Genomic DNA, 72,089 nt, shown 5'->3' on the forward strand with positions numbered 1-72,089 from the left:
TTTTTGTTTGTTTATTTAATAATTGATTAATTAATATAATTATTTCATCCTAATATTATTAACCACTGCACAGTTATTAATTAATTGATTGATTGATTGATTGATTACTTAATTCCTTCATTCATTATATTACAGTCAGCTCTCCACATTTGTGGGTTTAATGTTCATATATTTGATTATTTGTGTAAAAGGAAATTATTTTTAGCGCTTTGCAAAGTTGATCAATTTAGCATAAATGCATTTTATATATATATATATATATATATATATATATATATATATATATATATATATATATATATATATATATATATTCTATTTATCATTTACTACCATAAATATATACACAAATTTATTAGAAGAACTACGGACTACACAGTGTGTTTGGGGAGGTCATGCACTCGTCTTTAAACTGTAGTAAAATATCGACTGTAATCATGAGTCCAAAGGGTAATGCTTCTAGTGCTTCTGAAAGAGTTCCCAAGAGACAAAAGAAAGTGAAGATATTACAAGAAAAGCTCAAATTATTTAGATATGCTTGGTACAGCAAAGTCAGTACCGAGGGCTGCAGTTGCTCGCCATTACACCATCTGTTGTAGTACAGTGTATTATTTCACTTTGTTTTTGTGTTAAATATGTGGCCTAGAGTTATTCACAATTTTTCCACAATCGAATTCAGTCCTGCACCTCTAACCCCTATCAATGTGGAGGGCCGACTGTACTATCATTAGAGGTGGTGGAAGTCCTTACTCAAATAAAATTTGTGAAATTTGTAAAATTTCACAAAATCGAACCATGTCTGTGCTTCACACTTCACCCAAGAAACAAAGAAAAAGCTAACTGATGGCAGCTACATCTCTACTCTCTCTAGTCTTAGCTAGCATGGTAACAACTTGGACGATTACAAGTGAACTGAATGCAGAAAGCTACAGCAGCTACTGCCTTTGACAAATGGAAATGTCTGTCTGCTGATTGACCTAAAGCTAATGCGTGTGTATACACTTAAAACTAAAGATACTTCAATGGTTCTTTATACCACCATTAGTCCTACAAAGAACTTTCTTCTTGTCAGGAACCATTTTTCATTGTATAGGGTTTTTGATTTTGGTTGTATGGTTCTTTTGAGTTTAAAGAAGTTATGTTTCATTATAGGTTCTTCAGAGCAGTGTATTGGTTCTTCAAGGTATCATCCTTTAACAGGTTAGAATGAACCTTATAAAGTTTTTTTGTGGGAGAGGAAAAGGTTCTGCTGGCATCACTCTAAACCTCTAAAAACTTAGGGTTTTATTTTAGAGAACTTACTGTATGATAACATGGTTCCTTGTGGCATTGCTGTGAAGAACCATTTCTGTGTTTTTTAAAGTACCAGTAAATACATGGTTCTCTGGAGAACTTGAGAGTAAAAGGTCCTTTGAGGCAACTTAAAAAGGTTCTCCTATGGCATCAGGCCAAAAAATTCTTTCTGGTTTTAATCGGAACCTTTATTTTTAAGAGTGTGTGTGTGTGTGTGTGTGTGTGTGTGTGTGTGTGTGTGTGTGTGTGTGTGTGTGTGTGTGTGTGTGTCATTTAAAAGCAGGAAGTGCTGCTGTGTGTAACTGTTCATACTGTGAGCAGCCATTTTGTTTTGACCTCACTTGGGGTTGAGGAGACCTTTCTGAGTCCCCAAGTAGGAATTCTGAGTCAAGGGGGTGTTTTCTTTCTTTCTTTTAGTCAAATGCAGCATCATAGCTAGCTGTCACAATACAAACTGCTGTGAGAGAAAGAAAATAATTATCAAATTATTGATGTACAAAACTTTTTTATCTTCTCTTTATGAGTAGATTTTTAAAATCTTTTGCACAGTAATGACTAAAAGCCAAAAGTATAAGAAAAGTGAAGTACACAGACATCTGAGACTGAAACTAGACTGATGTTAGCAAACACTAGATCTGTTGCATGTGTGTAATTTCCACTTCCTGTTTTTTTGTTGTTTGTTGAATGTTCCTGTGTAAATGTTGAAATTCCCACTTACGCTTCCGCTCTCTACCACAATATCAACAGTTATGCAGAACTGTAACCTTATAACTTTATATACTATTTAGTTCATTTTATTTTCTGTGTTTGTTTGTTTGTTTTGATTCAATTTCTATTCGTATCTGTCTTTAGAACTCATAACTCATTGTAAATGAGCGTTCAGATGATCACAGATTTCAAAAGTTTTCAATTAAATAAATAAAAACAGCGAAATAAGAGTGTAAGAGCTAATATTTGGTTATTAAAAGCATTTTTTATTATTTTTTGGCCTAATTATTTATCTATTTTTTAAATCAACTAATAATATAATATTTTCCACAAATCGAATAGGTTCTAATGGATAAAATTGAGAAATTGAGATTTATTTTATTTCATGCACAAACTTCCTGTTTTACTTTTGCATGAATGTCACATTAAAAAAAAGAAAAACAAATTCCAGTTTAATGAGTAACAATGTAAGAATTTAGCATTTTAAAGTCATAATTACATTGTTACATAAACAATCGCAGTATATATATATATATATATATATATATATATATATATATATATATATGTGTGTGTGTGTGTGTGTGTGTGTATGATTGTAAAATTAGTTGTGTTTAATGTGTTTAAAGTGAAAGTGTGTGTGTGTGTGTGTGTGTGCGTCTTTTCATCTCTCATTTCCCTGTTTCTACGGGATCTCATTAATATGCAAATCAGGTGACGTCTAAGGTGAAAGGCCACGCCCCCGCATGCCTCCCTTTTGAGGACTGGTTGCCTGGCAACAGCCTTATAGAGAGTGAGAGAGTGGGCGGAGTTTAGCTCAGTAACTCAGTAACTCTTGGCAGCTGCGAGTTGTGTTGTTCACTCGGAGTTTGTGAATTCGTGTGTGTTGTGTGGATAACAGAGAGCTGTTCATCAGAAGAAGGAGCGAAAGGAGATTTTTTTTGTTGTTGTACGGAATAAACCTCACCTGTTGGGACCGGGACTGGTTGTGTGTGTATGTATATGTATAAAGTGTATAGAGTAAAGTGTTTGTGTGCGCGTGCGCGCCTGAATGGCCCTGGAGTGTGAGGAGTGGACACACACCGGCCATGTGGATGCAGTGACACACACGGTAAGAAACTCCAGTGCTACATTTTATTACGCTGATTAATGATTAATTATTCATTATTTACTGATTAATTTTTTAATGGTTATTTCCCCACGTTTCTTGTTTCACGTTGCTTCACCTCTAGTCTAATCTCTTATCTGATTACTTATCCCTCTATTGTAAATCTATCTAGAGATTAGCAATATGACCAAAATACATCATATCACGATATTCTGGTGATTTTTTTTTAACGTTTTTGTGATACACGATATCTAGCACGATATCTTTTTAAAAATGAACCTGCTTTTATTTGTGTGTGAAAAACTATTTAGCTCAACATTTTAATATCTTTAACACCAGCTGCTTCAAGTCCGTGGGTATACGCGTCTTTGCGGTTTCTCCGTCACATGATTATAACAAACTTGGTTTTTTTCCCTTCTAATTAATATCAAGAAGGAGAATAATTGGCTGCTGAGGGAACGAGTGTTTATAGCTGCTATAATGTAAGTGAGAAGTGGAACTAACTTGCTTCCTTAACTATGAATGGGTAAAAAGTATGTCATTCTTTTAATAAATAAGAAATTAGAATTATTAAGCTGCTGTAATAGAGGAATAAAACAGTTGGGGATGTGCTGTTAGAGGAAATAATCAATGTTGGGGAGTTATAACAGTTACTCTTTCATCACACAAGCTTAGTGCAATACGAGTCTGTTCCTGTCCTGATTGTAAAACAAAATGTGATTGGTTGGAGCGAGAACGTACTACGATTGGTCAGTGCAATGTGACTGCTATCTGATTGGCTTGAGTAGATGGTGGGCGGAGTCCAACTATTTGTGGATTTGTGTGCACTCTTGATGCTAGAAATTTTTAAAAATCCACAAGCACGCGTGAAGCAATGCACAAACACGTGCAGCAATGTACAAACGCGCAGGACGCCATCCATAAACAAATGCAAGACAGAGTTGTTTGTGACAAACATTTGTTTAAAAAAAATATAATTTTATTTGCAAGTCTCATTTGATTTATTCGTTTTTTTTTTTTTTTTGTGAAACTACTAACATATATTTGTGGATCTCATTCAATACATTTGTGAATTTATTTAATTTTTGTAAATCTCAACATTTATTTGTGGATTGTAATCTATTTATTTGGAATTATGAAACCATTCTAACCCCAGACACCACCCTGTCACTCAGTACTTTAGTGTGGCACATACATACACACATGCGTGTGCACACGTACACAATGAGTGTTTATAACTTCTTATTCTGTCGCTCTCTCGCACTCTGTCTGTGTCTGTCTCTGTGTGTGTCTCTTTCGCTCTCTGTGCCTCTCTTTTTCTCTCTTCATAATAAGATTAGTGTGAGGAATTAGGGACAGCTCATTTATAGACTTGACTCTGGTTTATTAATGCACACACACACAATGCAGTGATTGAAAAACCACCAGGAGTTCCCTTTTCAAACAGGTACAACGTTTATGTGAAACCAGAGTCACCTTTCTGATGGTTTTCTCTCTCTCTCTGTGTATATGTATGTGTGTTTGACAGAAAGAAGAAATGAAGTACACTAAACACTCACAAACACACTTGTTTTAAAGTCTGGAAGCTGTGGCTCTCATCTCTCCTTCAGTACGATGGTGTTTATTAGGTCACAGCCACTCGTGTGTTCTGTGTAACATGACCTCAGAGCTCTTTATCTGTCCACTCAGCATCTAAAAGATTGAGAGCATCCAGAATCGTCTCTATCCATCTGTCCTTTGTTTTCTCTCTATCTGTCTTTCTCTCTGTGTGGTGCTCTTTCTCTGTCTCACTGCTTATTTAGGCATGACAGACAGATGAAATGATGCAGGCAAGTCAATCTGGATGAGTGCACAGGCACTACTTAAGATCGTGTGTGAGACCACAGAAATGTTTGACAAACCCAAATGTTCTCACACAGAAACAGTGGGATTAAGAATGAGCTATTAAAGGAACAGAGAAATACTGCAGGAGGGTGAGCTCAGAAATACGCTGTGTGTGTGTGTGTGTGTGTGTGTGTGTGTGTGTGTGTGAGAGAGAGAGAGCGCGCAAGAGCATGCACAACTGAGGGGCAGGTGATAGAACAAATGCTCACACACACACCAGATACTTGTTTGTCCACTTCGGTTTCGGCTTACGCCGACCCACTTCTATGTGTGGAAAGAAACATAATCTGTCCACATCAAAATGTGTGCAAGTTATCAACTTCGAGTTTCTGTACATCTCTGAGCCTTGTGATTTATAATTTATAATGTTATAATTTGTGCCACTAGATGATAAATCACAAAGCACCTCATTTATCTCTATTGTAGTAAAGTTGTGTATAAATGTTTACACTGAACTAAACCTTCGCCTAATTTACAAAGGTTTTGCCGATTTTCTTTGTACTAAGCGCATTCATGGTGCGGTTACATTTTGTGACGTCCACAAAACAATCAGAAGCTAAAAAAAAGCATTTAAATGGTGAAAGAGTGCCTCCTACGTGCATCGTGCGCTAAATCTTCCATTAATGCAGCTCAGCAATTGCAGCGCATCGACTTCCATAGACACACACTATTGCCGGCTCCTTTCATAGAGTGCCATTACTTTTGGCTTCACTGGGACTGATTATACTGAGGCCACACTTCCTTCACTGGTATTGATTATACTGAGGCCACACCTCATTCACTGCAGCTCAGAGGCTACATCTCCTTCACTGGGACTGATCTTACTGAGGCAACAGCTTGTGAGAGTAACATAATGTTTTTAATTGGTCATCATAATCTGAACAGTGTTTTACTTTATTAACTGTGTTAATTATTTCCTCTTTTATTTTAAAACTCAGCTGCGTTAGAAACCCATCCAGGGTTGAGCTAATTAACGCGATTGATGTAGCTTAGCTAGCTAATGTTAGCTAACGTTAGTCACAGAACACTGACAAGGAATCTAAATGGACAAAGACAAAAATTCTGACTTTTCTCACTCCCTGTCTGTCCTGAACCCTGCCTCCTGTACACCAGAAGGTGAAGATACAGAGACTGACTCGGCCAGTGAAAGTTACAGTGGAAGGTACAGTCACCCTCCCCGGACTAGCTCAGTCATTACCACATGTTGATAGCGAAGTGCGGCTAATTGAGTCTCCTGTGTCCTGGCTCCTCTGCACCAAGAGACAGTTTAAATCAGTATGGCTACAGGAGTGAAGCGGAAAATGCACTGAACCCTGAACAGACAGGGAAGAGAGAAGGCAGTGTGATAGAGCAGCCCTGAGAGAACACTGAAGCACACATGAAGTAAGAACTGTGCAATGTGATGTATGGGTTTTGTTGTTTTTTTGTTTTTTTTCTTTCAGCATTTGACATGTAAGCTCCTAAATAGTTTGGGTTTAGGAACCAGTGGGTCTTTAAGAAAGTGTACCTGTAACTACACTATAATCGGCTGTTACCTGCTCCCTCTACACACCACGAATACAAGTGCAGCTTTGTGCTTCATGTTATTAGAACCAGGATCAGGTGTGTGTGTGTGTGTGTTTGCTGAGGTTGCTGTAGCACTGTGCACCATGGTACTGTGAAATGACTCACTGCTTCCGGTACATCACCTCAGTGTGTGTGTGTTTGTGTATAAGAGTGTGAAAGAGTCTCTTTAGTGCTGTGCAGTGAATCATATTCCATATTACATTCTGAATCATGTGTTGGGAAAGACGCAACAGAAGGAAATGGGATGGCGAAACTAGGATGAGCTAACGTACATCTATAGACCATCCTTCATGTTTGGTGCAGAGGATTGTGGCATTTCCTGCATTGAGAAAGAAATGCACACACCGGCTACACTGGCTCTGAACTGGAACACAGGGGAAGTTAGTGTTTGGCTTTAAATCTGCTGGAATATTAAAGTGGTTCTTCAACAGGGTTCTAATAAACCAAAGAGGGGCGAGAAATGTGAATCAGGAAGAGTGTGTGATCAGACCGCTTCTGTTCTTCTGGTGTTTAAAGAGACAGAGTGGGCGAGTAAGGGAATACTTTCTCACCACTCACTCACATATATAATTTCTTATCACACATGCATTTTCAAAATTCAGTGCTGTGTTTCATGAAGAGAGGAAGGAAGAGACAGATGAAGGGAGAGATTGACACAAGTGGAGAGAGACAGGGAGGAAGACTGAAGGAGAGAGATGAAAAGAGAGACACAAATGGAGACGTACATGGGTTTAGAGAGAGAGAGAGAGAGAGACAAGCAGGTAGACCAAAAGAGGCAGATGGGTAAAAACCAAGAGAGACAGATGGTGGGAGAGAAACAGGCAGAAAGACTGAAGGAGAGAGATGAAAAGAGAGACACAAATGGAGATGTACACGGGTTTAAAGAGAGATTGAGAGAGGGACGGACAGACAGACAGACAAGCAGGTAAACCAAAAGAGACAGACGGGTAAAGACAGCAGAGAGACAGATAAAAAAAGAGAGACATGGGCAGATAGACAGACTGAGTGAGACTCATCTCATCAGAAAAAAAGAATTGCGTAAGTGTTGAAGTATGTGGGATTAGCATGAGTAAACACCAGCAGCCATGTTTTTCACATCTAACTCCTAAAGGTGTTTGGTCTCCGTGGAGTGGTTTCGGTTACAATGCCACACCCACAGCTGACACCATCTGATGACACCGTCTAGATGCTCACCTTGGTGTGGAGGAGGAGGAACTTTTGTCTAATCATTTTTACTGCCATACCAGGTCAATACATTTATCATCGGTTTATCTCACCTTCTCGAATTTTAGTTCCGTCTTTTATTTGTAATTCTCCATAACCTTCAGGAAGGGAGACTGACCTGATGAGCTCCTTCAGGTGATGGGACAGTTAAGAGGAGCTTTCCTTTTAAAAGTGAAGACCGTTTCTGAGGAGCTTCCTTCAGGAAGGGAGACGGGGTTTGAGGAGCTTCCTTCAGGAAGGGAGACGGGGTTTGAGGAGCTTCCTTCAGGAAGGGAGACGGGGTTTGAGGAGCTTCCTTCAGGAAGGGAGACGGGGTTTGAGGAGCTTCCTTCAGGAAGGGAGACGGGGTTTGAGGAGCTTCCTTCAGGAAGGGAGACGGGGTTTGAGGAGCTTCCTTCAGGAAGGGAGACGGGGTTTGAGGAGCTTCCTTCAGGAAGGGAGACGGGGTTTGAGGAGCTTCCTTCAGGAAGGGAGACGGGGTTTGAGGAGCTTCCTTCAGGAAGGGAGACGGGGTTTGAGGAGCTTCCTTCAGGAAGGGAGACGGGGTTTGAGGAGCTTCCTTCAGGAAGGGAGACGGGGTTTGAGGAGCTTCCTTCAGGAAGGGAGACGGGGTTTGAGGAGCTTCCTTCAGGAAGGGAGACGGGGTTTGAGGAGCTTCCTTCAGGAAGGGAGACGGGGTTTGAGGAGCTTCCTTCAGGAAGGGAGACGGGGTTTGAGGAGCTCCTCGTTCAATATGGGAATTTCAAAATGATCCAGTTTCAGGCAGAGGGACAATTTTGAGGAGCTACTTCTCCAGGGGTGAGACAGTTTTTAGAAGTTTCTCCTTAATGAAGAGGGAGCCATTTTTCAGGAGCGGCTTCTTTGAAAGGAGGGACCGTTTTGAGGAGCTGCTTCTTCCGGTTTTGAGAAGCTTCTCGTTTTGTAGGGAATAACGTTTTGAGAAGCTTCTGCAGATGCATTTTTTTAAGGAGCTGCTTGTTCAGGGAGGGAGACCATTTTGAGGAGCTTCTCTTTTATATGAAGGGAGACTGTTTGGAGGAGCATCTTCAGTAACGTAGATGGTTTCGAGAAGCTCCTCATTCGAGAAGAGTTTTGAAATGACACTTTTGAGTTGGTTTTGTGGTGAAAGTGTTTTTCTGAGTCTCCTTGAAAAAGGAAAGTTTTGAGGAGCTTCTCCAGGTGCTGAGACAGTTTTGAAGAGCTTCTCCTCTTTTTTTTTTTTTAAGAAACGCAAAAAAATTTCTGGGGAAAGAAGACAACTTAGAAACTGGAAGAGAGACCGTTCTGAGGTTCTCCTTATTAAGAATAGAACACAGTTTTTAAAAGTTCCTGTTCACAGCGTGTTCTTTTCATACCCTGTACAGACTGTATGTACACAGTGTATTTCTTTTCACCTGACCTTGACTTAGTCGACAGCTGAGCGCCAGTCTTAAAATGTCTAAACATTCCGAAATCAAACTGTGAGAAAAAGGCTTTCAAATGTTCAGAATTAATCTCACTGCACATCTAAAATAAGACCTGGTCCACACAGAGCCCAACGAATTTAGGCTGCTGATTTAGTTCACAGTTGAAACTTTTTATATCTGCCCTCCATGTGTTTCAGACATTCACATTGTAACAGAATTACAGGGTTGCCTTCTCCGAGAATCCAATGAAACACCACCAAGAAACATTCATAAGCAGAAATTTTCCTCAAAACTGATGGTTACAACATAATCTAGGCAGTCATTATGCTGATCTCCTCACGAGATGGAGTTTTTCAAATTATTGTACAGGAAAATTTTACTTATCAGTTTTCGTTTTAATAGGAACATGATTTGTCCTGGGTTTGTTTCAGGAGCTCTAGAGTGTCGTGGGAGATTTTCCTCTTTGTCAGATCAAGTCTGTGCATGACCTCTGCGTCATAAACTCTGCGCTTGTTTTCAACCTGTTGCAGGCGTCACCTTGTTATATCAGAGTGTTTGGATATACCAGTCCATGTGAGCTTGTGCAAAACCCAGAACGGGTGTGTACGAGGGCAGGTGCTCAGGCTTCTCTTAATTCTCCTCGCACGTGTTTAAATGCACCTCACCTCAAACAACGCTGAGATTTTCTTACCTACGAGATCGAGTTATTGTCACGTTAGCACTGATCAGACGGGCTCTGATATAAAACGTGAGTGTGTGAACAGCATGGTAAGCCTAAATACTGTCCGATATGTTGCTGGTGCTGTTTCTCCTTTGATGTTGTAGTTCCTTTTCCTCCTGTGATGGGTTTTTTTTTTTTTTGTTTGTTTGTTTGTTTGTTTGTTTGTTTGTTTTGAGCTTTGTTTTCTGACTAGCATACGTTTTAAAACGAAGTAAAAAGTTGCTTACTGAGTGAGCAGAATAAGCATATTAATCGGACAGATTGTTGTAAAAATGCATAATTCCTTAAAAAACAAACTGTGTGTATATATATAATGTATATAAAATATTTATTTGTTTGTAATATAACGTGTATGTTTATCCATTTAAATGTTTTCCAAGTAATCATTTTAGTTACATTTTTTACTAGTTTTAAGGTTCTGAAAAATTCATTCTATAAGGTTTCACCTATAATCAGTGATCCAAGTAAAAAGCTTAGAAAAAGAAAATAATTATATTTCATAATAATTAGACTTATTTAAGGGGTCTTCGTATATTCGTAAAACGATTGTAAAATAATACTATTTCTGGTTAAATAGTTTAATACCAGTAGGGATGTCATGATACCAAAAATCTAGTAGTTAGTACCAATACCACCAAAAGTACATGATACTCGATACCAAAGTTGATACCATGGTGTGGTTATAAAAAAAATAAATAAATAAACAATTTTTAAAATAAAATAAACTCTTGGACATCCTCCTCTGGCTAATACTGGCAAAAAGAGAGAGAGCGAGAGAGGGATATTTTAGTTATCGAACACTGTCTGACAATGACTAATAAAACCGTGCTAAGTGTTAATAACAAGTGCTAAGGTGCACACGGTGCAAATTCCAGGTGTTTCCTCGCTTTCTTTGAAATGAACGATGGCAACCGATGCTACCTTTTTTCTCTGAACGGAGCTAAAATTGTCGCCATCTGGGGCGGAGCTAAAATTGTCGCCATCTTCTGTAGTTTTTCCCGTGTGCTTGTAGGCGTTCTTCTTCCTCATCACCACTTTTGGACCGACTAAAACACTTGTGCGTATTTGCCGCCCCCTTTATTTCCGGAAGAATTGCTTCCTCGGTACCTAAGCTACTGCTGAAAAACGAGTACCGTCACATTTTAAGAATGTTGATACAGACTTACTGACTTGGTACAGAAGTATCGGTTGTTGTGACATCCCTAAATACAAGTAGGGCTGCAACAACTTATCGATAATAATCAATAATTAAAATAATCAACAACGCGTTTCATTAGGGAAAGTTGGGTCTGTGACATCACTGATGGGGTTATCCACAGTGACGTCACTTCACAATGGTGAAACACATTTCTATGAATAAAACACATGTGGAAAACAGCGGCGGTTACAGAGTGAGTTGCTGCGGGAAAAGTGCATGATCCAGGTCGTCCAAAACATGAGTGTTTTATGAAGCGCTTCAAACAAACTGGTAAGTGTATTAAAGTGGCTTGTCGTGTCAGATGCTGTGACCGATGCGTGTGGTGTTTAATGTCTTCCAGATATGTTTTGTTCAGCACAGAAATTACATTTTTACCTTTATATCCTTATCTGTAAATGTAAGAAATTCACTGTTACTGCAGAACATTTAACCTCTTACCAGTTGATGCTTAGTTTGTGCTTTTTTAATATAGTGATTTAACTTCTGCTTGAAAGCTTGAGGATAATCATTTGTCTGGTTTTATTGTTTTCAAAATATAAAGTTAATATTTAAAAAAAAAAAAAAAATCCACAATGTATAGCATATCCTAAATAGATGTTTAATACCTTTTTCATAGCCTTCAATTTGCACAAAGGTTGAAGGACAACATCAGACAGTTTGTGAAATAACGTTTTGTTTTTTTTTCGAGGGGAAAAAAATACAGAAAATAAAAATTGGCCTTTTAATCCCAACTTATCGATTAATCAAAGAAATAATCGACAGATTAGTTGATTATCAAAAGAATAGTTAGTTGCAGCCCTAAATACAAGCGTATTTAATTTGTTATAGCTTCTCTTCTGTGACCTGTTCACTATATGATGATGATTATCATGACATGGTGCCTGCTAATATTTATCTAAAGGCTTTACAGCACCTTGCTATGGAGTTCTGGATTGTGATTGGTCAGAAGGTGTAGATTAATTCTCTATAACAGCAGCTCTGACTGTAGCGCAGGTTCATATTAATGCACTCGTTTTAATCGAATTCGTTATGGTTTCTGTAGTAACGGCTTGTTCACGGGGACTCTTACAGCGGACGCTTGACTGATCGTAAACATTAAAAAAAAATCGTAAAGGAGAAATGTTTAACATTTTATGGAAGGAGTCTCCAGTGTCAGCGCTTTGTGACCGTCAGAAGTAAAGCTGTAACTTCCAAGTTTTCTGACATCTTTTGTTTGGGAACAGTTTGATTTGTACATTTATCACCTACTGAGTCATGAGCGATTCCTCGTATGTTATTTGACCCTTTTTGTTCTGCTGGTCACATGACTTTCCGCTTAAAGGACCATAAAACTGACCACATGAAAATCATTTAAACTATAGCGCCAGGAGTAAAGATTAGTAAAGATTTTAGATTCTTGATGTTCGGGCTGGATGATATATAAATATAATATCAATATCGTGGTAAATCATCTCACGATACACTTTTCGGAGACATCGGTATGTTTTTTAGATTTGTAATAATTGCAAATTAAATGGTACCGACTGGATGCCATTGATTTTATTTTTAAACTTTGTCTTTGTAGGTGTTAAAGTATTGTCAAACTCCAGTTTAATGTTTTTTTTTTTGCAGACAGTAATTATATATCATGATGTGTGTCATGTATGGTGATACGTATCATGCGTATCATTTGTCATATCGCCCAGCCCTAGTTGTGTACTATATTATGTTTATGGTCTACATCAAGCTGCTATTTTTGGTCCACACTAAATTTCTTCATTTATTAGAAGATTTTTATTGGAAGAATGTGATTTTTCTTTTGTTGTAGACGATGTAAACATTTCCGGACATGCGATCTCGCTAACACTTTAATTGTTTATAATGTTAGTATAATGCTTGAATATTTCTATGACTTATGCCTCCGGTGTTATTTTAGCCTTTTTGTGAAGCAGACACGCACGTCTTCCTGTCACATTCCCAGTCGTCATCACTGACCCAGTCGTTGTGTTTCTACAAAAGAGTTTGATTTCCGTCGGCTTTTATCCTTGCATCCTTCTATTATGGCAACAAAGGGTGTCTGAAATTCTTGTGTATTATAGGACTTTGGATTATAGGTGCAGGGCAGAGTTCAGGCCTCAGGTGGGACGAACACTGAGAACAAGTTCAATGCAGGTGCATAAATAAATACACATCTGGAATAATAACTGACAACAATTTATTTAATGGACAAAACTACTCAAATACTGAATATTGTGTAGTTATAAATATACTCATTCATTTAATTTAATTATTATTTAAAGCTGAAATATTATTCCACTCCTTGACATGTCTATTCTGTAATATCCAATCACGTGTGTGTGTGTGCGCGCGCGCCACTAGTGCTTTGTATTAAATATAACTGCTTGTCCTCTGTCTCTTTCTAATCACTCAACCTTCATTTGCTTGAAACTGAGTGAGAAGTCAGATACCCCCCCCCCCCCCCCCCCCCCAACACACACACACATACACACACACACACACACACACACACAGCAGTGTCATTGGGTGAGCAATATTTCTTGTTATTTCTGTTACTTGTAGAACTGGTTTGCCAAACCACACACATTAGATCCTGTGTGGAAACACACACACACAAGATGGGAGGTTTCACAATGATGTATTGTGATACTGTAAAGCCATTACACTGTTACGTTTGATGTTAGCAAAGAAATATAGCAAATGACTTTTTTTTTTTTTTTTTTTTCCCCCTGTTTTTTTCTTCCTGGTTTTTAAGGTCCCGCTGTTTCCCCATTCCCTATGTCCCCATTTTATTGATGCCTATGTCCATGTGTGGCTCCTTTTGCTCATGCTCTAGTTTCTTAATTGTACCGTCCCTACTGTTCTTTGGTCCCTATGTCCCTGGGTCACTGGTTCCTGTATCTTCTATGTTGTCCAATCCTTAGGTCCCCTATGTTGCCTGGCTTCTAGGTTCTTATGTTTGTGTTCTCATTTTGCACCCAGATCCATGTTGCCTAGTCTCCATATTGTTCAGTCCCTAGGTCCTCCTTACCCGCTCTATATGTCACCAGATTGCCGGTTTCTGTATTTCCTGGTTGCTGTAGGTCTGCTTGTTGCCCAGTCCTTTTTATTTTCCTGGTCCCTAGGTCGTTATGTGGACCCATCACTGTTTCCTGATCCCGAGGTCATTAGGTATTTATGTTGCTTGGTCTCTAAATGCCTACATTGCTATATGTCCTGATGCTACCTGGTCTCTTTAGTTCTTAGTCCCTGTGCTGATGTGGGTGAGCATGTTGCTCAAGGTTCCTAGGATGGGGCCAAAGTAGCGCATGAACACTTGATTTAATGTGTTCCATTATTGTGTATATTCACCAGTCAAAATATTATGTTCTCTTTCTATCAGTTATTAGAGCATCTGTAACAGGAGGTGAACAAATGCAGAATGTCAACTAATTTGCGTGGTCCTCACATATGTCTATCGCTCTCTGTAGCTCAGGGAGGCCATGTCTGTGCAGGAGCTGTACGAGGATGAAGAAGCTCGGGAGTCGGACCGAGACAGCGCCATCGAGAGCGCTGCGGGATCTGAGCTCTCAGATGGAGGAAGAGGAGGAGACAAAGAGGAAGGACTCTTACCTGGGCAAAAGTTAGTCCTCATGAGTATCAACAAAAGCACACACCTGCACATGCTGACAATGCACACAATGCATTTCATTCCAGACTAATGTTGGTAACTATAAATGTCCGTTTGTTTTTTACTGGAGGTGTGCCATTCCTGCAGTTACTGGAAGGTTATTAGTTGTTGGCATGTACAGTGATTAGATAGGGATATAATAAGCTAAGATTGTGGGGAAACTCAATGTTGCAGGAGTGGAGAGCTGAGCCTGAACCCGTCTGTGACCTCTGACCTTTCGACACGCTCACTAAACGAGGAGCAGTTTGAGGATTATGGAGAGGGAGATGAGGTCGACTACAGTCCTATCAGCCCCGAGGATGAGTCCCACACTAATGGGTTCTCCGACCTCGGGTCTTCCGTACCTTCCAGGTGTGTGTGTGTGTGTGTGTGTGTGTGTGCGCACGCATGTGAATAAGTGAGTAAATAAAGTGAATCATGTGATTCACAGCTGACGTCACAGCAATAGTAGATGTTGAAATGGTTTCCTGTAGCTGCAGATCTGCACCCGATGCTGACTCAATGTTCTCTCACGCACACACACACACACACTTTTTTTTTTTTTTTTTTTTTTGTCGTCATTGAAGCTACAGAAGTAATTGTAGAAGTAAGCTGACTTCCTCCCTGAGTCCACGCACTCCACGTTCACATCAGCACGAATGAAATCTAAATCCCTCGGTTTAGGTGTGCTACTGATTTAGGGATGATAGAAAGAATAAAGTTTTTTCCATTATTTATTTTGTTTTTTTATTTTTTACTATTATCATTATTGTTATTGTTTTATTAATTTTTGTGCAATTTTCAAAATGTATTTAAACACACCCTCAGAAGTGCAACAATTTAAAGTGTTAGGAAGCTAAATGGATTGTGAAATGATAAGAGTGATGAGGAAAAGCAAATAATGAAAGAAGGAAGGAAGAAAAGAAAATTAGAGAGAAGAAGGAAATGAAAGAATGATAGACAGAAAGCAATAACAAGGAGAAGGAAATGACTAAGAGAAAGAAAGAAAAGCTAAATAAAGAAAATGAGGGTAAGAAAAAGAGTGAGAAAAGAAATAAATCTCTCTCTCTCTCTCTCTCTCTCTCTCTCTCTCTCTCTCTCTCTCTCTCTCTCTCTCTCTCTCTCTCTCTCTCTCTCTCTCTCTCTCTCTCTCTCTCTCTCTCTCTCTCTCTCTCTCTCTCTCTCTCTCTCTCTCTGCAGTGCAACTCACACACCACAGAAGGTGAGACAGGTGAACGGTGATCATGAAGTGTTTTGCTCAAGCTGCTGCAGAAAAGTCGCTCAGCTCAACGAACTCGAAAACCGGCTCAAGAACTTCAAAGCAAACAGGTAACGCGCGCACACACACACACACACACACTGCATAATTTTTGTAAGTACCTGCTACATGTTTCTGCTGAATTGAGGAGAATGTTACTACTACACTTTGTATACTGAACGTACAGACTTGTGTGCAAAAGTTTTCACCCCCAAATTATTTTTCATCTATTGTCTATTTAATTAGGTCATGTAAATAATCATATCTAGTCATCATAATCATTGTTATGAAATAACAGGTGTGAAAAAAAGGGTGGGCCTTTTTTATTTTGGGAAAAACTGTAAAAAGCACACGCCTGCAGTAAAGCAAGTGAGAGTTTGTGGAAATTAATCCATAATTATGACAATTTTCACATCATGTTAAGAGAGTGCTCATGAAAAATGTTAATGGAGAGTTTTGTTCAGCTAAAAGTGGATGAGTTACTTTGTGAATTATTCGGATAAATAGCATAATTGTGTTTGTGTGTGAGCGAGAGATTGATGGTTTTCTTTTTTTTTTATTCAGCCCAAACAGGAAAATTTCCAGTACAGCATTTGGCAGGTGAGTCTGTGTGTGTGTTTGTGTGTGTGTGTAGCTTGGCCAGTGGTTAATCATTAAACACTCTGTCCTTCACACTCAAAGGAGAGCTGTGTGTGTTCTATTAACAGCAGGGTGTGTGTCATACGCATAGTGTGTGTGTGTGTGTGTAGTATGTACAGTATATGAATGTGTTCATTATGCACAATATGTAAAATGCACCGTGTGTTGGCTTGGCCAGTGGTAGATCATTAAACTAACACACACTGTCCTTCACACTCCATTAAAGGAGAGCTGTGTATGTTGTATTAACAGTATATTGTGTGTGTGGAATACACAATTTGTGTGTTTGTATGTATGTATAGGTGTGTGTTGTGCACAGTATGTAAAATGCATTTTGTGTGTGTGCACAGCTTGTTCAGTGGTTAATCATTAAACACACACGTGCGCGCACACAGTCCTTCACACGCTATTGATGGAAAACTGTGTGTTCAGAGTCTTCTTGTATGAAGGTGCACACACACACAATTAAGGCATGTTTATTGAGCTTAATTTCAAACACACACCGGACAAAAAAACACATTTCACAATGACCGTTTAAATGTGCACGTGTCATTTCAGCAGTTTTTAGCCGAGATAATTCTGAGGTGTGTTTCTGTAACACATTCTGCCGCTACCATCATGAGTTACATCATCAGTAAAGATTAGTGATCCTGTTCCAGAAGCAGACATGCAAGCCCAAACCATGACACGACTTCCACCATGCTTCACAGATGAGCTTGTATGTTTTGGATCATGAGCAGATCCTTTCTTTCTCCACACTTTGGCCTTTCCATCACTTTGGTAGAGGTTCATCTTGGTTCCAGAACTTTTGTGGATCATCTCTGTATTTCTTTGTGAATTCCAATCTGGCTTTCTGATTATTACTGCTGATGAGTGGTGTGCATCTTGTGCTATGGCCTCTATATTTCTGCTCTTGACGTCGTCTTCCAAATGTGGATTGTGATCCCTTCACCCCTGCCCTGTGGAGATTGTTGATGTCACTGACTGTTGTTTTGGGGTTTTCTTCACAGCTCTCACAATGTTTATCTAATCAGCTGCTGTTATTTTCCTTGGCTGACCCAGCCGGTGTGTGTTGCTCAGTACACCAGTGGTTTATTTCTTTTCAGGACATTATACATTGTTGTATTGGCTATGCACAATGTTTGTGTGATGCCTCTGATCGATTTTCCCACTTTTCTCAGCTTCAAAATGTCTTTAAACTGAGATAATAGTGAGAAGTGGTTGTGTACAGTACAGCTCATTTTTGTGTTTCTCACCATTTAAATTGGTTAATTGTTGTTGCTGTAGCAACAGTGATGGTGTTTCCAGAATTTGAACTGTTAGAAAGGTGTGTTTGTGCCCATGGTTGCATCCTGCTGCTTGTGTGTGACTGTAGTGGGAGGCATTTGTGCAAGTGGGACAGGGGAACTCTCTCTGTGTGTGTGTGTCTGTATTGGGGTGTGATGTAGATGCGCTAGAGTCCGGCTCAAGCTTTGCTGCAGTGTGCATCTCCTCTCTCTCTCTCTCTCTCTCTCTCTCTCTCTCTCTCTCTCTCTCTCTCTCTCTCTCTCTCTCTCTCTCTCTCTCTCTCTCTCTCTCTCTCTCTCTCTCTCTGTGTGTGTGTGTGCCTCTATTGCAGTAGAGGTGAGTGTATTCTCACTGCGCTTTGTGTGTGTGTCTGTGCGCACACAGGCAGCTGCTCCACCACAGTAATCTCAGCAGTAGGAACGGCAGCACAGAGGACCTGTTCAGAGACGGCAGCATTGATTATTGTGACACTGACTTCGCTGACAAGGTAACGCACGCACAGTTCTCCAGATGATGCAATAAGACCTCATCTCAAAACACCACATTGCTGTATATTTAAAAAAAAAAAAAAAATGGTTCAGCACATAACTGCAAGTGTGTGTGTGTGTGTGTGTGTGTGTGTGTGTGTGTTCTGTGCAGGTGAATCAGTTGGAGAAGAAGCTGTGTGAGCTGGAGAATGAGTGTCTGATGAACGGCGATGTGAAATCCAAACTCAAACAGGAGAACACGCACCTAGTGCACAGGTAAACACACACAGCTTCCTTTACAGTTGGATTCCATCAGATTCCTATAGGTTTCCTTTAGGGATTTCCTGGTTACACTTGAATACCACCAGAACCTAATAGGTCCTTCAATCATAGGTAGATGGTTGTCATCAGAATAACATTACACCACATTCCATTAAACTCCCACTACAGACCATTAGAAACTCATTAAAATCCATATTAAAACTTGCCTACTTCCGGCTAGGTGTAATCGTGTGTGTGTGTGTGTGTGTGTGTGTGTAGGGTACATGAGCTGGAGGAACAGCTGAAGGAACAGGAGGCGCAAGCCGAGCACATCATGGATGATGAGCTGCGGAGACACCGAGAAGCCTTCAACAAACTGGAGCGAGATAAGAACACACAGATCGAGATACTCAATAATCGGTATGCACACACAGACAATCGAGTTACTTCCATTTAACTCCTCTTGAATATCATGTTTAAAGGGGCGGTATGTTATGTTTAAAACTGTTCATATACCTGTATTAATCATGTAATTACAAATGTATCTTACAAAACAAACATTCACAATATTACCACACAAAATAAAAAACTTTTCTTTTTTTTTTTTATTTCTGGCTTGACCCTCAACTAAAGCAGAGCTGGCCATTTTCAAACATAACATGAAATATATATATATATATATATATATATATATATATATATATATATATATATATATATATATATATAAAATAAAAAAATTCCCTTAATGTCAAATAATTCTTTTTTCATGTTATCTGTAAGGTGCCCTGTCTTGACAGCAGTGACTCATTTACGCATGTTGTCGATTTTTCCCTTTTTGAAATAGGAAGTTTGAATGTGTTGTTGAACCAGGCAGTAGAATTTGAGATATGCCACACCCCCAATTAAATATGCTGGCTAAATATGAACAGTGAAGTCACATGACCACCAACTCTCACAAACTTTGCCCTCTTCCACATGAATATCCTCCACCCATTTTATTTCTCAGTTGGAAAAGGGAACAGTCTGAAACCACAAACACAGGCAAACCACACAGCTAACAAGCTGCTGTTGTATGGCAAGACACACTCCTGGGGTTGTGGCATAAACATTTTAGAGAGCATTTAATTTGACAAATGCAAGACTGGAAAAGGATAACTCATCAAAAACTTTCAGTACATTTCCCAGGAGTGACAAACTAGATAATAGTTTATCTTTAAGCTAGAATATCTTTAAAATAATTTATTGCTATTTTTTATATCGTATTATATTGGTGTCCATAGCAGTAAGGAGCGGGGACAAAAAGCTCTAAAACACTGATTTTTGATTTCAGGGGTGCGTTAAAAGACCAGACGTGTAGGTTAAACAGAGAGGGTGGGGTATGGTTAAGCTTGTTACTTTTTATTGTAATTCACATCACCGGCAGTAGAGGGCACTAAATGTTGCACACTGCCACTTTAATGTGAGAGACATTCATACTGGACAGGTTACACTTTACATTTAAGCCCAGTTCTTTATGAAATCATGTGTGTTGTTTTTAACTCTGTGTTGTATTGGTGTCAGGATGCAGCAGTTGGAGGTGGAGAACATGGAGATGCTGGTCAGCGTGAGCAGGCTGAAAACACAGACGGAGAAGCTTGACGAGGTGTGTGTTCGCGTGTATGGGTGTGTGTGCGTGTGTTTGTATGAATACTTTAAGTGTGGGTGTGTCGTCATGTTAACAAGAAGATTCGGTGTGAACCGCTCTTGAAGTTTCTCACAATGCTGTGACACAGTGTCAATGTTTCTCAGTATGATATATGAGACTTGGTTACTAAAATAATTTTAGCATGATTTTAGCCATACAGGGATTTGTTTGTTTGTTTTGGGTTTGTTTTAACATTAATGTACCAACTTATTTGAGGTATCTGTTCTGCATGGTTCGGTCTCTTTCCACTCTCACTGGGTTTTTACACTGCCTGTATAAAAGACTTGAGACAAAAAGACTTTGCTAGGTATAGCAAATTGATTATAGTCTATGGCCAAGTTTCACTGTTGCCTAGCGACAATAGAGACAATAGCAGTGTTGTGCTCGAGTACACAGTATATACAGAGTACATGCAAAACTGTGTGTGGAGCAGTCGTTTTATCACAGCTCGTATATATTGTGTTGGTGAGGTACTGTTAATATGATCTCGCATACTAAATGCTAGTTCGCGGTTTTAAAACCTATGCATTCGGCTTGTGTTTAGAGTAGCATGCTAAATGTCCCGAAAAGATTTTCTCCGAACATATCTCTAAGAAAATCTGCAGCTTGAAGGGTTTTTACACAGCACTGAACAAACACAACTTTGAAATGCTGAATCTGAGTTTAAGTGTTAATTGACACCTTTCTTGCGCTTCAATATGATAAGAACAATATTATTTGAATGTTTTCTTCCCTTTGTGCTTTGCACAGAGTTGTACAACCCTCAACGTTAAAACAAATAATGTCTATACGTGTCTCATTTAAAAACATAAATTTGAATATTATATATTCTGTAAATATAATCCGAAATGTTTGTTAAATTGGCTTAAAATCAGTTAAATAAAGGCACATTTAAATGCTTTTTTTTTAAAAAGTACATACACATGTAGAATATAGATAATGTCTGCTCCCTTTACTCACAAGCTAGCATCCTATTCAGCTAATTTGCTAACTACCTATTTAACAAGTATAATTAAAGTCTCAAATGCTCATTTGCCAACTACTAGAGTGATAAACCTAGATAATAAAATAATACATTTAAAGTTGTGAGAAAAGTTGTGTTGCTGGGCAACTTTGAAACATGGATACTGAGGCTACGCTAACTAATGACTGAGGGAAGGGTTTTGCTAGCTAGCACATAGCATGTAGATGTTTTACATGGACAGAGGAGCTTCAAAATATACCTTACATCATGAAATTCAATATGTACCTCAGCTGTGTGGTTAAATTTATTAAAGGGGGGGGGGGGGGACAACGTTCTAGCTAAAAGGATTTAGCTAGCAAGCACATAGCTAATTGGGTCTTTTCCAAACAATGTGAAGAGACAGAGAGAGTGGAAATGTAACAGAACCATCTGGAACATCAAGAATTACCTCAGATTTGTTGGTAGATTAATAAGAAATGGTTTTGTATGGCTGTAATTAAACTGTCTTTACACTTAGCATCAATCGCTAGATAATTTTCACATATGGTTTGTGTGTTCACTGTGGATTAGCAAATGAACAGCTATACATTTTCAGTATGCTAATCGACCAAGCTGACATGTCAGTATAACCGTATCTGTGGAAAAAATACTAACAAAAAAGTTCCCACTGTCAAAGGTACATATGACTAATCTCGTATGTAAAAAAAACAAACAAAAATATATATTATATATTCCAGTTCACACTAGATGATGGAACCAAATAAAAAAGGGCCCACATGTTCAGTTCCTTTCACCATTTATAATTTGACATGCTAACAGTCTGACTTCTAAAAGATGAAGAGTAGTATTCTATCATTCATGAAAGTTTTGTTTAATCCCAGTTTAATCTACAGCTAGCGAGCTGCACTACAGACTACACTTGCTAAGTTGATACTCTTCTATTTAATTAAAAAAAAAAGAGAATATACGGTAGATAAAGTAATTCGTTAAAATGCCTAAAGTGGCTAATAAATGTATGTTCAAGTTTGAGATAACAGCAGGAATTTCCAAATGATACTTTTTACATACGAGTCGATTCTTCAGAAAGTTCATGTAGACTTCAGAATGGGGTGGACATACGTGGGAAAATCTGTCTATTTTTGGCAATTTTTATTAAAAATGTTATATAATTTCTGGGTGGGTGAGATGAGTTGGTACTTTTAATGTCTGCAAAAATACTTAACATTTGAGTAGGAGGAAAAATAAAAGCAATTGTGTCAAAAAAAAATCTACTTTAGTAAAAACCTCAACTTTACAGAACATGTTTTTATGAAAGATTCAAAACTGTAAAAACATATGTGCAGATTTACAGACATTTTTGTTAGATTTAAATCTACAGAACTTTTTAAAGATACAAAACATGTTTTTACGAAATTCAGCACTGTAAAAAAAAAAAATAAAAAAAAAGTCAAGATTCAAAACTTTACCAAATGTTTTTATTAAAGATTTAAATCTAAAAAAAACTTTACAAAATGTTTTTATAAAAGATTCAGAACTTTACAAAACATTTTATCAGCTGCGTTCAATTTGTTTGTAACTGTTACTAAAACATTATAATGTATCTTAACATTATAACCCGACTAACTTTTAACTTGGTTAACTTTTGTTACATCATGGAAGCGTAAAGTTGACTGTGAACTGTGATTTCTTTGTCATATATGGCCATATTCAGCCACTCGGTGAGATGTGTGTAATTGTACTACAACTTGCTTACCACAGGATAATTTTCCTGTTCGTCTCTCACATGACGTGTGCATGTGCTTGCTAAAATTTGCATGCGATTTGTTTACTTGTCCAGGAGAAGCAGCGGATGACGGATAAGCTGGAAGACACGAGTCTCCGTCTGAAAGATGAAATGGATTTGTACAAGAAGATGATGGACAAACTGAGACAGAACCGGAACGACTATCAGAGAGAGAGAGAGGCCATGCAGGAGGTGAGATGACGGGACTAATTAACGATGAGACGGACTGAAAATAAAATCTACACAATTAGCAGACAAGTTTTTAGTGTCTAAAGTGTTCATTAGCTGTGAGGCTAATGTGCATAATAAGCGTTGGACGATTATAGCCACCGGTTTAGCGCTGTGGAAAAGGAAGATCTGAATTATTAGGCAGAATTCAAAATTTCTCAGTCAAAGGTGTTCATCTTTTTGTATTTGTCTATCAGTCTTTGCTAGAGTGAAGACTAAAAGCAAGCAGATACAGTATAGGAATGTAGATGTCAAACTAAAATGATTATATTTTAACTGAAATTATTACTCTGCAATCAACAGCAACGATGTACAGTAGAAGCAGTCTTACTATCCTTTCTATTATTTATATCGCTATCTTTTATACATTTTATGTCATTACATATAAATGAAAATTAAAATATAGAAATCTAAACTAATAAATGCTAACCGCATTTTGTTAATTAAAACTGAATTGAAGAAATCGGGGTGAGGGGGGTTTTATATCTTTGCTTTGGTTTCTTTTGGATTATTTGGCCCAAAAAATTGAATTTAAATAATATGCGTTGTTATTTACGTTGGGGCTGGGAAATATGACACAATTTTTTTTCATAATACTTTATATCATGTATCATTTGTATCATAAGACATTTCAATGAAACATGGCATACTGTAGATTATGATATGAAGCATACAGTATTAGGGATGTCACGATACCAAAACTGTAGTAGTCGGTACCGATACCACCAAAAGTACATGATACCAAAGTCGATACCACGGTGTGGTATAAAAATAAATAAAATTTAAAAAAATTAAAGTTTAATTAATTAAATTAATTTTAGTTATCAAACACTGTCTGACAATGAGTGGAGGTGCATTCCTAAGCGCACACACACACCCTATACTCCGAATGCAAGTATTAGTTTAAATTCACTGATATGGTGGCAGACCAAAAAGATTTATTAAATGCATGAACAGTTGAATAATTATTAGTGACATTAGGCTACATCTGGCTAATACTGGCAAAAAGAGAGAGCGAGAGAGAGGGATATTTTAGTTATCGAACACTGTCTGACAATGACTAATTAAACCGTGCTAAGTGTTAATAACAAGTGCTAAGGTGCACTCCTAAACACGCGCACATACCCCTTATACTCTGAATGCAAGCATTAATTTAAATTCACTGATATAGTGGCAGGCCAAAAAGATTTATTAAAATCATGAACATTTGAATAATTATTAGTGACATCAGGCTACATTTAGCTGACAGGACAGGGGCTGAATGGCGATGTATGGTGGCCCATTAGGAGGTAGTTTATAACATTGCAATGTGTTACCATCGTAAACAAATAACTGGCTATCGCTAACATTACATGGAGCATAACGTTAGCTGGCTTCACGGCTTCAATGCCAGCTGCCTCAAACAAACATACTATAGGACAGTCTTTCAGGTGCTTCGCCAAATTCCAGGTGTTTCCTCGCTTTGTTTGAAATGAACGATAGCATCGGTTGCACACCGGAAACCGATACTAGCTTTCCTCTCTTTTCCTCTCAACGAGTCGGGGCGCAGCTAAACTTGTTAAACTAAGCTAATCTTCGCTAATCTTCTGTAGTTTTTCCCATGTGCTTGTAGGCATTCTTCTTCTTCACCACTTGTGGACCGACTAAAACACTTAAGCGTATTTGCTGCACCCTTCAGGTCCGGAAGAATTGCAACCTCGGTTTTAAGAATGTTGGTACCGAAGTATCGGTTCTCATGACATCCCTATACAGTATGTAGATCATGATATTTAAGTTTGCTAACAAACTGCGTTTTTATATATAATATAATATAATATAATATAATATAATATAATATAAATATATATATATAATGTAATATAATATAATTAATATAATATTTTATTTTGCCTCCTTTTCAATGAAATATTTGTCAATTTTTTTTTATTTTTTTTTACATTTATCTGTGTTGCCTTTTTAACTATTTAACTAAAATATAGAAATGTATACTATTAAATGCTAACTAAAACTAAACCGAATTTCAAACCTGAAAAATAATTAAAACAAAAAATATTGAAAAAGAAATCAGATCTGCAAATCGGTGATCTGTGTTTGTAGCTGATTGAGGAACTACGGAGAGAGCTCGAGCACTTGCAGCTCTACAAGCTGGAGGTGGAACGCGTGGGGCGGATCCGAAGGTCGTCCATCAGCCTATCAGAATTCACCACACGGACTAGAGAGAGCGAACTGGAACAGGAAATGAAGAGGCTCAAACAGGTGAGAAGAACTCGATACGACACTTCACTTCCTTTCTCTGTTTCAGCTTTTTAATGGATTGTTCCTATTAGATAAGCAATCTAGTGTACAGTATGTTGGTGTACACTGCAGGAGCAGAATTTACCCTGAATGCACTGTGATAGATTGTGTGTGTGTGAGAGAGAGAATAAAATCTCTGATCTGCTGCTCTGAACTGCTCTGATCACATCTCACTGGACACACTCTCATTTGTTGTCTGTCTGTGTCTGTGTCTCTCTCGCTCTCTCTCTCTCGACAGCCAGAGAGAGACAGAGTGAAGGAGCATGATAGAGACTGACCGACAGATAAATGTTGGAACTGAGTTTGGATAATATAGAATAAATGTTAGAAACAAACATGTCTATACATGATACAGAACCTGATATACCTGAACAAGTTCTCGTTTCCACCCTGAAGAAGAATTGTGTGTATGTGCGCGTGTTGCTTGGTGTTGTGTGGTGCTGTGTTTTGCAGGACGTTCCCCCTAACCTCCAGCAGCGAGCGTGTGCTAGCGCACAGCTCTACGTGGTAAAGCTCTCTGAGTAAATCACTCATGACCCGCAGATAACCACACCCAACTTTCCTGCTTCTAAAACTTCTAATAAAGTTCATATCTGTTGTGTAGCTGTCAAACGAGTGCTGCATTCTCAGTTTACAGCACAGCGTTGATCAGTAGTGACCAGATTAATGTACACTTCACATTGACTCCTCATTCCATCAGCTAATTTCATGAATTCATGACGTCATGACCTTTTTAGCTCATCTGTAGATTTGCTTTTATTTAGACCAACATCGGTTTGTTTATACACTCTGCGGCCAAAAGTATGTGGACACCTGAACATCTCACACACGTGGTTCATCCTAAATCTGTTACCACAAAGTTTGAAGCACACAATTGTATAGAATGTCTTTTGTATGCTCTAGCATTAGTTTCCCTTCAGTGGAACTGGATCCCCATATCCACTGAATATCTCTAAAATCATTCTAAAATCTAGTGAAAGCCTTCCCAGAAGAGTGGCGCTTATTATAACAGCAAAGGTGGAGAAAAATCTCAAATGGGATGTTCAACAAGCACATATGGGTGTGATGGTCAGGGGTGCACATACTTTTGGCCATACAGTGTATGTATATTTTATATTGCGTGTTTGTAGTAGTCTCCGATTGAGTCATTGGATAATTTTGGATGATTAAATCCCATATTTTCTAGACTATAATTTTTTATTTTTTTTTGTAAAGCAATATTATAAGGCAAAATAATATTCAATGCTGATTTATTAGATAATGGATAATAGTATAGCTAATAGTCACTTTTTTTAGGTTAATGTTATATAATATTATCTTATGTGTATTTATAGAATGCATTTACAGAGTGTAGTGACAGTAGGTTGAAGCATCTCAACGACTAAGAAGTCACAAACAAAGCTGTCCTGAGGAAAAACCAAGAGATCAAAGATGCTGGAATAGAATTTAAGCTGTCTTTAAGAATAATAAGACATTACAGTTGATGTTAAATTAGAAATAATGCTGATATTAGGAATAATAAGATAGCAGATAAGATAATCAGATCAGAAATAAAGCTGTTTTTTTAGGAATAAGTCATAAGGTTTGATCTCAGATAAGACAAAGCTGTCTATATTAACAGTAATAATAATAAGACTTATCCATACTGATCTCAGATTAGAAGTCACAAATAAAGCTGTCATTAAGAACAAGAGATTACAACTGATCTCCAGTCAGAACTAACGCTGCTGTTTAAGAATAAGATGTACAAGTGCTGATCTTGGAGCAGAAGTAAATTATGAATCAGTGCTGAGAGAGAAGGGTGTTATGAGAAATGATCTCAAATCAGCAGTAGGTTTGAGGTTGTATATTGTATTTTGCCCCCTGCAGGAGAACCAGAGACTCCGTGAACAAAACGAAGAGCTCAATGGTCAGATCATCAGTCTGAGCCTCCATGAAGCCAAGAACCTGATTGCCACACAAACGAAAGCTCAGTCCCTGGCTGCAGAAATCGAGAATGCCTCACGTGACCAGGTATCACTTCCACAGCTCCTACACATTCCTACAGCCAGTGTAGACATTTTGGGGTGGATAAGGAATATAAAAAAGTAACGATGTAGGGAGAGTATGTTCTGGTTCTCCCTTTAGTTCCTTTTATTTGTTTTTCTTTGATGACCTCATCTTGTCGCACTGCAAAAATTTGTTACATTTCTTTGAACAGACCCTCAAATACATTCAGCCGAGATGTTTGCTAATATTTAACGGAAGATCCGGTGTAGCATGGTTCGCTAAATGTTAATCGTCTCATCTGTCTTTCCACAGTTAATGGATGCCCTGAAGGAGCAGGAGGAGATCAACATCCGTCTCAGGCAGTACATGGACAAGATTATATTATCCATCCTCGACCACAACCCTTCCATCTTGGAGATTAAGTACTGAAAACAAGCTCTTGGTATTTACAACTAAAAACTGTATGCTTATCGCCCCCTGCTGCCCTGGAGGAGGAACTGCATTCTTTTGAAAGAATTTGAACTTCCTGGTGTGAAGCGTGTTCTTCGTGTTCCCTTTGTGAGATTTCAGGACCTCCAGGAGTTATTCATCATCGGTACTGTATACGACGGATTGAGGGAATAGTCACTGGAATGGCAGGATGAAGAATTAAGAACTGTAAGAATTGAGAACTGTAATGGTCTTTTTCTGTATGTTATTTTTGTACTAAGTGCTCATCTCAGAGCTGATGATTTGGGATAGATTTTGGTGTTAAGTAAGTCGATCAGAGGGAAATACGAGTCTGAGAAAGTGTCCGAGAGGGGAACCGGAAGTGTGAGATGAAAAATTAATTGTTTAATAAAACACATCCTGATATTGCCGTGGCCGGTTTGAGGGGCAGAGCTTAACTTAAATCCTATCTGCCAGTAACTGACTTAATTGTGGCTGTGATACAGGTGCGACACTGGTAACCCTGCTAATACCTCAAATACCTCAATAGTTCTCTAGCTATCATTAGGCTGACTCCGAGCAAAGCAGTGTTTTTGTTGATGTGACCAAATCACATTTGTGATTGGCTGATCAGATTGAACTTGTGCTCTGTCCCTTTTGACCCAGAATTTCCATTCACTCAGTGTAATCAGGACATTACATAGGCATGAGCTGATATTACATTTCCACCTGCTATTATCACAATATTTCTACCTGTTCTCATTGGCTTCCATTTGGATTATATTACTCCAAAATAAGGGCTTTTAGAAGATTTCAGAATAATACAGACTTTATCAGGAGCACAACAGCTTCCCCCCAAAAAAATGCTGTCTACCTAGAAATGATTCACTAATAATATTGCACACCCTCATTATCATGGTATATGGCATAACTGATTACCAGTACCTGGTAAGAGCAGCATCTGAATGATGACTCTGCTTTATGAATGTGCGTGTGTTATGATTCCTCGTCATATCATCACAAGTGCTTCCTGTTTTTAAGCTGTTGCAAAGAATGCTGTTGGAGCAGACATCTGCATCATCATAATCAGGGTCTTTATGTCAGAAGTGTTTTTTCATTTGCAGCATTCCCTCATTTTATTTTTACTCTAATGCTAATTCATCTGTTGTGTAAATTAGTTCTAAATTGAATAACGAAGCACCAGTCCGATTTAGGGTGAAAGGAACTTTGTGTACATTTCATTTTTAGCCAAAGTTTCACATTTAATTACATTCAGGACAGGTTACTTACATATCTATGGCAGGTAACGGCTCAGTATCGGGACTAGTGCATCACTAAAATTGGTTTGTAATGATTTTGGTGGCTGGGTCAGTTTTGATGATCTGCTACACACCTGTTTTTGTTTCCCCACTATTTTTTTTTATTATTATTTTTTTTTTTTTTTGCAAGGTAGAATTGTCACATACACTGAGCAAATTTACCTTTGCACTATGAACACAAACATTATTATCATTTATTATTATTATTATTATTATTATTATTATTATTAAATTTATTATTTTTTTTTTTTTACAAGTTCTTTCAAGTGTTTGTGCCTCTTATAAAGCAACCCCACTGACAGACCTGCTGATTGTTTCTGTCTTGCACCTTTTTGAATCATGTTACATTTCAGCACAATTTATAAGCAACCTGTAAATACTGTATAGGTAACTATAATGCCCACTCATTTTCTATACCACTCAAGTTACTACTTTCAACTTTTTCTACACCTGTGTTGTATAGTTTAGCTTTCACTTTTTTTTCCACAAAATATCTTCTAGCTCTGAAAGCAATATTTGTATCACTACTTTAGCGACAGAAGCCGAATGCTAGCTGGGGTTAAAGCAGGAGTCATGTGTTGACCAGGCTACCATGGCTTATGACGTCCACTTTTACCCTCTTTAATCCTTTGCTAATCAAATTTCAGTCATTCTGACTGTTGATTTTACACTTTTCTATAGATATTTCATACACAGGAACATTTTAAATGCCTCAGATTAGCACCTTGTTAATTTATTAGTGTAAACTGGAGTATTGTTACATGTTTTCTGGTCTTCAGTTAAAAAAAAATAAATAAATAAAAAATCCAAATGGGATATACTGTGCCGTCCTGAACATGGCTGAACGACTCAATGTTAGCATGTTGAAGATGAGTAGAATATAACTTTGGCTAGAAATGTTGGCAATAAAAGATAAATTCAGTCTGTGGTTTCTTTGTACTAATTTTTTTTTTAATGATCCATCAAGTGATATAATTTTACATTTTCAGGAAACTATTGCACAACTGACATAGACTAGCATACCTGTGGCACTTAGATTTATTTATATGTATATATGTTAGCTGAGTAGCATTAATATTATTTAGTGTAATTAATGTCCCTAGTTGTTTTATATGCTCTTATTTAAATCTGGATTTAAAAAAAAAAAAAAAATCATCAAAATAGAATAAATTACCTAGTGTATTTGAAACACAACTATAAAATATGTATCAATGTAATCTCAAGAAAACAGAATCCACCTGACCTATTTAGAAAGATCACGTGATGTTAGAGCCAATCACATGAAGAAACTAATTAATTAGGTAATGAGGTTAACTAAATTATTTCACACATTGAGCTGGGTTTAACGGTCAAATGTACTCGTTTTATTGACTGTTAATCGCCTTTTAAAACTAAAGTTATTTATGGAGAAAGTATATTCAAATAGTTGTGTAGTTAATACTAGTGTATACACAATGAAGAGTTAAAAATCAATTTAAACAAAAAGAAAAACAATGCAAGTGTCTACGACCGGTAAGGCGTCATAAAAAGAGTCGATTCTGTGACTCTAGGCTTTCTAGAGTTCAATCCAACGCGGCGAGTCGATTCTTAAGTGATTCGTTTCACAGATGCTGTAAATCGAGAAACTGGAAGTCTGGAAGGGTGTCATGTTGGAGAAAGTAGAGAACAAAGCAAAATGTAAAGGAGGAGGGGGGAATGCGTTGGAAATATGCCAAAAATAACGACGCATGTATTCAAGGATTCAAAAGCTAAAGACTCAAACAAGCTGACTGGAGAATCAGGTAAAGCTTTAACTTCCACGTTAACTGATTTTAGATCTATCCTCCTCCATATTACATTGCTAAACTTTAATGATCATTAATGTTCAGTTTGACAATTCAAAAATCTGACATTAGATAGCTGTAACTTTAGTTCAGGTTAAAAAAAATAGTGTGTGAGTCGATTCCTGACACAACTGAGTCAACACCTGAAGCTGAAAGTATAACGGACAAAAACGGGGACTTTCTGATTTAAAAATTTCAAAGGTTCAAATAAGTGCGCGTGACATGCTAGCGATTTTAACAGAAAGCTCTAGAATTGGCCTTGGTGAGTTTTGACTATTGTGTTGCAAAGATATGTAATGGGTTGTTTTAAATATGAGCACAATTAGTTTGTTTCTCATCATTTTATTGTTCATTAAACGTTTAAATTGTTAGCTTTGGAGACATTTTGGACGTAACTTTAGTTTGTCAGCTAAACTTGCTTTAGCTAACTTACTCTTCTGAATTTATGTAGCTACATAGGGAGTTTTTTTCTTAGTCACTTACTGTTTAAAGAAAGCGTGTTTGTAAAATGATTGGCATACATCTGAAGGAACTGTAAAACCCTCAAATCTCGAGTTGTATAAAAGTCTATTAAAGGCTACTTTTTACTCTATGGAGGGCCAAAGAACAATAAACCACCTGCTTTAGTTGATCCAAAGAGCTCAGTTTGTTCCAAAATATTAAGTAAGAATAAATTGAGTTTCTAATTCTCTAAAATCCGTGATCTTTTTTTGTTTTTACAGGTTGATTGCATAAAATGCCCCAAACCTTATCCAAGTGTAGGTGTCGATCACATGTTTTCACCTCAACACCAAAAGCTGGTGAAAGACTTCAGGACAAAGCGAGAATATGGTGCAACCGAAATCGGTTTAAGCAGAAAAGGAAGACTGATAAAGCGGATTTTGTTCCAGTTCAGACAAAGACCGCTCATGTTCCTCAAGAAGAGGACTGGGAGCAGGAGATCGAAGAGATCTCGCGCAGGACGGAGAAGGGGAAAGAAATGAGCAATAAGACACCCTATGGTAATCTTACACACTGAAGATGTGATGTGTGTTCATTATTGCACTTTTTAACTTGCTTTGCTTTTTCTTCAAAAAGAAGTAAAAATTTCCAGGCCTTGGCTGTACCAATGAAGGGACTCAGTTTGCTGCTGGTTGTGTAAGTATTAAGGATCTGCATAGGTGTCCCGGAGGTGCCAACATTGCTAAGAAGAAACTTCTAGAAAGCCATGAGAACAAAACAACAGAATCTTACCTCAGAAATCACCAAGCAACACTAAGATAACAACAAGGCGAAAACCTTATTATAATTAGCAGTTCCTCTGTATTTGTACATACTCTTTTTGCTATAACTATTGAAAAGACGACTGGTAAAAATTAATCTGTGCAACTCTTATAGTTTCAAGCCATTTTATGTGCACTTCAGGCCACTTTAGGACCTGTTGGTGAGACCAGCCTCTGATCAATATTTGATCCAGTTTGTTCCAGTCTTGACGTTTGACAGTTTTCCGTTTGACCATTCACATTTTTTTTCCAAATACAGCAAATGTAGTCAATCAGCTGAGACGTATTTGGTGCCTGATGTTTGCTTCTTTAGTTTTGCACTGGAGGTACAAAGCTAATGTAGCACTTAAGGTTAGCATTTTATGAAATTCATGGCTTAATATCTAGCACCTCCACGTCTTGTGCTCTTGAGATGAAGTTTGTCCCATTTGGAAGTCTGTGTAATGACAACTTTTCTCTTGTTTTGGAAAATATTAGTGGAGCATCACCTTCAGAAGTGAGTTCCATAATTCTGTGTGCTGATTGCAAGTTTACAAGATGGTCTTTTGGTGTCGTATGAACCCCATGACCTATAATTCCTTGTTGTTTTTCCCATGTAGATGCTGAGGAAGAGCTGGAAGTAGCGCTGTGCGAGATGAGCCTGTACTCCGTTCCCCACGCTCCGAGACCACACCAGCAGCACTACGACCCCTCCACACATCACACCCCTCCCGTCAAATGGATCCACCGCATCTCCTGCATCGAGACTGGCCAGTTCGCCGACGCCAAGGAGTAAACGGATCCTTCCCATGATTCCAGCGGTAAAAGAGACCAGAGGGAGGGGCTGAGCCTGGGTGGGAGGAGAAATGGCTTGTCCTTATAGTTTAGCCAAATTAATTATTGTTAGGTTAATAAATTAATAACTGTTAGGTTCTAACTATTTTAGAAATGCATTAAAATTATTCATTTGAGTTCTAGTGTGTTTTTCTTTATTTAAAGTAATCATTGGATGTTCATTTCTGAATTTACTGATTTAGAAATACTCTGTATTGGTCAAAAATATCTTTTACATGTAGAATTCAGTGCACTTGGCTCAGAGATATTTAAGTTAAGCTGTTTGGTTTTAGGGGGAACTACTTGAAGCACAGAAAATAAATGATTTAAAGTGAATTTTTTCACTTAAGGAAAGTTGTTTTGAGATGCTTTATCAAGTCATTGAGATGCTTGATCAAGTTTTTATCATATCTGTACACACACACAGAGCTGGATGAAATGTCTGGCGTGTAAGTCAGTGAACAAAACCTCATACATTAAACATGTAGATCCATTATACACACCTACTAGTTATTACAGTAAATACTGTACTGTTTGTTGATATCCATAACTAACCATGTAAACTAGAATTCCTAGCCTAATTTGAATAAAATGACTCCTGTAGTGGATAAGTAGAGGATGTGCTGTTTCTTCTGAATCTCACCTCTGCCACTTTCTAACAATCTGAACTGTGTTTTATTGTAAGAGCTTTAGAAGTAGTATGAGTTAAACTACCAGCTATTTAAAGAGTCCATCAACAAGTTAAGTTCTGGATAATAATTTTTAAAAAGTTCTGGTCTGAACTCCAGGTGTCGCTAAGACATCAATCCCAAAATAGCCCTAATATTAATGTTAAAGAGCCTCTGAGCAGCAAAGCAACGAAAATAAAGAATTGAGCTTAATGAAGGGATGTGTAAGTGAAATCTGTAATATAGCCCTGTTCAAGAGTACGGTAGGAAGTGATTGAAATTTGCATATCAAACCAAAAGGCAAGTGTAAATGTTTGATTATTACTGCAACTGATTAGCTTTTGCCTCTGTTTTTGCAAATAAAGAAATGTTTACACCCCCATGTATTAAATACTGTTTGTATAAAGGTGCAAGACTGTAAATCTTTCATAAGTAAAAATAAAAGGTTGACTAATGGGAAGTACTTGATTCTGATCAGATACTGAATTATTATTATTAGTAGTAGTAGTAGTAGTAGTAGTAGTAGTAGTAGTCTTAGTAGAAGTAGTATGATTATTTTACATCAGAAGGTGTGTGAATGCACTGTAAGTATTCTCTAATTTAGCAAGGTGGGAATAATTGATTCTTGCTGAACGACTGGAATTTGTGTCTGTGATCAGAATGAGATCTAGTGCCATGCTGATGCAGTGACTCAGTCTGACATGTCTGATACTCATGACAGATCAGTGCAGTCCTTCTAAATGGGTGAATTCATAAAGATTTCAGGAGAACTGATCGAGACTTGATGGTTAATATTTCCAGAGCCCTCTGTGATTGTGTTTCAGAGCGCACTGACCGCATGAAGCCTGCAGATGCCAGCACCAGTTAAGGTTTACTCTGAACTAAACCATACACTGCATTTTTATCCTGTAATTTCATGCATGTGCTGGCTACAAGTTTAATTATTTTTATTTTGTAAGTTACTAAAACAATTAAAAATGGATGCAGAATCTAATTTCCAATCAGTTCCTGTAAACCCCACTTCTGTAGTATCAAATATCTTTTTTTTTTAGACTACTTTTTTTTATTTATTTATTTATTACTAGGTTTTTACAAGCTATTCAAAATGCAATACTATTATTTGTACTATTATACTACTATTTCATAAATGCTTATATATTTTAAGCCATAAAAAAAACCTTGGCTTCTTTCCTGTTCCTTTTGAGACTTCGTGATCATATGGCAAAGAAGCAAAAGAGATTTTGCCAATCCCAGGAGACTTCCCAGTTAAATAAATGTTAAACAAAAAGAAATGAAGAGGCTGGTTCTGGATCTGCAGTTCTGTTCTGTCCTGAGTCACAGTCCTGAGTCACAGGATTTGGTGTTGTAATTAAATTTCTCCCGCTGCTCTGTTTACCGGGTTTCCAAAGACAAAGAACGACTTTTTTTTTTTTTTTAAATGTATGTGTCACAAGACGCAGTAGGGTCAAATAAATCTGGGTATGATGGTGAAAGGGAATTGGAGGAAGTCAACATTTTAAAAGCGTATGTAGAAATAGCTGGCAGGGACAGTAGCACACATCTGATGTTGCTTCATTCCTATACAAGAACCCGGTGTAACACACACAGCACCGTCTGTGTCTAATAAGAGGACGTCCAACTAGGCCGCAGTGTGTCAGTGTACATCACGATGACTTTGACTTTGGAAAATCGTGTACAGCACATCATTATAACAGCCATTTTAATTTATTTCTTTATAGGATACAGGATAGCGGAGTGTTAACCTGCATGCATAAGTATTTACTCCTCCTTTTCTTTACCAGATAGTAACTTTGACACAGTGGTGTACTTTGTATTGATCCTGGGTAAACTTTCTCAGTCACAGTTTCATGCTGTACCCAATAAAATGTGATAAGGTCCAAATGTTTTGTTTTTGTTTTTTTAAAAATAGGAAATGTATGTAATTGCTGGGGGGGTGGGTGTAGCATGGGTTATAACAGCATGGCAAAAGAGAACAGATGAAGAAGGACCAAAATCAGAGGGAGAATATGTTTCTCATCAGTGTAATGACAAGTTTGTGCCCTGCGACCTGACTGTAATATTCCGCTCCATGCATCAATGTTCTTACTCACAGTTGCTCTTCTGTTTTTCCTTCACATTCACGCTAATGAATCATCTGGATTAAATCTGTATCTGGAGTTCTGTAAAGCTGCTGCTTTGTGACAATGTCTCTTGTTAAAAGCGCTATATAAGAGAAAATTGAATTGAGTGCTGTCGAAACACTGACAATGCAGATTCATCTTTTAAGGGCAGGTAGATCTTTTCCTTTTGCCGTCTTAATCCAAAATCGAGATCAAGTAAACCTGCTCAGCATTTTATACAATTATAAATATTTTTTGATATTTTGTCCCACATCAGTGTGTATGTATAAGCATATAAAAAATTAACGTATGCTTATAAAGACACAGCATATAAATGTACCATTTCTGATCCGAACTCACGCTTCCGCAGAGGCACATGAAGCTGTCCACTGCAAGTGCTGCTCATGCGACATTACAGGACAGTGTACCATATTCAGATGCAAGTACTATCTGCCCTCTTCCTCATACATGAGCTCACAGATGCCAGCAATTCTCTAGTGTCGCTGTGATTGACAGGAGAGAGAGAGTATGCTCCTCCTACCCAGACAGCATGATCAGTTTTGTTCTCTTTGAAATCACAGAAGTGAACACAAAATCAAGGAAACTCCACAATATTCGTAGGAGCTTGCGATTTTTCAAAATGATCGCAGATTTCTTGCAGATTTGGTCTGTGACGTCATCACAACGTGCATTTAGCCAAAGTCCTCTTCGATTCACGTGCGTCGAACATGAGTACAGCTGGAAGGTCTCATTTACCAACAAATATTACTGTGAAAAACGATTTTATACAATTTAAGTAGTCTTGGACTCTACTGGATTGATCTTGTGATCGCCGGACAATATTGCAAACACTTTTTATTAATGCATCAAATATTTAATGTGTAAAAACATTCCACAGGGATTCTATGGCTGGTTAGTTAGCAAAGATGGGTCTAGATAGGGTTCAGTTTGGAATATGTTAGTGTTCACACTTGATTCAACTAATCAGATCATTAGCAGCCATTCTTCTTCCACTCAAAGTGGGAATGTTATCACAGGACAGGCACTTCTCCAGGACCAGGGCTGGGAACTTGTGCTGTTATTGTTATCTGCATTGAACCTTTATTGGTTCCCCCAGGACAAACCAAGGAACCATTTAGACAAAACCTCTTTTGCTTCCTCAAAAATATATCGCTGTAGTGTGACCTTTATTCTGAACAGCAGTTTTGAATTTTCCCCTCGTTATGTATACAAAACAATAATGAAGTAATTATTTAAATGCCGTCTTTAACATCTATATTGTAGCCTATGTATATATTGTACGTCCGTGTGTGCATTGTTTGTTTATGTTGTAGGGGGTTCTCTCTCTGTCTGTCAGACTGCACATCCCCTGCAGACTCACTAGGGGGCGTTCTGTGTCTCTGTGTCTTATTCACTCTGGGATTCGGTGGTTGAGATTCAGAGCTTGTCTGTGTGCAGTTGGTCATGATATCTCTCTCTCTCACACACACACACACACACACACACACACACACACATACACACACACACACACTCTCTCTCTCTCTCTCTCTCTCTCTCTCAACTCCCCACCTCCCTGTCTGGACCAAGGTGCTGAATAATGAAAACTCTTCTGACTGGGCAGAGAGAGAGATGGGAATTCAGGTGATCACAGTAATGTGGATGGATTTGTATGTTTGTGTGCATCTGTGTCCGTGTATCTGGCGTGTTAGTTAATGCATAGAGGTGTATGTGTGTGTGTATACACACGTTCTCAGGTCTGGTTTTGATCACTAGGCCCAACACCACATCCTCATTCTTAGCATTACTAAGAGCTCTGATAAAGACGTTCTATACAACCCCTCCCCTCCCACCCCCACCCCCCTACATTTCAGAGGTGTGCGTGTGTCTTATCGGTCTAATTCCTGTAGTCAATGTAACTTTCCATTTCTGGTAGACTTTCAGAGTTTCCATTTGAACATGTTTACTCTCTCCAAGCTTTTTAAAAATGGACCTGAATTTCTTGTGTGTGAATGTGTGTGGTGACACAGTTTTTCCCTACCAGCGCAGCATCCTCACAGAATCCAGGCCAAGCAGGAGAGAGCAAGGTCACCTCTTTGTGATGCTATGCTCAGAGGAGTGGGTGACCTCCTTCACTCCCACCCCTAGCAAAATGAACAGGGAGAGAGACACATACACTCACTCTCACACACACACACACAGAGTGATGACGACGATGATGTGTGAGAGAAAGGCACGTAGACACACACAGGGGACTGGCACATCATTTCACACATTTCACTTAATGCAAATTAGAGTGCATGAGAATCAGTGCTGTCAGATTGCATTGTCTTAGTGTACATAACCACTTAAACAGGCAGGTCCAGATTTCACTCTCGTGCTCATCTCTACAGATCTTTTCTTGTTTCACTGTACTTACTGAATAATCAGTGTATGCGTGTGTGAATGATGAGTTGAGTGTTAAATGTTTTTTGTTTTTTTGTTTTTTTTTCATGAACACTATGATACAAACAGTAAAAACACACTCAGTCTGGACTAGTGCAGTTCTTTGTTTGTTTACTTACTTTAGGCCATTGCATTTCAGACTCTGAGCTGTTTCAGCCCCGACTGGCCAAGTGTGATCTGTGTGTCAGTCCCTTCAGGATTTTTTCATCGCAGAAAGGAACACAATATCAAGCAATACTCCGCAATATTCGGAGGAGCTTGCAATGTTTCTAAACTACCGCAGATTTTCTGCAGGTTTGGGCCGAGATGTGTGATGGGATGTCATCACATCACAACGTCATCACAAAGCGGTCTTCGATTGATGTGCGTTGAACATAAGTACAGCTAAAAGGTCTCATTTAACAAGAAACATCACCGTGCAAACCTATTTCATGCAACAAAAGGGTGTGCACAACTATTTCCTGCAATTGCAATTTTGCCCATTCTAGTAGTTTTCTGCAAAAAAATAAAGCATAAACTCCGTCACATCGCAAATTTTGCAAAAAGCAGTAGCAAAATCAAACAGTTTTGGCCGCAATAATCACAAAAAATTCCACAAAATCCTGTATGGACTGAGTGTGTCCAGAGATTTGATTCCTGATCCTTGTAAAAACGGAGGTCTGGGGTTCGCTTCAGCTGAACTGCTGCATTGTTCACATCAGGTGTGGAAGCTACATGCACTCAGGGTCACATGCCTAGTAACATGATAGGTTGAACTTGTCACATTAATTCCTGTTCGTACCTTCGTGACCCCGGGGAAAGGGTTATTCTGGTTGTCACTGAGAGCACGGTGAAAAAGCAGTCTCATGTCAGCTTGTAAACGAGATCAGCGCCCTGTTCGCAGGTATTCCTTCACAATGATGTCACACATCCAAAATTCTGTCTTCAACGCTTGAGTCTGGGTACCATAAGAAAATAAAAAATAAAAAACTAGTGCCACCATTTTTCAAACCTATGTGCATGAAAGTGATGTATGGATTTGTGTAACTGAGCCACACTTTGGAAGGAATTCTTCTAAGTGAACCTGCAATTATTAGCCCCGCCCACCAAACGAGCCCAGAAAGGTTCTGAGTTTTCGGACCAAGTGTGAAAACACCTTTAGTCCAGGAGCTCAGGCCCGTCTCCAGTCAGTCCAGCAGCATGTCTTCTTGCAAAGGCCAAACACAAGGCTCTGATCCTCACCTCCCCACACTGGTTTCCATTGAATTTTCAGATTCATCTTAAATTCTTGCTAATGTAGTATTTCTGAATCTTTGCCTCTCTCTGTAATAATGTGAGGACTTGTAGAGCTTCCATCCAAGGGCTCCTAGCCATCTGAAGGACTAGGCTTAAGCATCAATCGTGCAGCCTGATTTTTTATTTATTTTTTTTAGTTGTCAAACTTTTATAATATTAATTTTTAATAGTTCTTAGTAGCAGTTTTGCTTATAATATTATCTGCTTTATGCTTCTTAGTAGATATGGCACGATACCACTTTTTTCTTTTCTGATATCCATGCTGAAACCTTGAGTATCAACTGATACGGATACTGTTTTCTTTAAAATGATACCAGAATTTAAACTACTAAGCTTTTAAATGTATTATTTTTTAACTGAAGCACTTTACAGTTAAACTCTTTCACACAAAAAATCACTTGGATTGTAAATATAACATGAAGTAATATTAATAATAATAATAATAATAATAATAGTAGTAGTAGTAGTAATAATAATAATAATGTTTTATTTACATATATCCTTTCCACAGCTCAGGGACACTTTACATTCCAAACTAATAGACATAGGAGAAGAAAGAAAGAAAACAATGGAAATAGAGAGGAAGAATAACGCAAACGAAAGAGCAATGATATAAATATTACAGCTGTTAGGAGAAGAGCCAAAGTTCTGAAGAAATGAATGTGTTTTAAGTTGGGATTTGTAAGTCGAGATAGCAACATTTCGGAGGTTCTGTGGGAGTGAATTCCAAAGTTTTGTTTTTGGTTTTTTTTGGGTGGGGGGTTGGGGGGGGGGATTGAAAGTCTTTAAAGTACTGAAGGCCTTTAAAGTACTGAAGAAAGATTTGTACTGAATCCTAGAAGCTACAGGTAACCAGTGCAGGCTATGTAATATGTGTGTAATGTGAAAGTGGACCTAGAAGAGCAGGTGAGAACTATAGCGGCTGCATTTTTAATATCTTGTAATCTGGTTATGGACTTGGATGGTAGTCCAATTAAAATGGCATCGCAGTAGTCAAGAAGGGCCATGATAAATGCATGGACAGGAGTTTCTGCATCTTTATGACTGAGAAACTCTTTAATAACTAATGTGGGGTTTGAATGTGAGCAAGGGATCAAAAGTAATGCCAAGGTTCCTAACAATTTGCAAGGGTTTGAGAATATTGTATGCAGTCCAATAAGTTTTAAAATTTTAGTTTTAGAGTTTAATTTTTTGAAAATCACAGTTTATTTATTGTTTTATGTCAGTTATACAAGCAGCTAACGTCTGAGGCAGATGGGATGTGTGAGCACTAATGGTAAAGTAGATCTGTGTATCCTCTGCTTAGTGGTGATCACGGATTCCTTGATGCTGAATGATGAAATGACCAAGGGGCAGCATGTAGACAATAAAAAGCAGCGGGCCAAGGACAAAACCTGGAACATGTTTGTGTATACATGTTCCAGGTAAGATTCGAACCAAGAGAGAGTAGTGTTGAAGATACGAATGGCGAAAAGCCGTTAATATAATCAAATCAATCGTATAAAGAGACTTTTTTTTTCTTTTGTTATAGAAACATTTCCAGTTCTATAGGTAAGTTTACATGCATATTATTTTCAAATTGCATATCATATGAATATAGTGTTTTTCTAAATGTCACTTAATAGTGACTATATAAAACAAAATATAGCTGTTTTCTTGAGCTTAAATAAAAGTTTTAAAAAGGCTAAGGCATTTTTAAAAGAAGAATTTGTGGTTTATGATCCAGTGTAGAGCTGGATTTCTGTGGCTTTTCAGCTCGTGATTTTCGTTGTAGCAGTAAATAAGTGCTGGGACGACTGTTCAGTTCATGAGCCTCACATACTCGATCTCATTTGTCCGTGTGGAGGAAACGGAGGTCATAGAGCAGAACCAGCACCTGATCTAAATCTGTTAGGTCTGATACAGCCAGAGAGAGAGAGAGAGAGAGAGAGAGAGAGAGAGAGAGAGAGAGAGAGAGAGAGAGAGAGAGAGAGAGAGAGAGAGAGAGAGAGAGAGAGAGAGAGAGAGAGAGAGAGAGAGAGAGAGAGAGAGAGAGAGAGAGAGAGAGAGAGAGAGAGAGAGAGAGAGAGAGAGAGAGAGAGAGAGACATACATACATACATACATACATACATACATACATACATACATGGTGAATGTGGCATAGTGAGACAATGAGGCTCATCTGCTTCATTCAGGACGATGTTGTCTTACACAATCATAGTCGGATGTGTTTTCACTTTACACTAATGTTAATGTTTGTGGCACGGTGCATATTTACGTCCTGAACCTCAGTGTGACAATTTTCCCTTCAGAACCAATGAAGCTAAAGCAAAGTCATGTTTTAAAGCTGTTGGAAAATAAATGAAGACGTTTCATGAGCAGAAATTAAATAATAACTCACTGTGAAGTACTTGATACTTGGTGTTTTCACAATACACAATATATAACACAATAATTCTAGTAACAGCAAAGTGTTAAAAATGAGCTAGCAGTCTCATATTTTATAAATAAATAAAATAAACACCAGTGAATTCTTTATTCGAATATAAACCTAATAGACATATGAGGTAAAAAGAAATGACTCCTTAAAATAAGGCTCAAATGAGAAGGCCAGATTTTAAAAAGTGTGATCAGATTTAAACCATATTTGTTTAACCAGCTTAAACAAATCCAGATTTCTTGAGCTGTGACTGAGTTTCCCCAATGAATTTTGGATTTGGCATTGCGTCTTCATGTTTTGTTCTGCTCCTGATATTTTCAGAATTGCATCTGAATTACCCTTGGTAAAGTCTCCATGCTAGCTAACTAGCTACTATGGTTACCATAACAATTATTACACTACAGTCTGAACAAACAAATAGGATCAGTTTAAAAAAATTAACCTGAATTGTTTTTTCTTTGTTGTGTGAACATGATGCGAATCGATTAAGCATCTGACTTGGTCAGATTTGATCATGTGATTTGGTGGTGGGTTTTTTTTTAAATTTACACGTTGTTAATGATGTTAATAGAAACATGTTTTTGGTGAGGCTCGGTGCTGAAGTGTTTGTCCGTCGCTGACTCAGTGAACAAATGGAATGAAGCCTGCATTAACACACAGGCCTGGCATTCCAGCCCTGCTACCTCATCGTCCTCGAAATCCCCAACATTCTCCATCACACACCAGTAAACCCGGCGGCTGGGAACTTTCTAGATCCCGATTCATCAGGTTCAGCTCTTCTCTTCTGAACCTTCATTGAACTTTCTGAACACTAAAGGTGCAGATTGTGTTGCAGCGTTGCTTACATGCCAATCATGTTTTTACCACAGTTCAGGAATGCTTACATATAATGATTAATAACATCTCCTGACTACTAACTTTCCCCTGAAGCCTCTTGTGACTCTTTCACAACCTCGGCCTGGACGAGGGGCTTCGGATATTCGCGTTTCAGAATCACCAGACCTCCATGTGGAATAAGAATAATACACTTTGTCTGTCACCCTTCGCCTTTCTACCCTGGTCAGCCTCTGTGTTTCAATCTGGGGCATGATGATGACCGCCCCAATGAACTTTCACTGCAGGGTTTGCGTAAAGCTGTCCTGGAGTAGTTAGCACTGATGAGAAACAGTATTAGATATAGAGAGCTTCTAAAGCCAAGTACAAATGAAACACAAATTAAATAAGGCACTAATGAGTGTGAAAATCCAATCAATTGCCAAGTGAATTAGCTGCAGTAGCTACATACTCACCACACGCACCAACGCTTTCTGCAACTTTTTCTTCGTGAAGACTCTATACTCATTTAATGAGGTCAAATATGACAGGATGAGATGAAACCACACTTATAAGGGTTTTTTTTTTTTTGGTCTTTCATTTTGTGTATTAGCCAGTAAATGGAAACTAATCACTGCTAGGAACTGAAGAAACGTTGGACCACATGTGCCATAAGATTGATCCAAGGAATCATTCAAGTTGATCGTTTCTTTACAGCTTCTGTCACTTCTTTACAGCATTTGCATAGAAGGGGCAAAAGTTTCGTTTAAATGTCACTGGAATTGCAGTGCCATGTGATGAACGATGGCCTGATCCCCTCCTACAAGACACGTTATTGTCAGATTGCTCAGAAAAAAGTGCATGACTGTGCGTGTGTGTATCGTTCACGAAGCAGATTTAGGTTTTAACCTTGTCACATTTAAGTTTTAACCTTGGTCTTATGAGCCAACAGAATGAAATATGGTGAGTATTTTGTATTTGCGTGTTGATGAACAACTTCAGCAATAACACACGAACAGGTCAAATGTGCTGAGCATCAGAGCTTAATATTTTTAGTATCTATACCTCAATTTTCTTATATAATATATTTGTGTTACAAGTTGGACAGGATTTGTTTAATACATTATAACATGTACGACGTTCATGCATGGTAAATATGTATAAATAAAGCTGGTTGTTTATAAAGCCAAACATTTATGCTGTGGAGCTGTTCTTTCCTCTGAGACATGTATATGTACTCAAGGAATTTTTTTTTTGTTCTTTTTTAATTTTTTTTGTTCTTTTTTTGTTAGCAAGATTAGAACCTGTGAGTTGGAATTATGTGCTTAATTATTGCTCACACAACATGGTGTCATCTCTTATTCATAACACAATGAAAATGAAGACTGGGCATGTGTGTGAAAATAACACACCTAATAGCAGAAATATTAACGACTCCGTTGTGTGTGTGTGTGTGTGTGTGTGTGTGTGTGTGTGTGTGTGTGTGTGTGTGTGTGTGTGTGTGTGTGTGTGAGCGACGGTTTAAGGCCGTATGTAAATCTGTGTGCTCCATTTTGGCCGTGAGGTTTTTAGCGTGTTTGCCCAGGTGGGGTTTGTTTGAGGTCGAGTTCTGGCTGTCAGTGTGACGGAGCTGTTCAGCCACTCAGGTACGTTTGATGTGGGAGTGATGAGTCACCATCGCCTCTCCTCGTCTCTTCTCCTTGTCTCTCTCTCTCTCTCTTTCTAGATCTCTTTCTCTCTTTTATTCCTCTGCTCGTAGACAGGCTCTCACCACCGACGTGTCGTATAAAGCAGACTACTTTAGAGGTTACGACCCTTTTTCCAGTACCGACTCCTCCAGAGTGTGGAGTGTGGAGCTGACCAGACGCTGGCCTACTTTCCAAAAATATACACACACAGAGCTTTTGTTTGGCTCGGCACACACACCACTACTTTTACACACACACAAAAGAATTCCTTTGTATTTCGCAGTGATTTGAAAACCTATGGGTGAGCGATATGACAAAAATGTCATCATGATACTTGAACATTTCTACCATGCACAGTTGCTACTTCTTTAAGAAGATGATTATTTAAAGATTCAAGAGATTTTTTACTATTATATCTCGATCAATATCAGCTGCTTCCCATCAGAGTTCAAATAAAAGTCATAAAAAAGATACCAATAATATCTCAAGGAAAAAAAAACTCAAATTTATGGCGATATTGGTATTTATTTTTCCTCACTTTGCCCTGCTTACTGTATATCGTGCTAAATGTTTAGAAATGTTTAGAAATGCTCACAGTCCATGAACCAGAGGAAGAACCTCAGCTCCCTAACCCTAGCTTTGACACTTTAATACAACTTAGTACAATTTCATCTATAAATCTATAGCTTTATATAGTCTTTATATATACAGTACTGCGCAAAAGAAATGCTGTAAAGTAAACGTGACTTCAAAAATAATGAAATTCAATCTTTCTACTTAAAAGAAAAATACTACAATGAGAAGTGATCAGTAATATACTAAACAAAGTCGATATTTGGTGTGATGACCCTTTGCTTTTCTCTTTTTTTTTTCTTTCTTAAATAATAGTCTCAGACTGGGCAGCGATCAAATCTTTGACGACACTGCTGAATCTGCTGTGATACAATTCATTTCAGAAACCTCCAATCAATTCGCAACCAACCAGAATCGGGCGTAGGCCTAGCGTTAATTTGCGAATGACGACGACATAACGAAGGATTGTTTTAAAACTATCAGTTCCAAGCAGTTTCAAACAAGGATGTGTTTAAATGGTCGCTCTGTGTGTGTGTGTGTGTGTGTAGCAGGAACGTTTTCACAACCGCACTATATTAAAAGCTCATATATATATATATATATATATATATATATATATATATATATATATATATATATATATACATATATATCTGTACAGCCCTGGGTTTCTGCTGCGTTTTTTTGGTTTGTGTATATTGTGTATCTGCGTCATTGCTTTGGTCCAAGTTGCAACAGCATGTCACTTTCCAAGCGTACAAGGCAGGCTAAATCAACAGCACCTGCAGTAGATCATCCGCAGCCGTCAAAAGGAGGCGCAGATCGTTCCCTCGCTACTGTCTGTGATTGATTCATTGTGACTTCTTTGGCTCTGGATTCTCAATCGACTGGTCACACATTTACCTGTTCTGTGTGTGTGTGTGTGTGTCTGTGTGTTTTAGAGTTAGAAATGGCTGTAAACACCTTTTGTAGAAAAAGGGGCCTCTTCGGGAACCATTTGTGCTTTTCTTTCTCTCTTTTTCAAAAAATGATTTTTAATTAACACCCAGGGTGCTCAGGGGCAGGAATCACTCTTCAGCCAGCGCTTACCTGTTGGCAGGTATCAGATATCTCCCACCCCTCTGGGCTTTGTACACGATCACTCCGGCTCATGCAAACACTTTAATACAGGCAGACAGTTTGAACTTTTTTCAAATGAAGCTCCATGTCACTGTTGCCTTTAACCAGATATTACCATTTTGAATGCATTTGATTGCATTAAAGAAGCTCCAGAATATGTGACAAACCCTGATGATGGATATCCAGGATAACGTTTCTCACGACAGGAGAGCTTGGAATGTCTCCAACACATTTACATCTGAGGAACAAGCTGAAACCTGTTCGCACAGGAAAACGGACACGTTCGTTTAACAATTTGCACGTTGTCCTCCTGTGTTAGCATGTCCATCATCTTCATGTCTCTATCCGTTGTTTGATGTTTTTACAGTTATTAAACACACTCTTAATGATTTATAAATGTTACACACCTTCCAGATGCCCTGAAACTCTTCTCAGGATGTGTACAGGACTTCTCAGGCCTCCTGTGGGAATATTCATCATTCACATCCTGTCGTGATGAGTCACGTCTCGGCCCGGTCTCTCTTGCCGCACGCCGGGTTTCTCCGTGGCGTTTCGGCTTTTCAATCAGCTATAAAATATGAAGACATTAATGCAGGAAAATATTAAATATAAGATCCAAATTGGTTTACTGTATTTTAACACATAAACCATGATCCTAGTTTCTCTCGTGAAGCTTTACAAATTTTCTGCACAAAAATCATTTTTGTGCCTCCAATGGACCATCTTAGCTTATTTATTATGATGATGATGATGATGATGATGATGATTATTACTGCTATTATTATTGTTGTTGTTGTTGTTATTATTGTTATTATTATTGGAAATATATATATTAATTTTTATATATTCTGAAATCAGCTGCATAATGCAACTAAATTCTATTTTATATGTCAAAGAATATTACTATATTCCGTTCAATTAAAGTATTTTAAGACTATTTTTATTTTAAGCGTATTAAGTATTTTAGACCAAGATAATATTTTTTGTTTATTATAAAAGTGTTATAGTTTTTTTCAGGTACAGCTTGATTCTTTTTTTTTATTCACAGTGTGAATAAAAAAAAAATTCTTTATAAAGGTGTTGGATTTTTTTTTTTTTCATTTCAAGTATAATATGTTTTTTTTAATACTCCTGGTTCCTGAACATGGATATTCCTTTGATGTTTTAAGTGATATTTAGGGGAAAAAAAGCCTAAATTCATACACCCTAAGCAATAAAAATCCATCGAAATGATCAAAATAGTTTTTAAATAATTTACACATGAAATGGAAAGGGTTAACATGTAGACTGATTGTAGATATACACCTTTCTTCTTAATGACTAAGCTCGTCATTCATGTGTGGAGAGCAGAACACTCCCTCTCCGAGGTGATCTTTATTTTAGGACTGAGTCATTTTTTTCCTTTGTGAGTTTTTTAACACTTTAAGTAATAGGGATGGAAAAATATAAGTTATTGCTTCTTAGCTGCTAGATTCATGATGCGTAAAAATGTCATAATAAGATTTTTACAAAAGGGAATCATCAGTCATCAGAACCAATAACTTCTTTAAAAACAAAAAAAACAAAAAAAATCCAAGCACGTGGCAAAAAGTTTAAGTATGTTAAAGTATTTTTTATTATTTTGCTGTAACGAGGCACCCTTGAGTGTTTTATTCCTCTTACACCACAGCAATTGTTATATAGTTTTATAGTTACATTTATTATTGTGAAAGCTATCAACAGTATTTCCCTCACCAGCCTGTCTTTTTCCCCTCTCCCTTCAAGTTAATAAGACAACAAAACAAAAAAGATGAGATACCGCAAAAAAAAAAAAACAACATCAGCTCCTCTCTCTGTCCTGAAGATGTCGGAAAACTTAGCTGCAGCTTTACCTGACACTGGAGACTCCTTCCATAAATGTTACAGTACTTAAACATCTCTTTACAGAAAGATCACACTATGAATGAGCTGTTGCTATACAAAAGATAACGTATTAGATTAGAACAAGCACAGTAATATAAACCTGCGTTACTGTCAGAGCTTCTGTTCTAGAGAATTAATCAACACCTTCTGATGTTAAGAGATATAAAGCAGTATGCTCCATAGAGATTGTAGGTGTGTAATTACTGAGCGTGGACCATCTGTTGGGCTGCACAAAGTATTGGCATATAATATACACCTACAAAAGGGATGTAAAGGTAGACATAGCTCCATGTACATTTCACAAAAAATTCATCCAAGATATAAAGGAAAAAAATGGTGACTGTTCTTCTGAATAAAGCCCCAAAACTCAGGATGTGTTCAGATGGGAAGTCTAAACTCCTACTGTATTTCCACTCTGTGGTGCGTGTGAGTGAGTGTGTATGAAGGAGGTCAAGGCGTACATGGAGATTGGACCCACATGAGGAGAAGACGTGATGCGTGATGTCTCGAGTATGTTCCTCTCGGGCTTTATGATGTGGTGGAGTTGTGGTGTTTGCTGACTCAGCGAAATGTCTCGATGGCCTGCCGGGTGTTTTCATGGCAGGAATATGCGGCTTTGGTTCAGAAATGGCAAAGGCCCGTGTGTGTGTGGGTGTGTGTGTGTATTCTTCAACGGCAAAGGCCTGTGTGTGCGGGTGTGTGTGTGTGTGTGTGTGTGTGTGTGTGTGTGTGTGTGTGTTCTTCAAAGAGATCAGTTGCTCTTTGAAAAAGTCTTTTCGTTATTTAGATGACTCATCTCTTGAAAAGGGTGTGTGTGTGTGTGTGTGTGTGTGTGTGTGTGTGTGTGTGTGTGTGTGTGTGTGTGTGTGTGTGTGTGTGTGTGTAAGTATAAGACCGCTCACTAATCCATTTCCTGCCTCACTCCTTAAATGTGAAAAGATGTGACAGAGTAATGAGGCCTTTTTCTTTTTTGTTAATGATAAAATAAGTGTGCTGGAGTTTGATGTACAGGATATGATCAATATAATACTAATAATCTCATTAACAGCTTTATTGTACTGTGTGTCATTTTATTGGGCACAAACAGGACATGAACACTTATAACAATAACAATAATAATAATAATAATAATAATAATAATAATAATAATAATAATAACAATAAGAAGAAGAAGAAGAAGAAGAAGAAGTTGAGGAGGAAGAAGAAAAAAGCATGGGGGTGATCAATTTAATTTTAATTTGAATAATTTTACAAATACCAAATTTAAAATAAATAAATAAATAAATACCACAGGGTGATTTTATGGAAATAATATTTCAACTGTCAGTTTTTAAAATACAAATTTGTCTGTATTTAATTCAGGGCGTGATTAGTTTGCGGGATGTTCCGTGTGAGGTCGTGTCACACAGCCGTGGGAAATCTACAGTGTGTTAAAGACCGATGCAAAACGCTCCACAACAATAACGGTGCCGTTTATAAGGGTAGTACTGTACATCATTTCAAACCACTTTATTGATTTTTGTTTATTTTCATACATCATACAGCAGGTTTACTGCTGAGATGTTTAGGAATCACACAGAGTTTGTAAAGAGGCATAACACTGATCAGCTGCTGTACATTTCTAATAGAGGTGTCAATATTATTCAGTTCAGATGTATACAGAGTTCAGAGTGCTGGACTTGCACTTAATACAGAGTTGTGTATCTCTGAGAGGGAAAAGAAAAATCCCATACACAGTGAAGAATACTATGTTTTTTCTTCATTTCTGCTGAGTTTCTAAGACGGATTTTATTTATTTATTGTAACATTTTTCCAAATCCGACATCCGAGTTGTGAAAGCCTGATATATATATATATATAGTTTGAGATGAAAAACCGTGTGTATTATCTGTCATTAATATTACTCTTAAAAGTAATTCAAATACTTTTCAGTCAGATCTGAGAAAGCACAGACACAGGTTTAACAATAAGTGGAATTTCTGCTTCTTTTCTGAAAAATAACAATTAGACTATTTAGTTAAGAGAATGAATTTTATATCTTTATACATATACAGTTTAGATATGTATACATGCATATACAGGTTCATATACAGTATTGGAGACTTTTTAATTTAAAAAAGAGGTCAAAAATACATCTTAGAACTGTAAAAATTTTGTTTGTTTACACACACACACACACACACACACACACACACACACACACACACACACACACACACACACACAGACACACACACCAGCTGGGAAACATGACAAAAAATCACTCCATAAGAATTTCATTCTACTAAAAGTCAAGAAAGAAAGAAAGAAAGAAAGAAAGAAAGAAAGAAAGAAAGAAAGAAAAAGTAATAATAATAATAAAAAATAATAAAATAAAAAATATTTTTAAAAAGTAAAAAAAAAATTCATCTGTTAGAAATGCGCTGCACAATTGAATTATAATGCAAAATACGACTTATTGCTTTTTTATTTATTAATGTCCGGGTTTTATATATAATATTTAATATTAAATTTGATTTGATTTTAATATTAAATGCTGTTGTAATCAGTATATAACAGTGAATAATGTTTCATATCAATAAACAGGGGAAAATAATTTCAGCTAACCATAAAGAAATGAATCTAGATACCTGTGTTATTTAATGAGTGTATTAACAAATTAATTAAAGAAAATTCACAAAAATGTCATTTTATAATACTTATAAAATAGCACAGGGTAGAAATGGCTTCATAGTGGTGATTGATTATTTTGGGAGTATTGGGTTGAATTTATTGTTATAAAATGATAATTTTGCATCAATCAATTGTATTAAATAAATCATATTTAATAAGTGATTAAGTAAATAAATAAATACATACATACATACATAATAACATCAGCAGGAGGTGTTTGTCCTGGAACATTTCTTTATTTATTCTCAGTATGAAAAGACTCTGTTATGAAAAGAGAGAACATGGAAGGACCTTGAGGGCTCAAGTTTCCTCCTTCTCTCTTTCATATTTGTTTGCATTTATTCATTGATTTTCTTTGACAGCTCCCTGCTCAGAAACGAAGGTTTTCCACACAAACCGAAACATTCGGCTTCTTAAAGTTACAAAGTTATGGTTTGAAAATGCATACAATAATATTCCTGTGGAATTTTTTACGACAGTAAATCGGGTCTCACGAAGAATCTTTTATTTGATCTTAGCACTAAAACTAAAGAATATCAGGACCCTTTCTTACAAGTGTGACGCGATTAGCTGCTTGCTAACATCGACCCTGGCCAACAGTTGAACTTAAATTAGCTAAATAATTATGGTTACACGTCATACATGCGACAAACATACACAAGAATTGATATGAGGAAGGAAAAAACAACAAGCAAAGGCATTATAACACACTGGGAGTTCCAATAAATGAAAGAAATTTACAAGCTGACAGCTAGCATAACCTAAATAGCTAACAGCCCGCTCGGTGCATTATAAAAAACTGTAAAGTTTGTTTTTATGCATTGTTTTTGTGACATTGTATAAAATTTCAGCACTTGTTGTGATGGGAGAATGTAATATCAGCTCTCACACACACACACACACACACACACACACACACACACACACACACACACACACTTGTGTACCTCTTTCCAGATGGGAGTTTGCAGCCATCGCTAATAATAGCGTAGTTAGCACACCCCAGTTAGGTGCTTTTGAAACGCGTGAGAAATGCCTGTGAAATGGTGTGTGTGTGCGCGTGTGTGTGTGTGTGTGTGTGTGTGTGTGTGTGTGTCAGTCAGGGTGTCAGACCGGCACTAAGTGTGAGCTCTGACTCGTCAGATAATTGAGGCTGAGGAAGACACTGAAGTGTGTGTGTGTGTGAGTGTGTGTTTGAATTAATATTCTCTCTGCAGTCACTGAAGTACTTCTGACTTCTGACACTCTTATCAAACAAGGATGTATTTAAATGCTCGTTTGGTGTGTGTGTGTCTGGGTGTGTGTGTGTTGTTCTTGTTAAGCGTCTTTGTACCATCAGAGCGAAGGACACTTCAACATCCAGAAATACAATGTTAATGACATCACTGAGACATCACTCGCTGTTGCTATGGCAGCAGTGAAGTCAGAAAACTTGAGCAGGACGAAGAAGTGAATGTGGCTGTGACTCCGCACTGAGAACTCCGAGGTGTTCAGCAACGTGTTCAGGAAGGACGGGTTAGCATTCGGAAATGAACCTGTAGCCTGGCTAGTCCTAGCCGCTCGATAGCTGCTAGCATAAAAGCGTTTGAGCGCGTTGTGACATGTTATTAGCTATTAGCTGTTATTACATTATATTAGCATTAATGTGATTGGTGCTGAACCTGACTGGTGTTCAGTACTGAACTCTTCCGATACAGTGATTAATTATATCACAATACACTTCTGACCTATCGAGATATCTTTTTTTACATTCTACATTAGACATCAGTACAGTTTTGGTAACTGAGAGAGCAAAGTGTCTGCCACTGCAAGATAACAAGCAAAACCTGGTATGGCTTTTCAGAGAGGTGGCTACTCTTGAAAGTGGAATTGATTAATTTGGAGATGACTCGAATATTCCATGACCATCCGTGGAAAAAAAACCTCATGAAGCGAGGGCGGTTACGACACAGCATTCAGATGCTCTTCAGTACACTAACGTACAGATGAAAGATTTACCACTTTGTATTTGAGTTAGGATATAGCAGTTATTTCAGCCCATGAAATTGCTGATTGTTTGCTGGTTTTGATCAACAATTTTGTTCTGGAAATAATTATTTAGCCTATGAAACTGTCAAATACGCATGAGTTTGCAAGCTAGCTAGCACATCAAAATCGTGTGTATATGCCATTGCTACGTGTCCAAAAAACAACAACAACAATTTAATGGTAACTTTAGTCAAAATGTTCACATGGAGATGAGCATCCTACAATATTTGAAGAGGAAGAGGACAGAGGAGGATGAACAGCAGGTCATAGGAGTAGAAAAGACTGCGGAGGACAAGCTTGTAAGTTGTATGGATAGCTGGCAGTTATCCAGCTAGTTCATGTCACACCGTGTTGCATGTTTAGGACGGGGGCGCCATTGTGTGAGGATCGCTCCCACTGTTGGTGAGTTGGAAACTGTGTTTTCATTTACTGTCGTGATTCTGGAAAACGCCGCCATGGTAGGGCAGTACTGCTGCATCAAGAACTGCCATAGTAGAGCACACTGTCATCCAGCAAGATAACTGGACAATGGAGTGTTTTTTTTTCTATAGCAAAATAGCCTCATAGCTTCATCTCACCATCAGAAACGGCAGACCTCACAGGATTCGTCTCAACATGTACTGTGGCTAGCTCCATGAACTAGCAGCTGTTCTTAATGATTATAGTAGCTCGTGTTTTAAATGAACAATTCTCTGTTTGGAGTAATATTTATGAATAAATTGAGCTTCATTCAGTGACACACATCAGACCTCATATCTCCATATTTCATCATTTTTTATTTGTTTTTCATAAACCAGCACTATTGGTTACCCTTTACGTCTGTCTGTGTGTTTTACACACCCAATGAAAAGTATTGAAAGAGCTTGTGACTAAATCTCGTGATTCGTTTTTGTTCTAGTTATATTATAGTCCGTCTCTTTGACTGTGCACCCGAGTCTTTATAATCTCCCCTCCCCAGACTGAGTATTCTCAATCTTCTGTAACTGCAAATACCCTCTTACAACCACTCTAATTAGTGCATTCTGTTCCCAAAACTCATTAGAAATGAGCATTTAAGTGCTTTATTTACAAACAATCAATCTTTCCGGAGGAGCATGCTCCCGAACCCCCCTAGCATTTCAGCGTGCCCCCCTTACCCCAGGCTCCAAATCACTCCTACGCCCCTGATGACTTCTCATAATGATTTATGAGGATGTGAATCGGAGTTGGGGGCGGGGCTATAACACGAATAACAAGAGGCCAATACAAACAAACAATCTGGGGTTTTTTTTTTCCAGCTTTGTAATACGCTCATTCCGAGACGGTGGCTTAAACTATTATCTATGAACATTTCTGCTTAATTTTCCACATTACTTGTACTAGTAAGAAATGTAAGTACCTTTTAACTATTGAATTTTTGTAGGCATAAAAGTAATGGTAAATGGTCTGCACTTATATAGCGCTTTTTTAACCTTAGTGGTTCCAAATCGCTTTACACTGTGTTTCATTCACCCATTTACACACACACTCACACACCAATGGTAGCAGAGCTGGCATGCAAGGCGCTAACTTGCCCTTGCCATCGGGAGCAACTTGGGGTTCAGTGTCTTGCCCAAGGACACTTCGGCATGTGAAGTCACGTGGGCCGGGAATCGAACCGCCAACCCTACAATTATCAAGTGGTCGTTTGCCAGTTCCCATGTGCTTCCTCTGAAACCCATGAGTTTTTTTTACTTCAGAAAACTTGTAATGGTTTCCAGCATATGTGTTCGGGTCAGGTCTGTACCTGCAGAGTACATCATTGTACGCCTAGTTGAAAGTTTTGCTTATCGAGAATAAAAGAGGAAAGTGAGTGTGATGTGATAGTGATGATTTCCTCTGCTTGTATTTGAACTCTCACTCTCATCTGTAAGTGTCTCTTTCAACACTGTGCTGTTCAGTAAGCTGCTGGTGTTGCATCTCTCTCGCACGCTGTACGGCTCAGGCGCAGGAGTGAAGCCCACAAAATTACTGCTTTACAGCGCCACACAATTACTTTATGACTGTGTGTGAGGGTAATTATAACTGTGTGTGTGGTGTTTGGAACAGTGCCAGCTGATGGAGACACTGAGCCTACGTTCACTGTGTGTGTGTGTGTCTGTGTGTGTGTGTGTGTGTGTGATTTTATACATGCTGATTTTTTGTACATTCAGGACTTGGGAAACCTGTTTAATTATGCAACTCTATATATGACCACACACACTGTACACAACTGTCCACGTCATAAATGCTTTCTGAGTTCTGACATGAGTCATCAGGTGTTGATTAATCTTCTATAACAACATATATATATTAACACGCTCATTCTAAAACGTTATCGTTTCTAAAGTAACCACTCATTCACAGGGACGTGTACAGCAGACGCTGCACTGATCATAAATGGAAATTAAAAGCATGTGTAGTGTGTAATCGCTGATCTGTAAGGAGATGTTTATGTAACGTTTATGGAAGGAGTCTCCAGTGTCAGCGCTCTGTAACAGTCAGCTGTAGTAAAGCTACAACTTTAAGTTTTCCGACACATTCAGGACAGAGGAGTTTATGCTTCTTTGTTATTTCTCGCTAACAAAAACAAAGGCAAGCTGCTATTTTTTGACTTAAGATTATTCAAAGAGAGAGGGGAAAAAAAGGCTGATGATGGACCAACTGTTTATAGCTGCTATAACGTAACTGAGAACTTGATTCGCAGATGTTCCACCACATTAAACCTGACTATAAATGGATAAAAATTATCTTTGTTTAACAAAAGAAAAATTGTAATTGTTTCAAATCGCTGTGGTGCAAGAGGAAGGAAACACCTGTGGACATGCCGTTCTGGGAAAATAATCAACATGGTGGTAACAGTAAATCTTCACATCACACAGCACCATCGTTGATTATTTTACTAGAACAAACACTGGCAAGACTGAGCTGCTACCAAAAAAAGGTGCTGGGGGCGTGGCCGGGGCGGAGCTGGAGAAAACGTGAAGCAGCAAACAAACAAACGCTGTAGCTGTGTCTCAAAGCATTAGGATAGTACACAAATGTATAGTGTGTGGTGTGTCTGAGAGAAAGGACCTAGATGGAAGCAGATAACGGACAGAACCAGCGTTTCGTCTGCGGTGGGTCAGTGTAAACGAGTTACAGTGATACAGCCAAAGCTACATGTGGTGTTTATAACACACTGAGGTTTATGTTTCAATAAAGATATTTTTTAAACGTGTGTATGAACAGTGCAGGAAACCTTATGAATATTAATGAGATAACAGTATTTGTAGGAAATAAAAAAATGAGGGTTTTTTTTTTATTGTAAATCATAACATTATTCCTTTCTTTAATTGGAGGAGGTTTCGTGAGAACCATAATGAGAACATTAGAACCTCATAATAGTTTTATTGAAAAAGAAAAAGTCATTAGATTACATCATTAGATTGTTATTAGAGAGAGAGAGAATTCTTTATTGATCCGAGGAAATTGTTTTGTCACAAATAAATTATTATTTCTAACAGTTACTGTATTGCAACATTACTGAGTTGCTGGTAGATTGTGAGCAAACATGTCTATCACAATACATATATCGTAGAAATTTTGAGAAGCATGATATAATATCATTATAGCCCACCCATACTGTACATCATAGTTTATTTTTTTATCCATTTTTGCATTGTGTGTTACAATACATTTTGTTGTATTTCGTTTTCCTCACATGCTGATTCACTCTGCAGTGGATAAAAGCATTTTTAATTTTGACTGACGAATAAAAAAAAAACTTCACATGCCCCACCATGTATAATGTCACAAAAACCCCTGACTTGTCTAACTGTTCAGCCTTTAACTTCATTAACCTCATAAAGTTCACAAGTTTGAATTTTGAAGTTTGTAGCCTTGAGTACCGTTGTGTTTTTTTTTTTCGATCTTTCTGTAATTAAGCACTTTATGTCATTAAATAGATGGGAAAATGCAAGAGGTGACCTTACACACGAACGTTTGCATAGACATTTGGTTATGCGCAGTTCAAACAAATCCACGTTAATAATTCAAAATCCAGAACAATGAGGCTTTGCATTGTGCAGGTGGGGTTCGGTTTCCCAGGCTAAGTGAGTCACTGAACCAGTTTAACACGGTGATGGAGCTCACGTTCCATCTGCAGTCACACACACTTCATTTCATACAGCCTGGTGTGAGTCATGTGATCAAGCAACTGATCAACAGGGGGAAAGTTTGTGGTCAAAACTAATCGCAACAAATTACAAAGTCCATAATAAATTCTTGTAAAGACTTCGTACAAGAGCTGGTGCAGGTGGGGCTAGGCTTGCGAGAGTGTATGCAGTATGCTATCGTTATATCGTGCCTCTAACTCTCATTCGATTGATGATAGTATCGCCTGTGGCTTTGAAGCGGTGTAGGCTACAGTGATGCTGAGAGGAGAAATGAAGAGGTGTGTCTAGACATGTGTACTGCGTATCGTATACAGATTACATCATTAAAGTGTAAAAAATACAAAATGCTGGTTAAAAGTCAGCTGTAACTGCTAGTTTGGCTAGTTTAGCCTTAGAATTGTCAGGGTTTTTTTTTCTTTTATTAGTTACCCGTTAACAATTTCAGGAATCATGTGACTCCATTGCAATATTTGGAATCTATTGCAAATACAACACTTCAAACTTCCCAAGCCTAGATGGCGCTATTAAAAACTCCTTGACAATTTCCACGACTGCAGGAAGATGATAACTGCCAGCTGCTGACAGAATGAACTTGTTTGTAATGACCAATCACAGGCTTTGTTGCGTTGCGTGTTCATGCATGGAGTTCGCCCACGCAGCTAACGTGTACAGCTATGCAAGGCAATCGAAAACCTTTGCAAGGTCCGTCTGCTCTGCAGTTATGTAGTTACACATTTTGCATGTTATTTCTCATTTGATGTCACACACCGAGTGCTTAATTTATGCCCGCCCCCTCATCCTTCTACAGCTATGCACTTGGCCCCGCCCCTCAGAATTTTACCATTTCGGTCTGGTGTGACGTGTACCATGCACGTGTCGTAATGTAAATTGATGCCTGATCACATCATGAACATGATAAGTTTACTTACAGTAACAGATCTGATTTGTTATTTACAAAATTGTACCATTTGTATACTGTTACTTCGGACAATAAAATAACTTTATACGTCATTGGCTCCTCCCACACTTTACAGATGCATTGAAAAAAGTCTGATTACTCGATTTTATCTTATCCAGAATCTGTTCTGTAAATATTACATTTCTGTGAATGACTTTTGTCCTCAGCCCTGCATCGGTATGACTCCGCCCACCCTACCCACCGTCCCCGCCTACCAGTGTTTAAAGGTGGAAATGTAGCTGGAAGTGTTGTCAATCATATTGCTGATATTTTATACAATCGTACATGTAATCCCATTTTTAAAGAGCTTAATTTGATTCAGGTGTTTGTTTGTTTGTTTATTTATTTCTTTGTCATTGAGATTTTGGCTTATACTCTGTTGCTTTAGAGCAAAATAAACACAATGCAAATGATTGTATGTGTATTTGTAAATGATGTGCGGTTTATAGGTATACACTCAGATCCCTAAGCACAAGCATTTACTTGTGACTAATGCAGCTGAGGAAAAGAATGCACTGTGTGTGTGTGTGTGTGTGTGTGTGTGTGTGTGTGTGTGTGTGTGTGTGTGTTGAAAGAGTCACACTGTAGGAATTCAAGCCGTGTTATAGTGGTGCGTTTGCATCTCTGCTCGTTGCCTGAGGGGAAACTCCGTCTCATGACTGGAACAGCTGAGGTGCAAACTGAGCATCGGGCCTCGTGTGCTGAACAGCGTGAGTGTGTGAAATCAGTTTGATGTCCATGTGATTTCACTGTTTGTTCGCCCCTCATTTCCAGTTAAGACACATGCTACAATCCTTTACAGGTGCCAATATTTACAGTTTAGCCATAACATTGATGATTTTCGATACTATTTCAGCTAAAACGGCAGTCAGACGACTAAACTCGAATAAGATTCAACTCTTATGAAAAGGTGCTTCACTGAAGGGGAACGGACACAGGACCACGAATGATGCATTAGTTTCTGGTAGAAGCTACTTTCCCAAGCGCTTTAGCGGACTGGACTGGGTATTTAAACACTAAAATACTGTAGCAGAACTGATGAACATGTGATTTTTTTTTTTTAATGGCCGTAGTTCTGGTACTTTTGTAAACACTAATCATTGCGGCTTCTGTACCAGATCCACTATTTCAGCCAATCACATGCAGCTATGTAAATTATTTAACTGAAAGCAGCTCATCAGAGCAGACACACAGAAAATTATTTACACTCCCTGGTGAGATGGCGGTGACGAAAATAATGTTTAAACACATTGGACGGAGAAGCGTGTGTTTATTCTCTCTGAGTTAAATTCTAATCCGTTGACCATAAACACTTCAAACGGTTTTATTTATAAAGATTAATTTTTTTAAAATTTTTATTATGAAGCATTAAAAGGTGACTGTCACTGCCAGTCAGTCATAATAGTCGCTAAGTTGCTTTTTTTAAATCGCTGGAAGTCCATGTTTAGTTGAATACCCCTTAACCTAGGTGAACTGTGAATTGATGAGTCTCAGTTTGGTAAGCCAATAGAAACAATAAACTGGGACTGGGACGCTCAAAAAGGATGAACTGCAAATTATTAAGAACACCAGCTGTTTTCAAATTAGGAATATACCAGAATAAGCAGCTAATTAACATGCTAATTGATTAGCAGTAAATCACCTCATACGTTAATAAGATTAAATTTCTAATCTGTACCATTTTGTAATATTTACAAAAACACCAATGGCCGAGCTGCACTGCTGGCATTTACAGTATCTTTTGGAATTTAGTTCTGATCAGTTCTCTGTAGGTGTGCTGATGAACCGTGGCATTAGCATGACTCAAATTCAGCAGTTAATTTTGGTCGAATTAAGTTTTAAATGTGCTCCAGCACAGGTTCTCATGATGTCTCATTAAAATGTTTCACGTACATATGTCCTGAATTTTCCTCTGTTTTCATCTTAAAACACACAAGTCTTTATAGTAGATAAAGAGAACCCAATTAAATGAATGATACAAAAATATTATACTTGGTCATTTGAGGAAAATGATCCAATATTACTTATCTGTGAGTGACAAAAGTATGTGAACCTCTAGGATTAGCAGTAAATTTGAAGGTGAAATTAGTCAGGTGTTTTCAATCAATGGATGACAGTCAGGTGTGAGTGAGTGTTCTGTTTTATTTAAAGAACAGGAATCTATTAGAGTCTGATCTTCACAACACATGATTATGGAAGTGTATCATGGCACGAACAAAGGAGATTTCTGAGGACCTCAGAAAATGAGTTGATGCTCATCAGGCTGGAAAAGGTTACAAAACCATCTCTAAAGAGTTTGGACTCCACCAATCCGCAGTCAGACAGATTGTGTACAGATGGAGGAAATTCAAGACCATTGTTACCCTCCCCAGGTTTGGAGACCAACAATGATCACTCCAAGAGCAAGACGTGTAATAGTCCACGTGGTCACAAAGGAACCCAGGGTAACTTCTAAATCAACTAAAGGCCTCTCTCACATTGGCTAATGTTAATGTTCATGAGTCCACCATCAGGAGAACACTGAACAACCATGGTGCGCATGGCAGGGTTACAAGGAGAAAGCCACTGCTCTCCAAAAAGAAAATTGCTTCCCATCTGCAGTTTCCGAAAGATCATGTGGACAAGTCAGAAGGATATTGGAAAAATATTTTGTGGATGGATGAGACAAAATAGAATTTTTTGCTTTAAATGAGAAGCGTTATATTTGGTAGTATCATGGTTTGGGCCTGTTTTGCTGCATCTGGGCCTGGACGACTTGCCATCATTGATGGAACAATGAATTCTAAATTATACCAGCGAATTGTAAAGGAAAATGTCAGGATATCTGCTCATAAACTGAATCTGAAGAGAAAATGGGTCAAGCAGCAAGACAGCGATCCTAATCACACAAGTCTTCTACCAAAGAATGGTTAAAGAAGAATAATGTTAATGTTTTGGAATGGCCAAGTCAAAGTCCTGACCTTAATCCAATAGAAATGGTGTGGAAGAACATGAAGCAAGCAATTCATGTGAGAAACCCACCAACATCCCATCAACAGTTAATCTGTTCTGTAATGAGGAATGGGCTAAAATTCCTCCAAGCCGATGTACAAGACTGATCAACAGTTACCAGAAATGTTAGTTATTGGAGATTGGAAATGCAGTTATTGCTGCACAAGGGGATCACACCAGATACTGAAAGCAGAGATTCACATATTTTTGCCACTCACAGATATGTAATATTGGATCATTTTCCCCAATAAATAAATGACCAAGTATAATATTTTTGTCTCAATTTTTTAATTGGGTTCTCTTTATCTACTTTTAATAAAGGTACATCTTATCTTTTAGGTTATTTATGAACTCTAAAGGGTTCAAAACTTTCAAGCACCACTGTAATACAGGGGTCTAAATGCAGCCGTCATTATTTTATAAACTTTGCTTAAATTTGAAAGCAGCTGGATTTACAGAAAAACCTCGACTTAATCCAGAATGAAACTGTAATCCTTCCTGGTTCATGTTGGTTCATGGTGAGGAGATAAAGCCTCACTTTATATCTGCAGAAGACACAGTAGCATGATGTAACAAATTTTTTTCTCTAAAGTAATTTGCGGTCCTGTATGTCGTGAATTAAGCGAGGTCATGTGACACGTGTGAGACCGAAGATGGAGACAGAAACGTGCTCTCAGTAGCGCAAAACACCAAATGAATTTCCTTTAGTCATGTGTCGGATAAGCTCCATGTTCTTTGCTGTTTTGTTTGTCTTGTAAAGGCTTTTATTTAAGAATCTGGAAGTAATATCTTGAACATTTGCTTTACATTCTTTCCGTGGGAGAAGAAATTAAGGGTCATGCATTTGTAACTTCCCCTAAATCTACTCCCCGACTCACAGGAGTAATCTGTTAACGCCCACACTGCATCTCTGAGGACTCCAACGCACCACCGCCCGTATCAGAAATGTGATGGGTGAAGTGTGTCTGTGTTTGTGTGTGTGTGTGTGTATGTGTGCGCATGTGTATGTGTGTGTGTGTGAGGGTCCATCCCAAACGTTTAACTTTATCTAGTGTTCTCGCTGCTATTTTCATAAAATGCTAGAACGCGTTAAATTAGTTCTAGCAGCTTCGTTATTTCAGTGTTTATACAATGTTATTGCCCGTGGCTCAGAGTCTGTGTGTGTTACCCAAAATGCACTGCATCAGTTTGAACACTGAGAATTGAGTAGAAGTAACGTTCAGATGGCAAAACCGTAGCTATACTATCTATCCCGCACAGCTAGTTATACATGTTTAACGTGTTCACTTTATCCTCGGTCAGATTAGCAAATCGAACGTTAGTTATCTGCTAATTATACTGCGAAGGCCCGAAGTTACGATGTTTAGTCTGATAAATAATAGGCTAATTAGCCGTTGCCGTATTAACGATTATTTATGCAACAACACTGAAAAGGAAGGAAAATAAAAAATTCAAAATTTTCAACATTTTAACATTTTAAAGATTTTAACATCAAATCAGCTGCTTCTAGAGTTTGTAATTGTTTTTAAAAAATCACAAAATTACAAAAAGATATCACGTGTAACATCATTTATTGCAATATAAACATACATATCGTCACATCGCTAGGCCTAAGAGCTCTTCTCTGTGATGCAACACGGGTTTTCTGTTAGCTTGTTTGAATTCGTTATGGAAGTTCTTTTTTTATGTGGCTAATCTGAGTCTCACGTGCATGTTTGTGGAAATGAGGACCTTGTCACTAAATAACATAATACAGAAAACAGGAAAACGCAGTGAACCACAAAGTCTAACAGGTTATACTGTAATAATACTGTAGTACGTTTACTTAAAAAAAAGAAAAAAAGGTAAGATAATCACACAAGTAATAACACACAGAGGAATGTGTAATCAAATGTAATTGTATTTATTGAGAAGAGAGTAACACTGGACTCATCTGACTTGCTTGTACACACAACACACAGGTGTATTCACATTGACTACGTTTACATGGACAGCAGTATTCTAATTATTGACCTTATTCTGAAAAAGACGATATCCTGATTAAGGTGTTTACATGAGTTGCTTTTAGAATACTCCTTTCATGTCCATGTTTTACATGTTATAGAACATAGATGAATTAATTGCAAACGTCATTACTTCACCATGCCACGCCGTCTGACGTTCCCTCCAGAATTTCACGTATCGACATACAGTTCGTCTTCGTTATGGTACTGTATAAAGTTTTGGGTGTTTCATTTTTAATTTTATGAAAGCTTCAAGTGCAGTTATTTGTCATGCTTTACGTGCAAACAGACCACTGCTTGAAGCCATGGGCTGCGTCTGAAACTGCGTACTTACCTACAATATAGTAGCTGAGATACATGTATTTCTCCTACGATATAGCAGGTAAGTACATGGTTTGGGACACAGCCGTGCTCTCCTGTTTGCCGTCAAACGGTTGAGCACTGCCGTGTGTGATCGTATCCTGTCACAAAATGCGGTGAAAACTCCCACATGGCGTTAATAATGTGATTAAGGCATGTACATGTCTATAATACACTTCGATAATGTGACTAAAACAGGAGAACTCCCCATGTCTTAATTTGATTTGTGTTTACTTCGAGTGACTTTAAACGGATCAAGGTAATAAAAAATCGCTGTTTACATGGTAGTTTCTTAATCAGACTATCGTCTTAATCAGGTTAATATTGGAATATTGTTGTCCATGTAAACATACTGATATACATGCTAGCAAAGGAAGTAGGTGTAGCTGGAAGGCAGCCAATCACAGTGCCGCTTCTTTTTTTTCTGCGATAGCGAGGTGGAATGCAAGACAAAACAAACTCGTTAGTGTATAATGCGTTTTTCTCTCTCTTTTTACCAGATGAGTTCAGATATTGTAGATTAGTAATGGGAATTCCAGCTCTTTCCAGTGAGTCAGTCGAGTTATTTGGCTCGGTTTACTGATAACAGTTGAATCAGTCTGTACAGGATTTCTCAGCTTTTTTTTTGTTGTTTCAGCCAAAAACGCTTCATTTTGCCACAAATGTGCAATGCAACTTGCAGAGGTTTTTTTGTGCTTTTTTTTTTTTCAGAAAACTACACAACAAAATCGCGAGTGTTGAATTAACACCCTACAGTGTTTATATGAGGCCACTGGACACAAATGAACACTCTGGGTGTTAATTCAACACTAGGGATTTTACCGTGTACTTAAATTGCCAAAATCACAATTACAGGAAATAGTTTTACATGGTCTTTCACAGTGATGTTTGTTGGTAAATGAGACCTTTTAGCTGTACTCATGTTTGATGCACGTGAATCGAGGAGGCTGGATGCATGTCGTGATGATGACACATGACACGTCTCGGCCCGAACCTAGAAAATCTGCTGTAATTTTGAAAACAATTGCAAGTTCTTCCAAAAATTGCAGAGTTTACTAGATTCTGCTATCACAAAATCCTGGAGGGACTGCTGAATCTCTTGACCCCCACATGTTTTTCTGTCCTTGCAGTAGAAATTTTCCGATATTTTGACCAGTGACTGATGTTCTTTGTATCCCATTTCCCTGTGCTTTCGACACTGAAGCATTTTGTACCTTCACTTTGCACTGATTTTTAATTATTTATACATCTAATTTCCGTCTTTTATTTCCTCCTTAAATAAACTGACCTTGCTTTTGCCCAATTTAAATTGCTTGATTTTCCTCACTCTATTCCCAATTTGATAATCTGTCAATTTCCACCCATCAGCCAGCATGACACACCTGTGGAATACAAACTCATGATCTACTGACTACAGAATGAACACTTTTCTTTTGCACAAATTTACATGGCTACATTTTAAAAAAAAATCTAATTAAAGTCACAACTCATTTGCATTAAACATCACGGGATGTGAAGCCTCAAACCGCTGCTCATGCCCCATTCAGTGTACACGAGCTAACTCGTCCATGACCAGCTAGTGTTGCTATAAAGTGATAGTAAAGAGCAGAACAGGACAAGTATGTTCTCTTTCTACATGGTCTTTATTTATCCATCCATCTTCAATACCGAGAGCCTGGAGCCTATCGCAGGGAAGGCGGGGGACACCCTGGACAGGGGGGCAACATATCTCAGGGGATCTTATCTGTAAGTGAATATATTCTGAAGGGTTAAAGAATATGTGTGTAATAACCTAGTAATAAAATGACATCTCAACAATGATGTTTGGAAACTGTGCAATGGAAAACAGTATCAAGAGAACGTTCTGGGAAAGACTGTATGTGTTCCAGCACAGAGCCCAGCATTCCAGATACCAGAGATGGATAGTCAAAGTGGTGATGAAGTCTCCCCAGATGAATGTGGAACAAAACATGGATGGCGAATGAACAGGAGCGGAGAATCTTTACCGATACGACTCTGCAGACGTTCATGCAAACGATGATGATATGCTGCATATTGATCAGTGTTTAGTTCACTGCTAGAACCAGGAAGTGATGCTTCGTGTTTTTTTTTTCTCTCTCAAGTAATCTCAATATTCTTCACACGTCCGTCATCCCACTCATCCATTCACACCCTCCACGTTTATTCCTGGACACCACACTCCGATTGTTAATGTCACATTTACATTCAGTTTAAATATAATGGCTGAATCTGGAACAGAACATCCTCAGACATCTCATCAGAAATTTCAGCTACCAAATTCTGCCAAAATTTTAATCATGAGCAATGAGCATAAAGGGAATGGGGGGGGTGGGGGGGTGGGGGGACTCCTTATCCCACAGCGATGTTGGATTCTGGATCGTGATTGGTCCGAAGGTGTTGATTAATTTTCAAGAACAGCAGCTCTGACGGTAGCGCAGCTGCAAATCACGGGTTTATATTAATATTAATGCGCTCGTTCTAATACATGTGCAATCATTGATGTGGTTTAGATTTGTGGAAGGAGTCTCCAGTGTTGGCGCTTTGTGAAGCTGTAACTTTAAGTTTTCCGTTAGTGAACGAGTGAACGCTACATTTTACAGTTGAATAATTGGTCATATTCCAACAATGAAACCAAAAAATAAGAACGTGTGTATTTTTGGGATGCGACGTCCCACTTTAACTTAGATAGGACTGGTAAGAGTGTTGTCATGGTTACAAGAGTGTGCAGGTCATGTGAGCATGTGGGCTTTTGTTTTCATATCAGCCAATGATTTTTCTTTCTTTTTTTTGAAAAAAAAAAGCCAAATATGAAAGCATCTTAGTGTTTCGAGTTTTCTACAGCAGAGAAATCTGAGGGTTCTGTTCCTCTGATATGAAATCCTTAAGGCTAAAATCCCTCTCTGCTTTAAAGAGCCGTTTTAATAGTTATGCTGCACGAAGTGAGATTTATTAGCGCGTTGCACAACACGTCATGTTACTAAAGACCATATCTTTCGTCATAGCCTGAAGGGAAGTTCCACCCAGAACATCCTAAAAATATCTCTCACTTAAGTGACGAGAAATTTGTTTTGAAAATGAGACGAGCCGTTTAAACACACCAAGGAGCCATGTGACAGTCCAGGGCATTAAGATTTATGAGAGAGATTCTCCTTTTTAAAAAAAGACTTCAAAGGCTTTGAATGCAGGCACGGGTCAGAAGATTCCATAAAAAACGTTCACTCTTGCTCTATTTGTGTGTTTTTTCACTTCATAAAAAGTTCACATCTCAGTAATGCAGATGTTTGGTTGGTGGGCGATGCTAAGTGTATATAAGTACAGTATTGTTTTAGACGAACAGTATATTTTACTAGTAATTTTGATATTTTTGACTCGTTTTCATCGTCACTGCACATATAGACGACTTAACTGCCATAAACTGGCTAGCTAAATCGTGAATATATCCAGTTCCCTAGCAACAATGAATACACAGCTATAACCACGTTTTGATACAAAGTCCACTACTAAGCTTCGATACTCGTTTCGTATTACCCACATGACACATGTGGCTGTTTAGAGGCGAGGAAACGTCGCTGCACTTCAATGAAAGATTACAGACTTGGAAGAATTTTGCCTTTCTAAGTGATTACTGAAAGCGAATTAGCACACGAAGTACGCGAGGTTAGTTCAGATTGCATACATTTTGAGCGCTATGAATTGTGCAAACACAAAAGTAGCAGTGAAGCGCGTGTACAGAGAAACTGTCGCATGTGACAGAGATCATTTCACTTCTGCGAGCACTGAGACATGCCCACTTTCCAGGTTGGTCCGCATTAGAGGTCGACCGGTTGATCGGTTTTGCTGATTAATTGGCACCAATAACCGATTGCTGGTTATGAGCAAAAAGATTAGTTGATTAATGGGTTTTCAGCAGCCCAACTTAGTTAAATCCACTATCTTGTCGACCTCTAGACCGCATTCTTGCGCTGTATTAAACATCTTAAACATAAAACTCAGTACGAGGAGTTCATCGCGGGCACATGACAACAACCAACCAATGGTAAATAAAACAGTTCTGTAATGTATGTGATTCATTAATGCTAAGAAAGTTACTCATTTTGGTAACGACAAACGAAAAAACCTGCTGCATCCATAGTGTGTATTAGACAAGTAAATGACTGCCCATGTTAAACCACTGTAGTCAAAAATGTTCACTACTTGTTAAAGTTAAAGTGCATGAATGGCGTGGTGGTCAGGGTGAAGTGGAGCGTGAGGCGAGGGTGGTGAAAGTACACACACTCCCCACAGCCAAGCGCACACTGTTTACGCAGCCTGCACTCCCATATTCAGGCACGTTGTGCAACATCAACGCATCAGAAGCTGTTTGCTGCCATGCCGGACGCTCAGAGAGCTCCAGGTCGCTTCACACTGTGAGATTCCGTCCAAGTGTCAATTCCTGAGAGGACGCTGCAGGCCTCAGCGATGACGGCTCCCGGAATGAAACGAGGTCACTTTTGGAAGTAGAAAAAAAACATTACCGGGGCACGTAAAAATAAATATCAAACTACAAAGTGTTGAAGGTTCTGAGCGTTCTAGCAGGACAACGCCCAAGGAAAAAACGACCACAACAAACGCATTGTAACCACTCGTATATTTGCACAAGAGGTCGTCAGACGAGGTTTCCACGAACGAGCCTGTGCACGGAGCAGGTTGGGTTGGTTTTTCACTCGAGGGGCTCCACAAGGAGTGGAGGAGTGTGCAGGGGAAAGGAGAGAAGGAGGGAGGGGGCTGCACTCGTTCACCCCTGTCTTTGTCAGTTATGTTTACTCCTCTCCGTTTTTCTGTTTTTTTTTCTTCTGCCTCCTCAGCTAACGCCGATCGTCCCACACCCAAACGGCCTGAGGAGGAGTAGGAGGAGAGCCTGGAGTTTCTACCTGCCATGCGTTTGCAGGGCGTGTTCCAATCCATCGATGACTCATGAACCCCCATCGCTCCATTTGCTCTATTGGAATCTCCACCGGTTAGTTCTGGGCGTGTTAGCCGACTTGAGCACGGGAGAAAACCTGCGCTTGTTTTTTATCCACACTACGCTGTCATTCTGTAAAGGAGGAAAAAAAAGTTTTCCTACATAACAGTTCCTTCGAGCCCGAGGGTGTTTTTTTAAAGCTCAGGAAGATCATAAATCATTCAGAAACATGGCAGCGTTTTGTTGCAATGCAGCCTAGAAACAGTGCAAATCTCACCAACGTGCATATTTTTAATGTGATAAATGGCAAAGTAACAATTACAGACACAATCAGCGCTCGGTACACTTTCACTCACATTACACTTTAATCTAAACTTTGTTTTGAGTTCTAGCTCAATTATCTGCAACCTTAAAGCTAAAGCGAAGAACCGCAATTCCCACCATTGCTCGGATAAATTACTCGGATGCATCTTTACTGTGAAGTAAAAGCGGAACGGGCGTGTTAGTGAAAAAAAAAATGGCGCCTGGTTTGTTCGGGGTCTAAATATTATGCTCGGTACGCTCTAATCAGTTTTCTGTGACACTATGAACATATATTTAATCATATCTACACTGTATAAGCACTATCATCAACCTACATAATGTATTGTTTCCCCTACAGTCAGCGCCAGAATTATTGGCACCCTTGTAAAAAAAGATGGATTAAAGATGCACTGTAAAATATTGTATTTGTGGTTAATTATGGGAGAAATCTAACCGTTAATTAAAGGTCAATTTAATGTAAAGAAAAAAGTAAACTTTCAGCAAAAACCTGTATCATAATTATTGGCACCCATACAACTTTATGAACAAAAGGGCTCTTTATTTGACTTTTTTTTTACCTCCACCGAGTGTTTAGGGACTCTTAGTGTTTCACTGGGGTGTAAATATGAAGTGATACAGAGGCCAAATATGTCAGTCATTTTTATAATTCCGGCACGAAACTGAATTCTAAACCAGAGATCTGTGCACAACCTGGTAAACTTTTTTGAAACATTTTCCTCCAAAAACAACGCTTGTGTCTAACGTTTTGCTCCTGTTCATCCTCCTTAAAGTATCCCGTGCTGAATTATTGTTAATGAAGAATGTGGATTCATGTAGGGAGGGGAAAAAAGGGGATGTGGGACTGCTTGATCTCGATCCAGCGCCGGGACCAATCAGAAGCGGAGTAGGCTGGGTCATGTGATCAGCGTATGAGATTCCACATGTTTGGATGAGTCAGTGTTCCCCATTTTTCTCTCTGTTCAGAGAAGAGCATGAGTCTGAGTCATCCATGATCATCTCATACACACACACACACACACAAACACGCACACACACACACACACTCACACACACACACACACACAGTCTAACTGTATCAGTGTCTCTCTCTCTCTCTCTTTCTCTATCTTTATCTGAGTCCAGAGGCAGAATAGCTTTATATGTGCTGGGGAGACAAACCTGGAGATCAGTCCGGTATTCCCCCATTCACATTCCCAAAATGCTCTCTCTCTCTCTCTCTCTCTCACACACACACACTCACACACACACAGATAGATGAAGAGACAAGGAGAGGGACAAGGGGAGGCAGGCAGACAGAGAGAGAGAGACACATAGATGGAGAGAGTGAGACAGTGGTACGGAGAGACAGAAGGAGAGGGAGAAAGACCGATGGAGAGAGAAATGAATAAGAAAATGAGATAACTAACATGAGGAGATGAATCATGGGCCTGAATTAGGACAACACACACAGAGGAAACATTTATCTGCCTCGAACATCTCCTATTACAGTCACACACCGAATCTGGGATCTCAGAATCCTGAAATCCTGTTGTGTACGATTCCGGAGTGCAGGATCAGTCTTTCCTGTCGGGATCATCGCTGAGCATTGCAAGAGCAATAAGGATTTTCAGGGGCATTATGACTGAGTTAGCAGAACACAGCTGCCCCTAAAAGTCCCTCACTTTTCTTGCTGCCTCGTTCACAACGTCGTCACACACACACACACACACACACACACACACACACACACACAACTCCCAATTCACCTTTCGATAAATCACAGTATGGGTGTGATTGAAGGGAACTCCGCTCGTTTCTCGTCCTCCCTGCTGAGCGTCCTCGTCGCGAGGCCTTTTTACGAGCCTCGTAAAGTTTCAGAGCTCGTTGTTTCAGTTCTGCTGAACATCGAGCTTCACGGGGTTACCGAGTTCGCGAACTCTCCCGTGAGCACAGGCAGCTAATAACGCCGTTTTCTTACCAAATGGATAAATAAAACATGAAGCACAGTGAAGATTTACATACGTTGTCACGGACACCTCGTCTCTGTGTGTAAGCTAGCTTTTAAGAAGACAAAATCATGCTAATTCAGAATAAGCATGTCCTGAAAATCAGCTAACAATAACGCATTTGTTACACGTGTAAACCTCTTCCCATAATCCTGTTCACCGAACATGAACATGTCCTGAGAAATCCTGATTTGAATCAAAATTGAGTCTGTAAGCTGTTCTGGATTGTGATTGGTCAGGAGGTGTTGATTAATTCTCTATAACGGCAGCTCGGACAGTAGTGCAGTTGCAAATCACAGGTTTATATTAATGCGCTCATTCGAATCTAATGCGCTATCGTTTCTATAGTAACAGACCGTTCAGAGGGACATATACTATGGACGTATGAACCGCGTAATCGTTGATTTGTAAGGAGATGTTTTTTAACATGTATGGAAGGTGTCTCCAGTGTCAGAGGTAAAGCTGTAACTTTAAGTTTTGTTCATCTTCAGGACAGACGAGTTTATACTACTTTGCGGTTTCTCTGTAACACGACAAGCTGCAGTTTTTTTTTTTAGTCTTAGAGAAAGAATAAAGAGAGGCTGTTGAGGAAATGACTATTCAGAGCTGCTATAATGTAATGTCATTCCACAACAGATTCTTTGTTGTTCTTTAATAAATTAATTGTAATCATTGTTAAGTTGCTGTTGGGGACCATTGGGGTCGTGTTGTTATAGGAAAATAATCCACTTCCGGGTGGTAACCCTGCTCAATCACATCACCCCGTTGTTGATTAATTTACTATGCCAGTGCACACACACACACACACACACACACACACACACACACACACACACTCTCAGTGGTTTATTCCTGACTCTAATGAGTCATATCTCAGGTCAGTAAGCTAAGCGTTGTTAGATTAAAAAAGGTAACAGCTATCTTAAATAAAGTGAATTAACAGTTGGTGCCGAATCAGCAGATTTATAGGTGCGTGCGATATTAGTATGCTGAACTGACGTTATGTTTCAGTACAATAACAAGAGTTTGAGCTAACACACTAGCTGCAGTGTGATGCGTTCATCTTTGCTAAAAGCTTTAGAAAACTTTATTTAGATGGAACAGAAGAGTCAGTGCTGATTCGACACAGAACATGCACGTCAACAACAAAACCTTAAATCACTGTTTCCTCTTTAATGATCCTCTATAGAGAATTTTCCATTTAGAAAGACTGCACTAAATGTGAGCTTCTTCAAGCGTCCCGTGACACCTGAACCATCCTAAGCTAACATACGGCTAATGACCCGATCCGCTTCACACACGAGCAGCTGACGGTGTAGAGACAAGGTTTGGTCCGGACATGTGCGAACACAGCTAAGTAGCTCATAT

General features: G+C 38.4%; 1 protein-coding gene across 3 annotated transcripts; it reads left to right on the forward strand.

Moving 5' to 3' along the window:
- Positions 1-2,821: 2,821 nt before the first annotated feature.
- On the forward strand, positions 2,822-33,872 carry rab11fip4b (RAB11 family interacting protein 4 (class II) b). 3 transcript variants are annotated; one of them, XM_017481548.3, is made up of 15 exons: positions 2,822-3,112; positions 14,576-14,727; positions 14,950-15,126; positions 15,955-16,083; positions 16,577-16,612; positions 18,323-18,425; positions 18,578-18,681; positions 18,946-19,086; positions 20,230-20,311; positions 23,155-23,292; positions 25,426-25,584; positions 27,493-27,636; positions 27,925-31,141; positions 31,906-32,184; positions 33,045-33,872. In XM_017481548.3, the coding sequence occupies exons 1-13, from the start codon at positions 3,053-3,055 to the stop codon at positions 28,039-28,041; spliced, it is 1,542 nt and encodes a 513-aa protein (XP_017337037.1). In that variant the 5' UTR covers positions 2,822-3,052; the 3' UTR covers positions 28,042-31,141; positions 31,906-32,184; positions 33,045-33,872. The 3 variants fall into 3 exon arrangements, with proteins under 3 accessions (XP_017337037.1, XP_017337038.1, XP_017337036.1); XM_017481549.3 differs by lacking the exon at positions 2,822-3,112 and adding an exon at positions 9,799-9,937; XM_017481547.3 differs by lacking the exon at positions 2,822-3,112 and adding an exon at positions 9,823-9,957.
- The last annotated feature ends 38,217 nt before the right edge of the window (positions 33,873-72,089 follow it).

The sequence above is a fragment of the Ictalurus punctatus genome, chromosome 12 (genome assembly GCF_001660625.3).
Source record: "Ictalurus punctatus breed USDA103 chromosome 12, Coco_2.0, whole genome shotgun sequence".
Lineage (NCBI taxonomy): Eukaryota > Metazoa > Chordata > Actinopteri > Siluriformes > Ictaluridae > Ictalurus > Ictalurus punctatus.

Excerpts from the sequence above, each read along its gene's own strand:
- rab11fip4b (XM_017481547.3), top strand. The coding sequence starts at position 9,844 with ATGCACCTCACCTCAAACAACGCTGAGATTTTCTTACCTACGAGATCG. Across the intron at positions 16,084-16,576 it reads AAGAACTTCAAAGCAAACAG|CCCAAACAGGAAAATTTCCA; the intron begins GTAACGCGCGCA and ends TTTTTTATTCAG. Across the intron at positions 25,585-27,492 it reads AAATGAAGAGGCTCAAACAG|GAGAACCAGAGACTCCGTGA; the intron begins GTGAGAAGAACT and ends TGCCCCCTGCAG.